This window comes from Primulina huaijiensis, chromosome 8 (genome assembly GCF_012295235.1).
Source record: "Primulina huaijiensis isolate GDHJ02 chromosome 8, ASM1229523v2, whole genome shotgun sequence".
Taxonomy (NCBI): Eukaryota; Viridiplantae; Streptophyta; class Magnoliopsida; order Lamiales; family Gesneriaceae; genus Primulina; species Primulina huaijiensis.
Window position 1 is genome coordinate 17,830,802 of NC_133313.1, and position 71,614 is coordinate 17,902,415.

At 32.6% G+C, this 71,614-nt stretch overlaps 9 protein-coding genes across 11 annotated transcripts; 3 read left to right on the plus strand and 6 right to left on the minus strand.

The window, feature by feature from the left end:
- Positions 1-3,404: 3,404 nt before the first annotated feature.
- LOC140983127 (osmotin-like protein) lies at positions 3,405-4,299 on the plus strand. Its single transcript, XM_073450043.1, has one exon. It carries the CDS (start codon positions 3,416-3,418, stop codon positions 4,154-4,156), a length of 741 nt encoding a protein of 246 aa, XP_073306144.1. The 5' UTR covers positions 3,405-3,415; the 3' UTR covers positions 4,157-4,299.
- A 2,451-nt stretch (positions 4,300-6,750) lies between these two features.
- LOC140982687 (uncharacterized) lies at positions 6,751-13,039 on the minus strand. The gene is made up of 13 exons (XM_073449334.1): positions 12,885-13,039; positions 12,712-12,773; positions 11,807-11,872; positions 11,291-11,369; positions 11,143-11,213; positions 10,902-11,003; positions 10,360-10,449; positions 10,041-10,115; positions 8,666-8,698; positions 8,412-8,489; positions 8,190-8,231; positions 7,642-7,742; positions 6,751-7,095 (listed from the first exon to the last, which is right to left on the minus strand). The coding sequence occupies exons 1-13, from the start codon at positions 12,937-12,939 to the stop codon at positions 7,074-7,076; spliced, it is 876 nt and encodes a 291-aa protein (XP_073305435.1). The 5' UTR covers positions 12,940-13,039; the 3' UTR covers positions 6,751-7,073.
- Positions 13,040-13,668: 629 nt separating this feature from the next.
- On the minus strand, positions 13,669-17,296 carry LOC140982679 (binding partner of ACD11 1-like). Of its 2 annotated transcripts, none has more exons than XM_073449320.1 (5): positions 17,162-17,296; positions 15,261-15,364; positions 15,084-15,159; positions 14,461-14,544; positions 13,669-14,386 (listed from the first exon to the last, which is right to left on the minus strand). In XM_073449320.1, exons 1-5 carry the CDS (start codon positions 17,165-17,167, stop codon positions 13,811-13,813), a joined length of 846 nt encoding a protein of 281 aa, XP_073305421.1. In that variant the 5' UTR covers positions 17,168-17,296; the 3' UTR covers positions 13,669-13,810. The 2 variants fall into 2 exon arrangements, with proteins under 2 accessions (XP_073305421.1, XP_073305422.1); XM_073449321.1 differs by lacking the exon at positions 17,162-17,296 and adding an exon at positions 16,845-17,133.
- Positions 17,297-19,718: 2,422 nt separating this feature from the next.
- LOC140982680 (syntaxin-22-like) lies at positions 19,719-23,696 on the plus strand. Of its 2 annotated transcripts, XR_012176338.1 has the most exons (8): positions 19,719-20,183; positions 20,754-20,847; positions 21,533-21,672; positions 21,944-22,018; positions 22,142-22,299; positions 22,386-22,486; positions 23,191-23,368; positions 23,411-23,696. XR_012176338.1 is itself a non-coding variant. In XM_073449322.1 (7 exons), the coding sequence occupies exons 1-7, from the start codon at positions 19,993-19,995 to the stop codon at positions 23,254-23,256; spliced, it is 825 nt and encodes a 274-aa protein (XP_073305423.1). In that variant the 5' UTR covers positions 19,719-19,992; the 3' UTR covers positions 23,257-23,696. The 2 variants fall into 2 exon arrangements, 1 of the variants encoding a protein (XP_073305423.1); XM_073449322.1 differs by having other exon boundaries at positions 23,191-23,696.
- Positions 23,697-25,878: 2,182 nt separating this feature from the next.
- On the minus strand, positions 25,879-29,519 carry LOC140982678 (heat shock factor protein HSF8-like). Its single transcript, XM_073449318.1, has 2 exons — positions 29,061-29,519; positions 25,879-27,219 (listed from the first exon to the last, which is right to left on the minus strand). Exons 1-2 carry the CDS (start codon positions 29,337-29,339, stop codon positions 25,996-25,998), a joined length of 1,503 nt encoding a protein of 500 aa, XP_073305419.1. The 5' UTR covers positions 29,340-29,519; the 3' UTR covers positions 25,879-25,995.
- Positions 29,520-44,351: 14,832 nt separating this feature from the next.
- Positions 44,352-46,916, minus strand: LOC140982748 (transcription factor MYC2-like). Its single transcript, XM_073449424.1, has one exon. The coding sequence runs from the start codon at positions 46,523-46,525 to the stop codon at positions 44,663-44,665; it is 1,863 nt and encodes a 620-aa protein (XP_073305525.1). The 5' UTR covers positions 46,526-46,916; the 3' UTR covers positions 44,352-44,662.
- Positions 46,917-49,462: 2,546 nt separating this feature from the next.
- LOC140982132 (uncharacterized) lies at positions 49,463-50,824 on the minus strand. The gene is made up of 2 exons (XM_073448550.1): positions 50,184-50,824; positions 49,463-49,970 (listed from the first exon to the last, which is right to left on the minus strand). Exons 1-2 carry the CDS (start codon positions 50,822-50,824, stop codon positions 49,463-49,465), a joined length of 1,149 nt encoding a protein of 382 aa, XP_073304651.1.
- Positions 50,825-51,591: 767 nt separating this feature from the next.
- Positions 51,592-52,206, plus strand: LOC140982133 (uncharacterized). The gene has a single exon (XM_073448551.1). It carries the CDS (start codon positions 51,592-51,594, stop codon positions 52,204-52,206), a length of 615 nt encoding a protein of 204 aa, XP_073304652.1.
- A 14,047-nt stretch (positions 52,207-66,253) lies between these two features.
- On the minus strand, positions 66,254-68,083 carry LOC140982532 (uncharacterized). Its single transcript, XM_073449079.1, has 4 exons — positions 67,842-68,083; positions 67,606-67,742; positions 67,363-67,460; positions 66,254-66,474 (listed from the first exon to the last, which is right to left on the minus strand). The coding sequence occupies exons 1-4, from the start codon at positions 68,059-68,061 to the stop codon at positions 66,333-66,335; spliced, it is 597 nt and encodes a 198-aa protein (XP_073305180.1). The 5' UTR covers positions 68,062-68,083; the 3' UTR covers positions 66,254-66,332.
- Positions 68,084-71,614: the final 3,531 nt, after the last annotated feature.

Consider the following 71,614-nt stretch of genomic DNA (forward strand, 5'->3'; position numbering starts at 1 on the left):
AAATATTTCGTGAGTATTTATTCTTTCTATATTTTTTTATAAAAAAATCCAACTAATATTTTTCAAAGCCTTAGTTTATTTTTAAAATTTAACAATATATGATTGAATACATATAGTTTTACTAATTTTAAATATTTTTCGTCTTTGTAAAGATCAGAAACTATAACAATTACTTATTTGATGATCTTGCAATTGACAAAAATGTATTTTTATAAAAGATGGATATAAGAAAATCAATTATAGCTTTATGTAATCTGAAATGACATATGTTTGAAAGTAAAATTTTAAAATTATTATGAATAAATCTTTACAAAAATTATCATTAGCATGACTCAATATTTCTCCTTATGATTGATAATAAGAAAGGTCGAAATTATTTAGTTTTTATTTGCTTATAGATGAAGTGAACATATATTATGTATGAAATTAATATATAAAAATTTAATATATAAAAATTTAATACTTCCAATAATATAGTATGAAATATAAAAAAATATTTTGATCGTAATTTTGAATTTTTGTATTTAAATAATATATTGCATAAATCTGTTATGTCACTAAAAGTTGAACATTTTTTGATAAATTAATATGATATTAATCAAATCATATTTTTCATTTGTCTAGAAGATAAAATAAAAAAAATTCATTGGTTTTATTTGCTTGTAGATTAAGTTAAAATATTTTTTACAAAAAAGAAACATAATTTTTAGAAGACTGAAATAACAAAATTCTTTGGTTTTATTTGCTTGTAGATTAAACGAAAAAAAAAATTTCACAAAAAAACTTAATTTGTGTGAGACCTGTATAGATGCATAAAATAGAGAAGAATATACATTTCTTCTCAAAATAAACAAAGTGATGTAAATAATTTATAATTGAACACATTCAAATATAAGAAAAAATTTCAACAACGAAAACATTGAATGCATAAAGATATCATTATATTCCGAACAACAAGAAATTAAAAAGAAAAAAGACGATCATCAACTGTCTCAATTGTAACAATATTGAAATATAAGTAATAGAAGACGATAACAACACAAGAATGAATATTGAGGATAATTAAATTGTTGCACGGAAAGATTTTCAGCATCAAAATTATTATAAAAAAAGAATTCACCCAACAAAAGAATCAAAAAATACATATATGAAAATGCAAATGATTGATGTCGACAGCACCATAATATTTGCTAATGAAGGTGATGAGAATGCTGTTTTTTTTTTCACAAAGAAGAAAAAACTGATGACAAAAAAAAAATCGTGAAAGCAATAAAAATTAAAAATATAAGGGAAGAAAACATTTGACGCAATAATTTAATTTAAGATTTTAGAATATATTATCTAGCTATATTGTATTTTTATTTTTCATAAATAAGTTGCACGTGGTAAAATAAATGGTCAACACTATGTATTATAAGTTTTTCTTCTCTCAAATTTAATATTAATTATTATTATGATATCAATTCTATATTATATTTTCTCCAATGTCTAATTTATACAAATTTATAAGATTTATTACTAATATATTTTTCTACAATTATTAATTTTTTTTAGATTGTGCTTGGATGAATTGATTTCAAATTCATGGATTAGAATTATAATTTTATTATTAACAATGAAACAATAGAATATTGAATCTACAAACAACTTATTTACATATTATTATTTATAGAAAGTAGAATGAATTTCAAATTACATCATTATTGGGTGGACTTAAAATATATCATAATTAACATGAAATACTACTATATACACATGAAATGAGTAGATTTGAATTTTACGATGTTACTTCACTAAATAACAAAAATACATTTGAATGTAGTGAAATCCTTCCATTCAAAAATAACCTTAAATTTATAACACATAAAATTTTAAACAAATATCTTTTGCACTCATTTTATAATACTTGTTGTACAAATTATATTACATTGAATTTTCTACGGATAATATTAAAAGAACAACCAATATATCGTACTATGATATTTACAACAATTATATCGTGAGATTTTGTTATTGTTTAATGAGATTTTATATTTAATTTATCATGAGATTTTGAAAAAAAATTTGTGTTGATTTTTTTGTGTTGTAAGAATTATTGTACAAATTTAGTTGTACGTGTAGCATTACTCATTTTCTATTGACTAAAATAACATGAAAATCATTAATATATAATTTTCTATAAATTAATCTCTTCCGATCTCATTTCTTTAACAACAATTATTGATAACGGAAATGTATTTTCACGTGCGTCACACGTGTCTTTACCTAGTAAAATAAAAGAGGGTAAAAAAGATTTCAAATTCTTCTAAATCTGCCACCGCTGTTCATCTGGGGTTATTTATTTAGTATTAATCAAAGTGGTGCAGCAATTGTTTTCATAAAGTTTAAACCAAAATTATGATTGGATTGGACATTCATTGTGTGTATCGACTTTCATTAAGAAAAAAGTCAAAAGAAACTAAACAAGAATTTGTGTGTCGTGAGCCACCTAATTGATATATATGGGCCAAATCTCTATCCCAATTTTTTTGAAAATTTAACTTTCAAGAATATTAAATGTTGTAATCTCAAAATCACTAGAAATGAAGTATGTTTTATTGATGGCCAAAAACTTATGTGAGACGATCTCACGGATCAATTTCGTAGGTCGAATATTTTATTTGGGTCATCCATGACATCCATGAAAAAATATTATTTTTTATGCTAAGAATATTAATTTTCATTGTAAATATCGATAGGGTTGATCCGTCTCACAGATAAAGATTTGTGAGATCATCTAACAAGAAACATACTCTTTGTTGATGGGTGTTTATCACTTACTCAAAAGAATAACAGTGATTGAAAATCAAATTTTAACATGAAAAAAAACGAACAAAGAACCACAAGGTATGGCTAAATGTGACACATGAAAGTACAATAGCTTTTGCAGCGTAAGGTTGTGGCTGTGGTGTGTGTAGACTTTTTAGGGAGACAGAAACAAATAATTTAACTAGTAAAGATTTAAATTCAAAATCATAGTAGTTTTGGTGCCTAGTTTTAACCATTGGAAATTGACTTTACATAGATTTTAAAAATTAAAATTGATATTATATTTTAGGGAGTTTACTTAGGCTTAGTTTGGAAATTGGGAAAGAAAAGAAAGGAATGGAAGAGAAAAAAAAATAGTTTTCCTTCCATTTTATCTTACAAATTTTCCTACCATTAAAATCTCCCAAACGACCCATTCTTTTAAATTTCCTTTCCTTCTCTTCTTTTCCATCCAAATTCAAGTCCCAAACAAAGACTTGAGTTGCTTTTAATTATGGTGATACATAAAAAAAAAATTAATTTAATGACAACAAATTTAAAGTTCCAACCCCACCTGTGTGTGTATATATATATATATCCACCAATGCCATATATCGCATAAAGATCAATGGCCAACTCTCTCTCTTCCATCGTTTTCCTCTTCATTTTCTTCACTTTCGCCAATGCTACGTACTCCGGCCTCATTTTAACAGTCGTAAACAACTGTCCCTTCACTATTTGGCCCGCCATCCAGCCCAACGCCGGCCACCCCGTTCTTGAGCGCGGTGGTTTCGCCCTCAACTCCCTCACCCACCGTTCTTTCCCAGCTCCCACCGCCCACTGGTCCGGCCGTATCTGGGCCCGCACCCAGTGCACCCACGCGAACGGCCACTTCTCCTGCGAAACAGGTGACTGCGGTGGCCGCTTAGAATGTCAAGGATCCGGCGGCGCCGCCCCCGCGTCCCTGGCTCAATTCTCTCTCCACCACGGCCACACTGACCTCTCCTCCTACGCTGTCAGCCTTGTGGATGGCTTCAACCTACCCATGACCGTGACTCCGCACGAAGGCAAGGGACAATGCCCCGTGGTGGGCTGTCGGTCTGACTTGCTCGCAACCTGTCCTCATGGACTGCAGTTAAGAGCTTCGCATGGGAAAGTTGTGGGGTGTAAGAGCGGATGCGCGGCCTTCGGGACAGATGAGCTTTGTTGCCGCCATTATTACAACAGCCCACAGACATGCCGTGCGTCGAGTTACTCGGAGTTCTTCAAGCATGCATGCCCAGATACTTTCACGTACGCGCATGATAGTCCGTCTCTGATGCATGAGTGCTCCGCTCCACGCGAACTCAAAGTCATTTTCTGCCATTAGTAATATGATAGAACAAAACTAGAATGGTGTGTTGTAGTGAAAGATGTTTCCTTTTCTATGAATTAATCAGTCTAGTATGGTTGTCTGTATTTGCTCTTTGGTGTAAGATCAAGGAGTATAATATTTTATGTTTTGTTTAATAACTGATCACTAGCAGAATCGAACTAAATTTCTGTCAAGGTTAAATTTTTTCTTAGTGAAAAAACAAAAATAAATTTTCGAATTATTCTTAGTTCAAGTGCTCTGCTGTATCTTATCTGGAACAAGAGTCAGTGAGACGGTCTCACGAATCTTTATCTGTTAGATGAGTTAATCATATCGATATTCACAATAAAAATTAATATTTTTAACATAAAAAGTAATATTTTTCATAGATGATTTAAATAAGAGATATGTCTCACAAAATACGATCCGTGAAATCGTCCCACTCAAGTTTTTGTCCCGAAACAAAACTCAAGAAAATGTTCTCTTGATGCACATTGGTGATTTCCTTTTATTCCTTTTGTTAATTTGTTGGGATATAAGGTTTTGACAGATAATTGAAATTGTGTTTCACGGGAAAATAGTGTCATTTAAATTTTTTTTTTTTTAATCTTTCCTCTATATTTCTTTTTAAAAAATAACATTTGTCTACAAAAACATGTAATGTAATATGTTGTATTATGCTATTTTAAAAAACAGGTATCATTTTTTAAATATACATGAATGAATGTAAGATCATTTTTCAAAATTTCCCAGAAAAGTATTAATGTTTTTTATTTAAGTTAACTTGTCGAAATTTGTTCCTTAGACAACAATTTGGATTTTTTTGGTTTGGTCGTTTTTTCGTCGAAACCACTAAATTCATCGAATATGATTTATTTTGTAATAATTCTCGCGACGATAATAAACTCATATTACTCACATTAAATTCATCTTACATAAAATAAAGTAAAATGACATTTCATACTTCAAAATGAGATTAAAAGATTTGTTATTTCATTATATTTCCGTTTATATATATTTTTTAATATATTTAATATAAAATTTATTTTTTTCACATAAGTCGTAAGAGTGCATTGTTATTAAATAAACAATATCTGTGAGATCTAGTAGATTCAGATAAAAAATGACCAAAACAAAAGGAAAGTCTAAAATATTGAATGAAAATCAAATTTGATAGATTACAAAATAAAAATTTAAAATAGATTAAGTTACCCTCCAATTTATAAGTTTACTAGTAAGATATTCGAACTTTACGGTATTTTCTTATCAGGAGGAGTATATCTTTTGTGAGACGGTCTCACGAATTTTTATCTGTGAGACGGGTCAACCCTACCGATATTCACAATAAAAAATAATATTCTTAGCATAAAAAGTAATAATTTTTCATGAATGACCCAAATAAAATATCCGTCTCACAAAATACGACTCGTGAGACCGTCTCACAAAAATTTTTGACTATCAAGAGAAGCAAATATCAAATAAGTGATACTTGTTATTTAGCAAAAAATTATATATATAAACTAAGGCTCCGTTTGGTTGAGTATATTAAATAAGGATAGATTAATAGTCAAATATTTATCGTTAAAATTTTAAGATGTTTTAATAATCATTTTGACCCGGTTTAAGATCCAATTTTATGTATAACTATTTGATCAATAGTATTGGATCTTAAACCGGGTCAAAATGATTATTAAAACATCTTAAAATTTTAACGATAAATATTTGATTATTAATCTATTCTTATTTAATCCACTCAACCAAACACACTCTAAGTAGGCGACTGTAAATTAATTTTTGGGAGACGCGTAACAATATTTTATTACCTTTTTTTTGAACCTTTTCCTCAACTTGTAAACCTATCAATACTGTCAGACATAAGGCACGCCATTGCCAAAAGCATGAAAGACCGAAAAAAGCAATATGGACGACTCATGACTCTTGCTCCTATTTTCCTTTGGATTTCGAGAGATTCTCATAATATTTTATAATGGATTTGTTTATTATATTGAATTAAAAATTTTAAATAAAAATAGCAAGGTCCAAAGACAGACAAATGCATTGGAGCGTGTGTCCAACGGCAAGATTTTTGGTATGTTTTCTGTATTATTATTATTGATGGAACAATTTTCTAAGCTGTACCTTTTCTCTCGCGGATGAGTTCCGAAGAGATTATTTTAGCATAAATTATTATAATTGTATTGCAAATGAATCGTAGCTGCCACATATCAGAAACAAATTGAGAATAGAATTCAAGCAAGAAACTGATCTAAGAGGTTTGCGCTAGACTCAAAGCTTATCGCTTCAAGTGTGCTTTGGGAGATTAAAATAAGTAAATTAAATAAAAAAGATATTAGCATTAATTTCGCAGCATATTTGATAAATCAACTAAAAATAATTAAGTTAGGTCTCATTGCAAAAGGATAGCACTAGGTAGTAACGTTTAATTTCACATCATGGAGCTTCAGAACTAGGCGGTATAATCAAATATGCTCCCAACTCATATAAACTGCGAAAATAATTTTCAAATTATACAAAAGAATACTTTTTTCCGCCCAAAAAACAAAAAAAAAAAAAATACTAGCATCATTGACCCACACTCGCAAAATGTGTGAATATGTAAAACCATGAACAATATATTCTTGATTAATCTAAGGCCATGGTATCTAGTCAGCAATAAATAATCTTGCTCCACATAGACTATCATGGAAATTTTTGGGAAGCATTTATACAAGCTACTGATGGAACAGAATAACATATCAATGTTATTTAGCCCCAGAGTTTATCAACCGCGACATTTTAAGTTTCCTGGGATAAATAACACAGACTCACCAATTTAAGACAGATAAAAATAACTTTCGTAATCGATCCACCAGATTAGTTTTATGGACACAAACGTCCTGGACAAGACCACCGAGGGCGAAAGGGGAGACAATCAACACTTGCTTGAAGCCGTCCTGCATTTAAATCCATTGATTTTATAATGAGAAGAAGAGTTGCAAGTACTGCAGGGAAAATAGAAATTTTAAATGGAAATGAGATTTAAGCAAATAAATTTGGAATTTCAAATTCCATTGTTTATGTTGGTAACAGTTGAGAAATAGCATTTAAGAATCCATTGGTGGTTCAAAAAAAATTGAATTTGAAGGCAAAATTGGAAAACGAAATTTTTTAATTCCTAATTCCATTTTCATTTACTTTCCAATCTAAACCACTTCAAATCCACCAATTTTATTGTGATGAATTTGAACTAGTTTAAACAATTCTTTCAAATCCTGATCGTATTATCAAATTCCATTTTTCTAAATAGATAGAAATAATATTTAAAATCCCAAATCTTCTCAAATACATGAATATAGACAGCAGTAAAATTTAGTCCAAGTTATAGATTATAATAAAATAAGTACTGCCACTGCAATGTGAAAATTTATTTAACTCCTCCCACTACGTCTGTTGTCACTTAAATATGTAATACTATTAAATTAAAAAACTTAAAATAATACCTCGAAAAGGTTCGAGGAATCTTATCAGAGTCCTCTTGCACATTTCCATCGGTCAACAAATTATTTCCAGAAGCCAGAGAATCTGCAATCTCCTTGAGACCCTGTGAGTATTCAGGAATACGTGAAACGGAAGAGCTTAAATTTATACTAAAGATACGAATAGATTGACTTGAGTAATAGAAATTATACAAAAATTATCAAGATGTGGACCTTGCATCTTAAATAGAAACAACTGTATTTTTAAAAAAACGAAATTTCACCCAGAAATATAGTTGAGGCGCTCAGACATAAATTTGGGCAGTCTCTAATCATGTGTTAGATTTGAATCAACTTAATCCTTTAAATTGTCTCCCTTTTCCCTTTTCCTTTTTCCTTTGAACATAAGCAGATGCAAATGGTCACTTCGACACAATATTCAAAAGCAGAAACATTAATATACATATTAACAATTTTCACGGTGTTCACATTTCATTGCAAATGGGAGTGAATTATTTGTTTAACATTGCCTTTCTGTTTTTCAAAGTGGCAACAGAAAATAGATGAGGTACCATTAGACTTGGGGCTGAGTTTCCAGAAAGTTTAAACTGATCCTGCAAAAAAATAACGAAAAGATGATTAACCGGTAGTATAAGATGATAAACATACATCACCAAAAGAAAATGAAAATTCCTAAAGTAATAAGTTTAGCCCATTTTAATCGGGGTATACAATCTGAATTAGACAGCATACAATCAACTGCGTAGCATATAAGAGAAGTAATAAATCCGAACCTGAAGCAAATCAGGTATTTTCATCTTTCTTCCATTGACAATGCTACACAGGTACATAACCCCAGCATTTGCAAGGTCCTATGATATATGCAAGGATGCACAATCAAACACTCATAATAATTGCTAGGGTCTTGAGAAATTAATGTTGTACTTTGAAAGTTTTTGTACAATAAAAGTATTTGAACTTTTGAAGAGGTTATGAAGTAATGGAAGCTTATTCATATGATATAAATGAAATGTAAAAGTTAATTAACCTGTTTGCCTTCCAACGAGAGTAACTTGCCATCCTGCAATTTAGTATTTACTATGAGAAAAAGGACAGACAAGGAAATTGTATGATACGTTTATTATCCAGAAAACCAAAAATGATGTTTGCAATAAGCAGTCAAAGTTATTCACAATTACGAGACTAATTTAAAATAAGCGAAGAACATCCAATAAGTCAAATACACATCTAAAGCATCCTGCCAAAAATTAAGGTCCCAAGTTGTTCCAAAAAATACATACCGAGGTCTCAAGAATTCACAAACAAAGGTTATACCCGCAGCCAATTTAAACTTGCAACCGCGTGATAATCTAAAGCAGGATGCATTCGAATAGGACATGTTGCAACTGTTTGGCAATTTAGGCTCTTGCTGTGGGCACAAGTTAAACTCTAATAATGAAACTAAAACAAGTCAAAGGAAGATTCAAAGAAGCATCCTTAACCAAACTTTTTCTGCATCAGGTTCTACTCAATTGTTCAAATAAAAAATGTAGGCTATCCTCCCTTTTACCTTATATATAAATTAGTCCCAAACTAGAAAAAGAAAAAGAAAAACAGAACCAACCCTCTCCTACATAGCACCCTCTTGTGCCTTACTTCTTTGCAAAGAAAGAACCGAGTAAAGAAAAACAACTGCTGAAGACAACAGCAAGCGAAGAGGTCAACAATGGCTATGAGGTGGTAATGTAGAAAATAATGATGGGTTATGGCAGATAGGTGGTTGAGATACCAAGCAGCAACTTTGTGTAAAGAAATCAGGTAATTGAAAAAAAAGTTTGAAACAGTGACTAGCTAGGACAAGGGCAGAAATGAAACTCAGCGCAGTGGTTGCTCTGCGCTGCTCATGTCATAAGAAATCCACGAGAATGCAGAAAAAACATTAAAAAAATCAATAAAGGATCCTTTAGCAGTTTAAAAAATAATCTTTTATAACTTAATATTATACATGTGATATTTGCATTACTTGAATCTTTAATTAAATATTATCAGAAATGCATATTATTAATTATTATTGTATTTCTGTATACCAATTTCTTAGACTGACATACAGATTGTTCTAATAAACAGCAGTGCATGATTACATGGAATTCAAGGAAAGGGCATAAGCCTGCTCCTCAGAGGAGCAATTTGCTCAAGTCATTTTCAGAAACATTCACAACTTCCAAAATCTCTCATTTATGTTGCTTCTTATAAAAATTTAGCATTTTTCAAGTGCATAGGTTTCACGATGAACTACCATACCAAATACAGAACCTCCATCTTATGACTTCTTACCAAATGATTTAACATAAGAAGATTAAACTATAAGAAATGAAAATGCATACCATATAAAATAATTAAGAATTTTATATGATATAACCTACCAAACCAGAAACCATCCTCTGCAATTCATCCAAATCAAACCCAATTTGAGAAACATCACCACGTACATCATTAACCTGTTTCACATGTTATTTAAAAAAACAATTATTCTGAATGATTTTCAAATCAAAACATATTTCTTAGGCTTGCTATTCCAACATGCTGATAACTCAGGTTGTGCCAAAATGAGATAAGAGCAAATTATACCTTCAGAGGTAAACTACACCCGAATCAAATGACAAATATATCATGTCACACATTTTAGGGATATAACTTTGAGGTTGACACAACAAAGCTAAAATTATTGCACTTAAAATATACCTCATTCCTAATTAATTTGGATATCTCTACTTGCTCATCCAGTTTCCCATCCAAGTTCTCGATTCTCTGTGTCAAGTGTCTTTTGGCCGCCTGATCAGAGATAATGAATGAAAAATCATGATATAACGAAATTCCCTTTGTTAAGAAGTTCCCGTCATCCGTATAAAATCAAATTTTTAAGGAAGTTCCATCGTTCCCATCATTCATATAAAATCATATTATTAAGGAAGTTCCGTCGTTGACGTTGATTATAAAAAACTAAAATTCCTTTTGGGAGCGGATCAGTCTTTAAAACGAAATCACTAAATAATTTTTGAAATCGACTTTTATCATAATAAAGTATAGTAACCCAATCCGATAGCATGCAGCTTTGTTTCCTAGCACATTTACAGGAAAAAAAATTAACTTCTGTTACATAAAAACTACGTATTGCAGTTCAGGTTTCAAAATAAAATAAACAAAAATTATAAAAAGACAACAAAGTTGCTTATTGAGTTTCGAAATCAGTATACTCAACTAATCAAGAAATAACAGATACTTACTGCAAGGGCCTCCGTCACATGATCTAAATGTTTTGTCAAGTTGGAAACAGCATTTGCCATATTTTGTTTGGTTACATACATCAGGTCTGAGAATGAAAGACCCTACCAAAAGAAGAATTAGCAGGGGGGGTCAAAACTCGCAAAAGAAAAAAGTACACCAATTGAATAAAAGCAGCATAAAATAAGAATATTTAAGAATGCTCCAATTCAACAAAATGAGTATAATGAAAAGCGTTTCTACCTTCCACCACATATATCCGTAACCCACAGCTCCCAAAGCAGCTGCTGGCACTATTAGAGCCGTTAAGTTACCTGTGAAAAGGAAAAGGAGAGGGAATCACTTAAACAGCCATAAATTTAACAGTCTCGCATAAACAAGAAATACGAACTTTGTCCAGAACTTCCATTAAGAACAGTAATCTGCCTAGACGAGGCCAGCTGCCGAACCTCCATGGCTAGCCTACGAACCTATAAAACAATTAACCGCATAAGAATTAATCAGTTTAATATAAAAGCAAAAGGTTATCCACCTTTACAGATCCAAAGTTCGATATTTTTGTTCAAAGGTATAAGATTACACAAAAACAAGCAAATCTATACCATGCCATGCTAGCGACTTTTTTTTTACAAATAACTAATATACAACAGGCAGAGAGATATCCCCCCACGCCCAAAGCTAGCCACCTCACTAGAAAGCATCAAGAAAAATTCTCACATAACAATTAAATAGGAGTGGCATCAAAGTAACAATGATAGAATTCTCTTTTTGTTTTACTCAAGAAGGAAATCCAAAGCAATTCGATCAGGACATAAGAGTAGACCAATTGTGTAAACTGACTTGAGTTTAAAAAATAAAAAAACAGTAGAATATCTTTTTGACTAATCCCTAATCAGTTATGGTATACCTGGCTAGCAACTGCATCAGAATCCCCTTCTGATTCCCCCGATTTCTCCAGCCCCTTAACTAGATTCTGCCAAACACAAGCCAAAAGATCTTTGAAAACAACTAAGGGAAAATTTGTCAAATGTAGACATTACAAGACATGCATAGTGAACATATTGCAGCACAAGGTAGTTTACCATAAAAGACATTTCAAAACAACACACTAACACCGACATTTCAAAACAACACAATAACACCGTGAAATTATGATATAACAGTCTTATCACTTAATTGGACACCAATTTGCATCCCAAGAATGATAAATGACTATGAGAGGCCTCAGGCCAGCATTATTAACAAATGGAAAGTTTCTCTAATCATTCAATATCTTCACAATTGCACAGATGTGACAAAGAAAATTGAAGTTTGCTGGATGCTATCAGGAAAAAGGACATTAATCAAATTGTGCGTGTGAAATACTCCCAATTGAAACATCTTATTGGACACCTCGAGATCTCTGGGAGAAGGCTTGAGCATTAAAGTACCTAAGAGTTATTGGTGCTGAATTTCCAGACGGGACGCCTTTCGTTAACAATTCTAAACCGTTTCAAAAGCTAGGTACTGTAACAACTATCTACAAATCCAGTCAAATGTAATAATGACTAGATATAAGAGATCAGAAACTGGTGACATATCTAAATCGGTATCTTTCTAATTCTCCAACAATTATACAAGTGGTTCACAAAAATTATAACGAGATTCACAAATTTTTTCCACTCAACATAAAGGCAATGCAACTCCACGACAGAAAAATTACGCTCCTGGCTTACACAAGCTCAATAAGATAAATGAAGAGATTGATTTCAAATAATACAAACCTGTATACAGCTGAATGCAGAATACAAAAGGAGGTAGAAGATCAAGTACCTGCAGTTCACCCAATATATCTGATAATTTCCCGTTCCTCATCAGTATCGTTCCCGTATAACCTAATTGCACCAAATAAAAGCAAGCAAAACTCTCACAAAAAGTCGGATCAAACTCAAAACATCAAAAATACAATAACGAAACACGCATAAACAAGCAGAATCTAAAGATACCTGCTCCAACGATGAAGAGTATCCTCGAAATTCCTATCCCAGCCTGCATAGCCATCGCTGAACGATCCGCAGTAATCGAGTTCAAAGAAGATAGTATTTTGCGGGTCAAGAATCGTCGTTGTTAAGGGCTTGATGAACTTTTAACGTGGCGTGGGACGGCACTATCCCGTTTTAGTAACATGAGCTAAATATATAAAATTAATTTATTGGGCTAAATCCTTTTGGGTTGAGTTTGCATTTGGGCTTAACCCGATTAAAATAGATTGGCCCAATAGCAACTGATGTTACTAAAAAAATAAGGATTATCATGTTCATACAATAATTATCATAATAGTAATTATAATGATGATAATTAATGGCAATAAGAACGTTTTACAAAAATCGTATATAAATAATTTTAATTTTTTTCTAAATATTTTTTAAAAATGAATTGGCAAATCTAATTTATGAGTGAAATATTATATTTTAATAAAATTAATTTTTTTCGTTAAAAATAGTTAAAATTTGCGCATGTAAAAGTATTTTAATTTTAATTAGTAAGTGTTTAAGACACCAGAGAAGGATTTTAATATATACTAAAAACTGACATTCACACTGTGTGTGAGAGACAATTTTATATTTTAACTATTTGATTTAATTATGATATTTTTATAAAATTACAATGTAGAATAACAATATATACACTCTATTTCGTGTTATCTATCATTCAGTGTAAAATTTATTCTTGGAATACAAATAACAGAAACTCTTACTTTAAAGGAATTAATTTCCTAAATGAAACATAAGATTCAATGGTGTTATTGACAAGGGTATCCACGAAATTATCAAACGTCACTATAATAACAGCTAATAAAATACACGATTTGGTGGATAGTTAAAGAAATGTCGGGCTCAATATATGCGAAAGTACAAATCGAAGCAGCATATCAGAGGATTAAACCTTGTGCTGGAGCAGGTTTGGAAGGCTGCTGCTCTCCAGAATCAGAGACTTTACGCGACTCAGGTGAATGAACTTGAGTAAAGTCATCTGCCATGCTTCTTCTTCGTTCATCTTCAGCATTTCCCACTTTCTCCTTGGTCATTTGGCCTACTTCCCCCACTGCTTTAGTGACTTTGTTAAAAGCGCCGGTCACCCATGTAGCACCAGTAAGCACGTACCTGTTCTTCATAATTGCGGATCCAGCATTGCTAACGGTTTGCTCAGCAACGGTAAATGCAGATTTTGCTTTCTCAGAAACTTGAAGTTTGTCATCTACTTCCCGAACTTTATCGTTAACTATTGATGTACCAATACTTATCTTCTCAGACAGTCCGGTCTTCTTATCAAATGAAGCAACTTTAGCACTGGCTGTAGAAGTCAATTGATGCTTCTCATCAAATGCCTTTGCTTTGTTAACAGACTCTTTGCCTAAGTTATAACCCTTCGCAAGCATGCTGCTAACAACATCCTCAGCCTTTCGCAAAGCAGATTCGGGACCACCTTCAGTTTTCTTATCAGATGGCTGTACAGTTGAAGGCAACATCGAGTAAGAAAGACCCTCAAGTGTAAACATATACTATGTCAAAAATTTATCACCTGAGGTGGTGCAGAAGCAGCAGGAGGAAGTGTGTAATCTGGATCCAGAGTAACTGTTACAGTCATATCAACGATTGTAGCCCCCTGAGAGTAATTTGAAAAAAATCGGTCAGATGAGATTTCTGATTGTCAACACAAGACAAATTGGAACAAGAAAATTGCTCTCCAAAAAAGCATGGATGAAGACTTATCCATTGCCTCTAATTAAAGTTTGATTTTAACATTTCGCTTAGGATAATCCACTATGAAATGGAGGAAGCTTGCTTTGCAAATTGCAATACATATAAATAAACTTGAGTAAACCTAAATTGACCAATGAGAACCAGAAGTTCACAACCAAAACATAAATGTGATCAAAGAAATTATCGCTATTACATATTTATCCAATGAAATCATGAAACTTCGATCTACTAAATTTTACCAGAAAGATAGCTTCGCTTGAAATTATAAACACTATTCTTAACGCTCCAGTATTTGTTTCTCAATCAGGACCGGACAAGAATGACCAACCATGAAAAAATAACAAATTTGAAAACGGGAAATAGCCCAAAATACTGGAAGTATAAAGAATAGGCTGAAGAATGAACCAAAAGAATCAAATATAGAAAACTTAGAAAAATTACCGAAAGAAGAACCGCTGTCTCTGCTCCTTGTGCATCCTTGAAGGTCACAAAAGCGATTTGTGATCGCTCTGTATCACTGAACGAGCCAAAAAGAAAATTTATAATTGTCGATATGAGAAAGCAGGAACAATTTTTATGGAAAGCAGAGAAGAGGAAACATTAAACAAGAGAGCAAACCTTCGCATTTCAACATAATGAATATCACCGGAGAAAGAAAAGAACTCTTTGACATCACGTTCAGATGCTCCAAGAGAGAGATGGCAGACCTTGACAGTTGTTATCTATCGCATAAAAATGAAGTAAACATTGTCAAGTCGATAAAATTTCAGCCATGTTTGATTCATAGAAAAGGGAATACTTATACACGAGAACAGCATTCTGCACCAACACTATACACAACACTGTATGCATTTTCCCATAAAGATTTACCATGGGTGGATTTTGGTATGCATGCAAAAGGACAGGGTTCATCAATCAGAGGACTCATTTTTCAGTATATCGTCAGTACAAATTTAGCATAAAAGCTATCATGGTAAAACTATCTATTCTTTTCTCCAAATCTAATGCTGAACACGATCATGGGTAATGTATCATATGTAGAGGTCGAAATATAGATGCTTGACCTGTACATGGGTGAATCAATGAATGTGAGTAAATCGAACCAACCCGATTATCCCAAAAAACAAAATGTATATGTTATCAATAGATAAGAGTGACTACTGACTCCATCAAAGAATTTATAATTTTGGTTGATTTACTAATCCATTCACTCCACATAAACAAACTGGAACCACTATTCCTTTTTTATTTATACGAGCACCATCCAGTTAAACAATTGTACAAACGCCAATAGAATATGCATAAACATAGATATAAGTACCCATTCCTTACACATTTGTGCCAATGCCATTTATATATGTACACAAACACACACCCAAAGGACATTCATATGCAGGTACATAATGCAAGCATACAAATGTTTCTCGAAAGCTGATCATAAACATTTTAAAGTAACGAAAACTACAATGAATGTTCGGTTTATCATTGCCTTTATTTTTTGGAATGGTTATATAAAAAAGAAAAGGGTAATTTGAGCAAGATAAAAACAGGCCATTGCTTTATTCAAAGTACACAATTGTTCATTCATATTCTCATAATCCTCGGTCAAAATTCACTCGATATCCATCAAAAGAGTAAAAGTTGAACCAACTCCTCAAAGTTTAGAAACTTCAAAACCCACATAACCGGTATTCTCCGCTAAAGTCATCAGATCTGAATCTAAAACGCATAACAAAAGAACTTGATAACAAACCTAGGTGACCATAACTGCAAATGCATCACAAAAATTAAAACTTGCGACTAAGATCATGCATTCTGATAACCATGGAAGGAATAATATTTAAAAAATGAAGGCACCAGGAACATTCTTATGTACAATATCTAAGGTATCATTTGGCTCGTGGGATGAGACGATGAAGGATTATAAATCATACATGGATAATTCAATTGTTTATAACTCTAATCTTTCTAGAATTTGATTCAAAAAGTGGGTGAAACGAAGATGTTAATGCCTCATCTTTCGCACAATATGGTGCCAAATCACATTTGATTTTTTTAAAAAAAGAATGGCACAGTACAAGGGCAAAGTTTACATTTTTATATAAATTACATCAAGAAATCTAATGTTCGACCTACCCCTGCCTGTCATATGATCCAATCTCAACCAAGGTGAAAGCATCTCCCAATTTTGAAAATGCTTACCTTCCTCACACGTGAATTGCTGGCTTGTGTTCACAAGTCATAAGCGTGATTAACTATATCTTTTAAAAATATTAAAAGAATCGAATTTGATATCTCCGGCTAAGGAAAATACGCAACAACGCTAAAAAAAATTCATATAATCCCGCAGCAGAAAAGAGATTACCAATTCACAAAAATCAATACAGATCAAATATTTCATCAGATTCAACACCAATCCATCAGAAAGCCAAAAAACAACATAACACGAGCAAAAATAACACCAGAAACTCGAGTCATTCACAAGCGTAAAAAATAAGCATCCGATATACACCACTCACCGACATGAGGCGAGTCTTTCCAAGAACGTGAATTGTGAAAAAATCATTGAACACATATATGAATAATATTGAAACATTAGAAACGACGGCGTTGACGGTTTATATGGGCAGTCTCCTTAGCCTCGAGATATTTTTTTAATTATATTAAGATTTTAATCTAAGTGATATGTAATTTAATGGATAAAATTTTTATTTTTTTATATATTAAGTGGTAGGTTTAATTTTTACTTGGATTTTTTTATTTTCATTATTTATTTATTTATTTTTTAATTTATATATCAAAATTGTATTATAGTCATTCACTATTTCATATAAATATATTTTGATCATCATTTAAATTTAAACTAAATGAATCGTCGATGCACTAGTATAATCTATTAAAGTTGAGGACATGATAGTAATCCCCTAAGAAGGACACCAATTTTTTCTTCCAATTTTACCCTTATATGATACTAATATTACACTTTTGTTTTTTGTTTTTTTAAAATTTCACCACACACTTTTATTTTTATTTTTTTTATTTTAACAATTCAAATATCAATTTAGTCCATCTATAATTTATCAAATTTCATTTTAAGCCATCAATAATGATAAAAATGAATGTATACACACACATCGTATATACACAATAACTAGTATATATATATGCCAGCGTCGCATGCACGTTCCGTCCACACACTATTCGTGGAATTTTTGGCTGTCTGTTTTTATTTTAAAAATTATATTTTTATTTTATTGAAGTTAGGGTAAATAAGAAGTCAAATTATTTTACTGTATACTAACTAGTAACAATAAATCACCTATTAGTGTTGTTTGTCATTTCACCTTTTTTTTTAAGAAAACGTTTCACCTTATTTGTTTGTGAATAATTTTCCATAATCAAATATAATTTTTGTTTCCAAAAAAAAAGAAGATAATTTTGTTTTTGCTATATAAATTTATACACTTTTCTGTTTGTTGCCATATAACTAAAATTTGGTAAATATTTTATAGTCTGAACTCGCGCTAGGCACTTTAAAGCCCAACTTGACAAATACATAAGTACGATTTTGTGCTCGGTACCTTAAAGTCCAGCACTGCTGACAAATACATAAGTCTGGCATCGCGCTCGACACCAACACAGTTTGCCAAATACATAACTTCGAGCTCGCGTTCGATATCTTAAAGCCCAACAAAGCTTGTCAAATACATAATTTCGATCTCGCGTTCGACACCTTAAATCCCAACACAGCTTGACAAATACATAGGTCTGACCTCGTTCTTGGAACTTAGTAATATTTCATCATATCTTACTCATGTTCAATTAAACTCTGAGCAGGCTCTGCTCGAGCAAAAATTTCAACACTTAGCAAAATTTCATCATATTTTACTGATGTTCAATTCACACTGAGTAGAGGTACTGCTCAGGAAAAGGTTTAAACACTTAGAAAAATTTCATCATATTTTACTTGTGTTCAATTGAACCACGAGTAGAATACTTGCTTGGACGAAGGATTCTATTATTGGAAGAAGCTCACGAAAATACTGGAAATTTTCATTGAGGGGTCGAACCCCACTATTACAACTTCAAAAACAAAATAGGTCAAGCTTGTTAATGAGGAGGGAAACACCAAACATAAAGAAAGGTTTCCGAGCTCTACCCGCGTCATCTACAATATGTACCCTCTTTTGACAGAACCAAGAGTGAGAGAGCACATCGTCTTGCATGAGGCGAGGGTATGGAATTGTTTAACGGACATGATAGACAAGAAATTTTCAAGGTCAAGGAGAAGGCCGAGCTCATGGACGTGCCCAAACAATTTTGCAAGACCAGTGGTCGGGAGATCAGACAAAGAAATACATATTCAACCACCCATTGTTGGAATTGGGGTTACCGTCTAGAAACCATTCAAACTACAAATTACCAAAGATAAGATAAATCATACCAAATCCCTTATTCAAGGTCACTTAGTCAAGTTAGAGTTCTTCTCATACCATGCATCTATCTCTCCCTATTATATAAATATTATGTATCACACTTATAGAATTCACTCATTGTTTTACATAAGCACTAGTATATTTGTCTTGTTTAAGTTTGTTATTCGGACTGACTTAAGCATCGATGTATGCTCAATTACGTCCTGACCATGAGGTTTTTGCTCGGCCAAATATTGTCATCTGACGAAACTGACTCGCCAGATCAACCCTAGTTATTATGAAATTTTGTACATCAAATTTTTTTTTTTGAAAAGATGTCACAAAGAATTTGGGACCATGTTTGGAGTGGAGCCATAAAACTCGGGATTAGAAATCATTTTATTTAATTCAAACCTTTAAATTAGTGTACATCATGAAAATACTTTTTAAGATTTGATTTTAATGATGAAATTTTTAAAAAAAAACGAAATATAAATTCTAGGTTCTTGAAATTTTGCATGTGATGTGGCCTTCTTTTGTGGACTTGGCCCGCCGGCTGGCAGCCACCCAACCTCGGCTTGTTCGCCATTGCCCACACATCACATCATTCTATCCTTTTCACTTCCACTCTTCTGTTATTTACTTTAAATTTAAAGTTTTCCTTGTTCATTCATTCATTCCTTCAACAAAAAATTGAAATAAATTAAAACCAAAAAATAAATAGAGCCAACATTGATCGTCAACCACATTCAACCCCCCTTGATTTTCGATCTATTTTCCTTCAATTCTTCGCTTTGTATAAACATTTTCCGTTCGGCGGATTCGGGATTCCCTTTACTCTCTTTCGATTTTTGTACTCTTCCCTCTCCTCTCCTCCATTATTCGGTTTGTGGGTTTTGATTTAGGGTTTGCGGAAGAAAAAAAAGTTGAAAGGGATGAGTTTTCAGGATCTTGAATCGGGCAGGGGATTGGGGTCGATGAGGAGGGGTCTTGTGAATGGGAAGCAGGATCCGACGCAGGCCGTTGCTTCTGGAATATTCCAGATTAACACCGCCGTCTCGACCTTCCAACGCCTCGTTAACACCCTTGGTACTGCCAAGGACACGCCCGAGCTCCGTGAAAAGCTGTTAGTTTTATTTTTTGATCGATTAAATTCCATATCAAATTGTTGTGTTTATTTTGAAGCATTAGGTGGACTTTGTTTGGGATTTTTTTAAACGTATTGTCATCGTTTGCGGATAATTCGAATTATGATGTTTGTTTGATGTTGGATATCTGGTTGTTTAATTACGTATAAATTCGAGAGCTGATTTCTCAAGTGGCAACTCTGGAAATTCTGCTGATTGAGCTGGGGCAAAGCTCTAATACCAGAAACGTGGAATTTATTTGGACGTGCCCCTAATGGTTGGTTTTCTGTTCCAATTAGAATGGTGGGCATGTTTGGCTGATCGGCAGATGGCGTGGTTATAAATAGTAGTTAATTGTTGTCAGCACTGATATTGTAATTTGCTTATATTCGTTTAAAAATATACTAATGCTTTATAAAGGACCTCAGCATAGACTTGTTGGCTCAAACTCAATATTTTTGAGAGTATTGGTGGTTTTCTTGTTGTTATGTGAATTCTACATTGAGCATACCTGTTTTGGTTTGACATCTAGTAACTTGGAGTTTTATGCTTGTTTTGCTCAACTGCAGGCATAAAACCCGCCTACATATAGGTCAGTTGGTGAAGGATACTTCAGATAAACTTAAGCTAGCGAGTGAAAATGACCATCGTATGGAAGGCGCTGTAAGTTTTCTTCCTTGCTTAACTGTCTTTGTGCTTTTATCAAAGTTCATTTCTCTTTGTTCGTGTCCTTCTCCAGCTTGGCATCTGTCATGATTAGATTACCAGCTTTTTTGGTTCGTTTCAAAATTTAAAATGTGCCAAAATGAACTGATTAGTTATCTAATTGTCCAGTTGCTAAGTGTGTGAACTGATAAATCTCAACATTTTTAGTCTTCTCTTCTTATCTCATCAGTGAGCTCCGTTGCCCTGAATCTTTTTGTCAGCGGTGATTAGTTATACTTGAATCATATTCATAAAATCATACAATATGGTCAAATAGATTAGTTGAACTAGTAATGAATTGTAAAAAGTAGACCTAATTGTGAGTTTGTCCACATGGTCTGGCTGAATGCCAATTAATGGTAAGGGGAAAATACATTAGTTTTAATTGAAGGCCATCTCATGCTTAATTGTATAATTTATTTTGATCTAAATCAATATTCTCGATTCTATAATAGTATCTTAACCTCCGAGTATTTTCATAACTTAAATTATCTCCTAGCTTAAATTATCTCTCTAGATAAATCTTGTTTTGCAATTTATTATCTTATTTTTATAAATTTTATGAACAACCTTGTTTGCCGAACCATTGCTTAACCCCCACTCTATGCTAGGGCTAATCACGATTTCATCATGTTTTCTGCAGGCCAGCAAGAAAATTACAGATGCAAAACTTGCTAAAGATTTTCAAGCTGTATTAAAAGAATTTCAGAAGGCACAGCGGCTTGCTGCTGAGAGGGAGACAGCATATACTCCTTTTGTCAGCCATGCAGTGCTTCCTTCTAGGTAATTAATGCTAGAGGGACACGACGCTCTATGGTGAAGTTACTAGATCTGCTCTGCGTGAGCCTCTTTTAAAAGTATTTTACAACATTTAATCACCATCATGAAGTGTTACTGTATGTGCTACTATCAGTTAGCCAAGTTGGATGCTTGTTTAAGATTATGGTGATTATTAGGCCTTTTGTTTTTTTGAGGAATCATATATTTGCTGTTTTTTTTATCATTTTGTGTGGTTCATCCATGACTTATGCATTGAAACTTTTATCTTCTGCAGCTATACGGCTAGTGAAATTGACGTAAGTTCAGACAAGAGTCCAGAACAGCGAGCTCTTCTTGTCGAATCTAGAAGGTATCTGGTTCTGTTTCCTTGTCTTTTTCAAACAGAATATTCACCTCTCAAAAATCAAGTGATCGTCTCCCTTAAACTAATATTCAAATCCCAATTATGTCATCGAGATAAATTTTTCTGCAGGCAAGAAATTTTACTATTGGACAATGAGATTGCATTCAACGAGGCCATAATAGATGAAAGGGAACAGGGTATACAAGAAATACAACAACAAATCGGTGAAGTAAATGAGATTTTCAAAGACCTCGCCGTGCTTGTTCATGAGCAAGGAGTTATGATTGGTAAGGGCCTATGCGGTGTTAGATATTATTAAGACTACGCATTCCATTGAAGAAATTTAACTTAGAAATCTGTTATACATCCTTAGATGATATTAGCTCCAACATTGAGGGTTCTCATGCTGCAACCGCTCAAGGGAAAACCCAACTTGTCAAAGCAGCCAAGACCCAGAGGTCAAATTCGTCTTTGGTGAGTTCTACAAGCTTGGACTGAAATTCTGTTCCCATTCTTTGTTGCATCCAAAACTATTTCTATTTTATTGCAAACTTAAGAAAACTTGAGGTCTAATTTTAAAATTACAATCTGTTGGAAACTCGGTTCTTCTGTTGCCTTTGAAATATGAAAATGTAGTTCACTAGATTGTTTCTTTAGTTTTTACCGCAAGTTAGATATTACCTTTTTTTTTATCGGGGAATTTAGACACCACTTCTTTGAATTTTACTGAAACTTAATTAAATTGTCAAAACATTTATGAAAATTTCGCAAGATTTCGGTTATTCGTAAGTCCTCTAGGATAATGAAACTGTAATATGTTCGTACAAGTTTCAAGCTTTTTGTCTGTGGGGACAACAAACTTTATGATTGCAAATTTACAATTGCTATATCTTGTTTTGCATAGAGGTGAAACTTTGCATAGAGGTGAAACTAGAATACAAATGTTGCATTAGATTTTCTTATGAAAGGCGGTGAAACGTCAGTGATGCTACAGTTGTTTGCTTGCGTTTTATTCCGCACCAAGTCATACAAGTTACTTATTACTTCGTGGGAGCATTGCTTCAAGCGGTTCTCATGTTGAGAGTTGAGCACGGTCATACTTAGTTTTGTCTTATGAGAAGCATGAAATTGATGAATGACAGGTTGAAATTTGTATTGTTTGGTGGTTTTTTTTGCAGACTTGTTTATTGCTCGTGATTTTTGGCATTGTGCTTCTCATAGTGATTGTAGTCCTCGCTGCCTGATCAGGGTTATCCACGTACATGGGCAGAATTAAGAAAGATGACGCAAGAACACGAGCAATCATCTGTTGATGTTTGCGGTTAACTACTTTATAACACAAATTTACAAGTCACGTCGGGCTATTTCATGCGCCGCGTCCTGTATGACAAACTTAAATGGTTGAATCGGAAATTGTTTTTCACTTGGCATGTTTTATCTTGTAACTTCTTTCATTTATGTGTTGATTTCATTGTGGTGTTGCTGTCCATGTAAAGATATAATCCATCTCACTCTTTTTTTTATAAAAGAATACATCTTTTTAAAATTGTAAGAAAGGTGCCTCTCTCATTTATAACTAGTGCAATGGTGTAGCTGCATAGGAGTTTTTAATTGATGTGATTTATATTCCAATCGGGTAATGTATATTGAATCATTGAATAAAATGAAACTGTGAAAATTAATATGGGGTCGTATTGCTATATGAAATGATAAAACGGGAAAAAAAAACTTGAGGATATGTTTGGTAGAGTGGAATGAAAGTGAATAGAATATTGGTGGGAATGGAATGAATATTTTCAATTTTATTTTATTTTATTTTTCTCATTTTTTTTAGGTATGTTACGACCATTCAAATAATGTTTATTCCCATGAATATGTAATAGGCATTTCACATGGGTTGCCCATTCTTTTAGCTTTTATGTACACGGATTATTTATAATATATATATTATTAATTTGAGACGTTTAGAGTAATTAGTTTTTGGTCTCGTGGTTTGTTTTAATAATTATATATATATATATTAATAAAATGTTAAAATTTTGAGATAAGTTATTATAGCTCAGTGAATAGAGTTTTGATTTCTTAAATATCAAGTTTTAGGTTTTATTTTTACTTGGGTTTTTTTGTCTTTTTTTTTATTTTTAAATTTATATATCAGAATGATAGTGTAGTTCTTTATTATTTTTTATAATTACATTTTGATTCTCATTTAAATATAAATCAAATGAATTATAAAAAACATTATAGATGCACACAACGGTGGACTAGTAATGTATTATCAACAGCTATTGAATATTCTTTTACATGTTCAACTAGCCTGGTCAATTTTCTGGGCCGCATGCACCGTGTCTGCATCAACTTTACTTCTTTAGCTTCGATATTCTTCCCAAATGGACTCATAATGTTGTTTATGCTGACTAGTAAAGCCATTTTCAGGCGTAGAGTTAAATTTGACTTTAATTCATTTTCTGTTGGAACATTCAAAACTTTTGACAGGTGGTCCTCAACCCATCACAGCGTGTCCGCCCGAAAATGATCATATACATGTATGCTTTTTTGAATAGCTGATTTTAAGTCCTTTTTTATGTTAAATTTACACCAAGCTTGTGGTCTGCTTTTCATCTTCTGTTTGAGTCAGGATTTTAGTTGATAACAGCAAACCAAGCTTAAGGTTCTGTCATTATGTGTAATTTTGTTGTTGAGATCCAAAGTTCATCTGAACTTTATATAGAATTTCAAGCAAGTGTTGGGAATTTTTACCAACCACGTGTGCTACACCATGATGATTCACATTATTTAATGTTATTGGCAGGGGCCGAGCCACATGTTTGGGTACTCGGGCTTGGCCCAATTTTTTTAAAAGAATTTATATGTAAATTTTGTATAATTTTGGAATAATATGATATTAGTTCGGGTAAATCAATTTAAAATATTAAAAGATTTAGAGTTTAAAATTCTAGTTCGGGCAGAACCATATTTCTGGCTCCACTAATGGTTATTGGTGATAACTGCTGAAATTTTCAAAAATATTGTTAAAAATAATAAAATTGTAAATATACCTGAGTGGACCATCAAAGCAAACGATTTTCGCAAGGTTTTTGTTATTTTTTTCAGGAATGAACATTGGAGTACTCATAGTCAAATTTCAAATTCAATTCCTCTTATTTATCTTTTGAGTTCAATATGGTAGATTTTCTTAAAGAGGGGAGATTGTATGAACTGATTTAGATTTGCTCCTAAAGTTGATAATAGATTAATTTAAATCTATAAGAATTGATCATCTAAACAAGTAAAATGTATGGTTTTGAAATCAGAATCAATGTATCGAATAATGGAATTTGACATATGACATAGAATCGTTGACATTTTTTTTATTTTGAATGAGAATCATTGACATTTAAACAAATTCAAACGTTATAATAATTCATACTTGTGATATGTATGATAAACAGAACTTTGTAGAGAAATATTTGGATGAACGCATTTGAATTTGAAAAATAAAAGATTTAAAATTTAATTTTCGAAATTGGTTTGCAACGTTTTCATCACCCTACTCTAATATCAAAGTTGTTTCTTTAATCAAATCCGAGATGTTTCTTTCAATTTCTTTATTTTTGAAGTAATTCCAAACATTCTTCCAAATCCATTTATTGAGTGAAATCCTTTGATCCTGCTATGCATCAACCATATATCCTATGTGAAACCAAGGAGAAAAAAAATCTTATATCTATTCTTGGATCTTACAAATTTCATGCATATATTCGTTGATCGCATAGATATCCAAGTGATCCAATGGACAAAGTGAATCGCGCCACGTATACGTACCCGTCTAGCATAGACTGTAACCATGCATAAGAACAAAAATGTGTGTACAATTTCTCTTTCAATACCCGAGGCAAGTTCCATGCATGAGGGCTACAAAAGTACAAAACTATCTAATCATCTTTCGGAGTAACCTACCTACAATGTAAACTCGCACTATTTTAAAGTTTCTTGGCATTTGATGATAGATTCCCCATCTGCTCGGTTAGCAGTTCCATGCGCTGAGATTTATCACCTGCCTCAAGAAATTCATCGGTTAAATTGGAGTCAGTCTCGATCTCCGATGGAAATGGACTCCGAAGAAATGTTTCCCAGAAAGGATCACCAATTCCAGGAAGTTCTTCACTGTCCCATTCGATTTGAGAATCAGGAGAAAGTCCACCTATGTCCATCGGGATTTTGCTACTCGGTGATAATAATATAGTTTCCATAAGAGTATCGTTCTCTGTTTCCGTTCCCATGATACCATTGCTTTCTGGAATAATCTGAGAAATGTCCGATATGGTATCACCAACCGGCGGAAGGGTAATAGGAGGCCCTTGTGCTGCTATCTGAGGACTCACACCGAAATATTGGTCAGACACAGCAGGACAGACGGTATCTGATCGAACCTCGGTTCTCAGTGCAGAATCAAAAGCTTCAATTGGTATGCCCGATGGTGTGAATGACAGCCCTGCAATAGGAGGTGCCTCTAGAAGAGTCATTCCCGAAACATGATGGTTTATAGAATTGCCAGAGTCCAGTGTAGTGGACGGGGATGAACAGTTATCCATCAAGAAACTATCTGAATCATTAACGACATTTTCTAACCTAGTAGAACCCAGTTTTAAAATCTGTTTTAGCATCGCTTTTGCTGCCTCGTTTATCAAAGGTTGATATTTAATGATCTGACCATCGGAAGCATTGCTAACAGAATTATAATCCGAAACATCTTCCTGCTTTAGTCTCCTTTTTTTGTTGCCTTCAGTTATACGTCTGTTGCTGTCAGTTGGCTGGTGCATAAACTGAGCAAGAAAACCAGGGCTGTTCACAGCTTTTGCTAGGAAAGACATCATTTGTTGTTGACGTTGTTCCATACCCTGAAGACGCTGAACCATTGTTTTTAACTGCCCATCAGTGGTTTGCTGCTGTTGCCTCAACCTTACAAGCTCCTGCATTAGCACATTCTTGTCCCTCTTAAGCCTTTCAACTTCCTCTTCGAGCCCAAATTTCCCAACCTCGACACATGCTCCAACAGAAGAACTCTGTCCAATTGGTGGTTGCTGTTGATGAGGCTGGGAATGTGCGGGCTTCCTTCGACTGATACCTTTAAGAAGATGCTTTTGTCCTCTTAAGAAACCCTCATTTGCAAACTCCCAGCGGTCTGGATCAACTTTTCTAAAACCCTGTTTGTCCAAAAGTTCCCACACAGGAAGTATTTATAAATTTTTTTTAAAAAAAAAAACCATTGCTCTTCAATTTCTAACATGCAAAATAGAAGAGCATGCAAAGAGACTATTTTATCCAGTAAAACTTCAGGCAATATTTGTTTTCATTAGCTAAAATTACATTTCCACCAATTTTTACAAACCAAATATGTATCGCAATCTCTATTCCATTTCCGAAATATATTTCTCGCAACATTGAAAATAAAACCATGACTCTCAAGACTCACATCCAATATTAATTTGGACTTTTCCAAAGGACTATGAATGCTCAGAACTTGGGCATTGCCACACTAATGGAGTAATAGATATATGATTGATAATAAAAATGACATCACTATACTAAAAAGAGAACAATAATCAGACTTAATATGTAGGAAGTAAATTTGCAAGATAATCAAACAAGCTCATGCCAAGAGCCAAGACTAATCAAACAAGCTCATGCCAAGAGCCAAGACTGCCTAGGCCCTTGAGCGCAAACAGCATGGCAATCAACAGGAACCAATTTAATAGTGAAAATCCATAAATAATTAATCTTAATCTGCCAGGTTTACTTTGGGAATTAAGGGTAAGAAAAACGACCATTGAATCGATGACTCATTCGTGCATTAGTTCCTTTTCCAGCATAGGAAAAATATATAGATATTTAATATCTTCTTCTTCCTTAAAATAATAGTGAGATAAAAACATTCCTTTAAGTTTCAAAAAAGATGTCACCACAAAAGGAATGATAATATATCCCAATTAGCGGGTATCAAATCCACTGCCAACAAAGAGTAACAGGCACAGACCAAAGTAAGCACTTCTGACCATAATCTCCTAGAAACCATTTTATTTTTATTTTTTGATCGAAAACTGATTTAGAAACCATATAGTTTCAATGCCCAAAAATTATAATTTATCTGATGCAAAAAATTCAGGACAAAATAGCAATCATTGTGAATATAGGCTATGATTCCCATGATTATCATATAGAGGGACCATCACAGAGAGACAACGTATCACGCTTAAAGAGAGAGTTGTACTTGTCCAGCCAGTTAACATGGCCTTGAAGAAAATCTCAGCTAGAAAATACATAAGCAGCAGCAAATGTCGCAATTCGGCATACAGAGCATGTTGTGCACAATAAAATACATTTAAAGAAAGAAATAATGACGAAACCATGATGCAGCTCTAACTCCAAGAGTTTCAATTGATCGCAGTTACCCTCTTACTTATACATCAATAGAATCTTATAAATTGATCAATCAAACTACTTTGATATTTCTAGCCCAACATCTTCACTCTTATAGGACGTCATCCTTCCCAGTTCTTTATCTTAAAGGGTAACTCTTCATACAAGAACCCATTTTTTGGTGGTAACAGCAAGTGCGTGTCTGAAACTGACTCTACTCAACTTCACAAATTTCATTCTGCAGCCCATTGCTTTTCAGATTCTTTCAGAACCACATAATGAACAGCAGGACGCTCCATATGTTAAAATATTTCATCAAAACTGTTCTCTGTCGCGACAGTTAAGTCATAACACACCAAAATAATCAAATTCATTAATACTAACAAGTTTTTCACTTGATAAAATAATCACCACGCAACCACAATATTTTTTAACTGCGCAATGAAACAGCTAAATTATCATGCCTACGACAAACAATAGTATCTACACACAAAATTATTCAAGTAAATTGACGCATACCACCAAGTCGAGCTTCATTCAACCAAAAAAACACCCCAATAGACAACAAATCAACTCTAATAAATACAAAAAGAGAGCACAAAAAAGTACAGGGCCGAGGATAACGTACATATGTATTAAGTTGGCGAACGAAGCTAGAGAAATTATTGTGTTTGAAGTACTTAGGAAGCAAGTCCCTGGAAAACAAGGAAGAGTCCCAAACAACAAAACTATTATCCGAAGCGCTCCATGACACGATCTTATCTGTGCTCGAGTCATTCACCATGTCATAGGTTTTTGCAAGGAATGGTGGAGGAACATTCGCTGAAGGCATCGGCTCCGGCGGAGAAAGCCCATCGCCGCCCACCTTCCCGGGGCTGGAAGACAAACGAGAATCTGGCACCTCCATATAGCAAAAAAATCAAATGTCCATTAATGGATACATAATAGATATAGGAGATTTTGAAGAGATGCTGAAAAAGTATTGAGAATATTGGGAGAAAAAACCCTAGATTTTGCTGGGGGGGTTGGGAAAGGTGTGAAATGCAATCGAATTTGATACCCGCAGAGCCAGTGGGAGAAAGGAGAAGCAGAGGTTACACAAAATGACCATGCTGCCCCCATATTATACACGTATTTTTGCAATTAGATTTTTTTTTTAAAAAAAAAGTAATGAAAAAGTTTCCCGGTTATATTTGATATTTGCTTGAATTTAATCTAACACTAATTACTATACACACGCGATACATATATATAGTCTTTTTTCTCATTATCGGTAGAATAAATTGATATTTGAATTGTTGAAATAAAAAATAAAAATAAAAGTGTGTGTTGAAATTTTAAAAAAAAACAAAAACCAAAAGTGTAATATTATAATCATATAAAGATAAAGTTGGGAGATAAAGTTGGTGTCTTTCCCAGATGGTTATATCATGTCTTCAACTTTAATAAAATAGGATAGATAATATGTGTGGTTTACATTTAAATGTTATTTTATGGTCAAATATTTGCTTCTTAAGAGTCAAGAGTTTGTAAGGTTGCTTTTTGATGGAATGACATGCTTTTGAGGATGAACATGAAGAACGACGAAATTATGTTTATTTTATATATACTTCAAATCTATCATAATTATAATTATATTTACATGAAATAATAAGTGAATGAATTTTAAATTCATCTAATATAAATTCATTCAAATAATCAACACGATATAAAATTCATTATTTTAAATCTATCAATCTAAGCGCACACTAAATTCCTTCAGTGTTAAATTTAACTTGTAATAATTTTTTTTTTAAAAAAAAACTGAACTTATTAATTCCTTAATGAAGAACGATAGAAATTGTAATTTTGTGGAATTTACTGATCATGGCTGGAGCATGTGTTGCTCCCACTTACGGTAATTTGAGATAATAAAATCCGAAAATAAAGAATAAACTGGATACCGATATTTACGTGGAAAACCCATAAAAATTATTAGGGTAAAAACCACGGGCAAGATGAAAAAAATTTCTACTATAATATTTTGTAGTGTACCACTCACTCACTGTGTTTCCAAAGAGAACACACACTTTCTTAATACAGGAGAACAAATACATCACAAATATTATAGAACTAAGCAATCAAATGCTATAGATGAGAGAAAACTCGAAGAAAGGATGATTTCAGAATGAAGGGGGAGCTCTATTTATAGAGCCTCTGTCAGTGTGAATACGCGTTAAACGCGTATTCTTATTCAACACGTTGTCCATGCCAACCCATTTTGAAGCCAACATTTCTTGACTTAAATGATCATAGGAAATGCATTAAAAACATTTCCTGTTTGCCGACATTTCTCTCACTTGGAGATTTGATTGAGAATCAAACACATCTCCACATATCCTTTCAATCTTGCCATTACCTGCTGCTTACGTTTCTGCTAGGCCACTTGAGAATCTACACCACTCAAACTTATCAGTGTTCACTGGTTTGATCAGAAAATCAGATATGTTATCCTTTGTATGGATCTTCTGCATATCCACGCTTACTTCTTCTACTACTTCCTGCACAAAATGAAATTGTACTCCAATGTGTTTCGTCCTGGAATGAAAGGCTAGATTTCTTGCGATGTGCAAGGCACTCTGACTGTCACAAAACAAAGAAACCTTCTCTTGTTTGTGCCCGATCTCCTACAATAACCTTTTAATCCATATTGCCTCCTTGCAAGCTTGAGTAGCTGCCATGTATTCTGTCTCCGTTGTAGATAATGCAACAACTGTTTGTAGTTTTGAAACACAGCTTACAGCTCCCCCTGCAAGTGTAAACACATAACCAGTAGTAGATTTCCTCTTATCAGGATCACATGAATAATATGAATCGACATAGCCCCTGAGTGTAAAATCCGATCCTCCATAACATAATGCAGCATTCGAGGTACCCTTAATGTATCTAAGGATCCTCTTAACAGTGCTCCAATGCTCTCTTCCAGGATTCACCATATACCGACTAACTGCTCCCACTGCTTGAGCAATGTCCGGCCTTGTACATATCATATCGAACATCAAACTTCCCACTGCTGATGTATATGGTACTCGAGACATCTCAATCCTCTCTGCTTCACTGTTAGGACACATTTTGGATGATAACTTGAAGTTAATAGGAAGAGGGGTCGAAATTGGCTTACTATCTTGCATGTTGAAGCGTTGCAAGACTTTCTTCAAATAATTTTTCTGGGAAAGCCAAACCTTTCTGTTACTTCTATCTCGTTGAACTTGCATCTCTAGAATCTTGTTTGCTGGTCCCAAGTCTTTCATATCAAATTCCCTAGCCAACTGTGCCTTCAATCCTTGGACCTGATCTTTGTTGGAATCTGCTACCAACATATCGTCCACATACAACAGCAAAATGATATAATCATCACCAGACCTCTTGAAATACGTACAAGGGTCTGCACTCAGTCTGTTGTATCCAAGGCTCATGATATAGGAATCAAATCTCTTGTACCAACACCTCGATGCCTGTTTGAGACCGTACAGAGATTTGTTCAACCTCCAAACCAAGTTCTCTTTGCCTTTTTCCGCAAAACCTTTTGGCTGGAGCAAATAAATTTCTTCTTCAAGATCTCCATGAAGAAATGCCGTTTTCACATCTAGCTGTTCTAGATGTAGGTCAAACACCGCACACAATGCCAACACTACTCTGACTGTTGTAAGCCGAACCACATGAAAAAATATCTCATTGAAGTCAATGCCTTCTTCCTGAGCATACCCTTTTACCACCAATCTAGCACGATACCGCTCCATTTGGTTATTGCCATCACGCTTGATCTTATAGACCCATCTGTTTCCAATGGCTTTCCTTCCTCGTGGTAGTGTAACAAGATCCCAGGTTTTATTCCTGTCTAATGCCTCCAACTCTTCTTGCATTGCTATCATCCACAAGGATACATCCGAGCTTTGAGTAGCCTCGTGGAAACTCGATGGCTCACCATCATCTGATAATAGACAATATGCAATATTGCTTTCAGTGACATATTCTGAAAGCCAACCTGATGGTCTTCTGTTTCGAGTTGACTGCCTCACATTGGAAACCTCAGACTCAACATGTTCTTGTTCTTCGTGCTCTGGTACTGCTTTACAAGAAACTTGACCTTCGTCCGTCTTATTTTCCACCTGAAATATAGTAGTTTCTGAATTCGGTGTGCCCTTGTCTCCCTTTAATTTATCTTCCTCGAAGATAACATCTCTGCTGATGACAAGCTTGTGGGCAATAGGATCTCAAAAGCAAAACCTCTTTGCTCCATCAGCATAACCCAAGAAGATACATTTTCTGGATTTCGAATCCAACTTCGATTTTTCTTGCTCATTGTACAAAACGTACACCGGACTTCCAAATGTATGCAAATGAGAATAATCTGTCGGCTTCCCAGTCCACATCTCCATCGGAGTCTTCAGATCAATCGCTACTGAAAGAGAACGATTGACAATATAACAAGCGGTTTTGACTGCTTCTGTCCAAAATGACTTGTCTAGACCCGCAGTCTTCAACATAGCTCTTGTTCTATCCAACAAGGTTCTGTTCATCCGCTCGCCACTCCATTTTGTTGAGGTGTGTAAGCCGTCGTGAATTGTCTTTCGATGCCCTCATGTTGACAAAATGCATCAAACTCGTCACTGGTATATTCTCCTCTATTGTTAGTCCTCAAACACTTGATTTTCTTCTCAGAATCAAGTTCAACCCACGCTTTGAAATCTTTGAAGACCTGGAAAACATCTGATTTCTTCTTGATTGGATACACCCAACATCTCCTAGAGAAATCATCAATGAACGAGACAAAGTATCTCGCTCCTCCTTGAGATACAACCAGTGCTTGCCAAACATCCGAATGAATCAGCTCCAATATGCTTTGCTTCTGGCAGTAGAAGTGCCAAACTTTAATCTGTGTTGTTTACTGCTAACACAATGCTCACAAAAGGATAGTGACACTTTTGTAAGTCCTGGAAGCAGCTTCCGTTCTGAGAGAATTTTCAACCCCAGTTCTGAAATATGCCCAAGCTTTCTATGACATAACACTGTTAATTCTTCTCCTGAACCATTTGATGCAACAGCTAGTTCTGCCTCCTTTTGTGTTTCTCCAAAAAGTACATACAGATTTGCAGCAACTTTTTTTCTGCCTTCATAACCACAAGCGCACCCTTCACAATTTTCATGATCCCGTTCTCGATACGAGTTTTGTACCCGATGTCATCCAATTGCCCCAAGGACAAAAGGTTCTTCGTCAGTCTTTTCATATGTCGTACTTCCTGTATGGTGCGAATGGTGCCATCAAACATTTTAATTTTGATAGTACCGACCTCAGCGATTCCCATGAATACAGATCCTCCTGAGATTGGTTCATATTGATCAAACCATTCTCTCCGAGACGTAATGTGCCACGTCTCTCCTGAATCCATAATCCATGTGTCACAAAATTTGTGTCTGCCTTCTGCAACAGTTGCTGCTTCGCTAAATAAAATTTCACCACTGCCTGAAGTACTGGCCGCATTTCCTTGAGAACTCTTCTCGATACTCGTACACTCTTTTTTGAAGTGCCATTTACCGCCACCTTTAAAGCAGTAAATATTTTTCTTCTTACTTCTCGACTTTTATCTACCTCGTCTTTGGCTCCCACTGGAGTCACGGTCCATAAATCTTCTTCTTATCATCGGTAAAGCCTATGCCTGCTTCGAGGTTACCAACCTATCTTCCTTATTCTTGCGCCGGCTGTCTTCTCCGAGAACCGTAGGTAAGACATCGTCGAATTTTAGAAAGCCCATAAGAATATTGTGGGTAATGTTGATGATAAGTTGATCATATGAATCTGGTAGACTTTGAAGTAGAAGCTCCGCACATTCATTTTCCCCTATTTTATGTCTCATGGAAGTGATTTGGGCAAATAGAGTCTTTAGTGTGTTGATATGGTCGGTCATCGATGAGGATTCCGCCATCTGAAGAGTATAAAGCCTTCTCTTTAGGAAAATCATGTTGTGTAACGACTTGACCTCGTACATCTTTGTCAAAGTATCCCAGATAACTTTTGCTGTTTTTATCTCAGATATACTTGACAATACTTCGTCTGCAATAGTCAAGTGTAAATTGGCAACAACATTATCATTCATCTCATTCCAATTTCCATCATCCGTAATCTCCACCAGTCTATCTCCAATAGCCGCCAAGCAATTCTCCTTTTCTTAAAACTGCTTGTGTCTTTATTTTCCACAGCATAAAATTGCTTCCGTTGAACTTTGCTATCTCGTACCTTCCCGCCAGTATGTCTACAACAATTTTAGTAGACAGGACAAAATAATCCCGCCTTAAATAAAAAATCTCAAAAAATCTTTTCTGATGTGGAAGATCAGTCTAGGCTGCAACCATATAGCATACTCAGAATTTTAAGAAATTTTAAACAAGGCTCTGATACACTTGTTGGTCCCACTTGCGGTAATTTGAGATAATAAAACCCAAAAATAAAGAATAAACTGGACACCGATATTTACGTGGAAAACCCCTAAAAATTATTAGGGTAAAAACCACGGACAAGATGAAAAGAATTTTCACTATAATATTTTGTAGTGTACAACTCACTCACTGTGTTTCCAAAGAGAACACACACTCTCTTAATACATGAGAACAAACACCTCACAAATATTATAGAACTAAGCACTCAAATGCTATAGATGAGAGAAAACTCGAAGAAGGGATGATTTCAGAATGAAGGGGGGAGCTCTATTTATAGAGCCTCTGTCAGTGTGGCGTATTCTTATTCAACACGTTGTCCCTGCCAACCCATTTTGAAGTTTACATTTCTTGACTTAAATGATCACATGAAATGCATTAAAAACATTTCCTGTTTGCCGACAGCATGTTTATTATCTTCTAGAAGATATGCATGAGTGTTGTACGTGTGAAACATACAAAGATGATACAAGGAGAATAATTCTAACTTTAGTCTCACCGTCTTTCATTTTTCAACGATTAATTCAATATACGATACATCGATAAAGTTCAGATTTTATTTTTTGCTCTATTTCTTGAATAATAATATAATTGAGTTGTTTTATGTTTGATATACATTTAAGTATATAGTATTGCAATATTCTGTCTAATTATAAAAATATTTGTTTCTGTGTTCTCTAATCAGAACCATATTTTTATTTTCACTGTGGTACCTATTTTAATATCACAAACCTTAAAATTATAAAAATAATATTGTTAGACCATGAGTATTCAAAATAATAAAACAAAAAACTAATATATCAATTTTAAATTTTTTTTACAACCACCATAATTTCTAAATTTTTCATGATATATTTTGAAATTATAAAGTTCTATACATAAATCACGTCCTTGAAAAAGTAGTTACAAGTTTTATAAGTATTCATCAATAATTTGATCAAGCATAAAATATAAAGACAACTGTAATATTTTTAAAAACTTTTATTTTTTGAGCTTCACCTTGTTTAAAAAACATGAGAACGTTTTAAAAATCTTATAAATTATTTTAAGTAACTTAGATGTAGAAGTACTTTGTTTCACATAAAAAAAAATTGAATTCATTTTGATTCCTCATTTTCTATCACTTTGATGTATGTAAGAGTAATTGTTTCGTACAAAATCAATTTAAACTCATTTTTTTGAAGTGTTCTCTCATGATACCCAACAATTATTTGTGTTTATCATGTCTAAGGTTTTACGGTTCGGCTATTGGCACTCACGTCAGTGCAATCTTCATTATGACCACCACTCTCTTAGTATAAGACTTTGAACGGTATATCACAATTACAATAAATGAAAGTCGTATCTTGGGTAACAAATATAGTTTTTGACCTAAAAATGAGGAAATGTGTGAACTAAAAAATTAATCTTTGCTATCATTCAGTTTTTGTTAATGATTTCATAATCATCAATATTGATTAATTCTAGTAGCTTAATATTGTATTGTATTGTAAAAAATAACGAGAAAATTAGTTATAATAATTACATATTTTTTACACGAGTACATAAAAATATCCATGATGTTGAGTATACTTTTGGTTTATTATTTTACCATTTTAATTTTTGTGGTCCCTAAATATTTTTATTCAATATTTTTTGTCTTTGATCTTTAAAATTAATACACAATTAGTCATTATTATTAATTTGATATTTAAAATTGACAAATTAATTTATTTTTTGGTTTTATTTAGAAGTGTAGTAATCAAAATATTAAGCTAAGAAAATTAAATGGAGATAAGCATTGAGGTGGAAATAAGTCAAAAAACTAATAATTTTGTTTATCATAATTTTATAATCATGACTATGACAAAAATTTATAACAATTTTTTAGATTTAAATAATACTTTTGAAATTATCCAATTTATTTAATAATTAACAATGTTTGTACTATATAACTTATAAAATATAAATATAATTTTAAATACAATTAACCATAAAAATAATATGGATTTCTTTCAAGAGTATAAAGAAAATAGGATGTTGGTTATAACAAAATAGTTCAGATAAATGTACATAAGTTATTTAACAAATATAATAAGACAATTCAAGAAAATTATATATTCAAAGTTTTTGATAAATAATCAAAAGAAATTAAAATAGCTATGTATTCAGTATTACACAATCATTTGCACAAGATTTTGGTTTTAATTATGGATGAACAACGATTATCTTTATTAATTAAAAAATATATATGTGAATATCGAGGCTAAAAAGACATTGGAAAGTGATGGACGATGCCAAAAAGTTGTACGGACAAGAAACGGCTCCAAACAGACTTATAGGCAAAAAATACCATGAATGAACCGCTTTCACACTGGAATAAAAGGGATTCCGAGAATGTGCAGGTTTGGGACTGTACAATTGACAATGATTTAAAAGATTTGATAAGTACTACTCATATCAACAATGTGCATCTTCTATCAGAAGCTTATCACATAAGAACTTAAGAGTTAATTGTGTTTGAATTGCGACAATTATGGGATCGGTGATCCACTGAGAAGTTCCTCAAGGTGCGTGTGAATAAGGAGTTAAGCACGCTAGAAAGAATACATGTTGGTAAAGTTGCGACATTCGTCAAATATAAAGTGTTAGAAAATCTATAAAAATCGACATGTATTTAATTAATTTGTTCTTTATTATAATGTTCTATTTGATCGATTATATTTCAAAATTTCTGTATAAGGATATTAGAATCGATTATAAAAGTTAATTTGATAAGTATTTCATAATTTTATTATATATAAGAATAATAAATCGATTATAAAAATTAATTCGATTATAGAATTTATTTGTTAGAAATTTGCTATGATAAAGTCATAGTTTTATGAATTAGTTACTAATTATAAGGAATATTATTTGATAAAACTCTAAAGAGTAACTAAAATTATAGTGATTGACTATAAAAAAAAACAAGTTTCTTCAATTTGTTGTGTTTGGTAATAATATAAATTATCATCATCTTTATATAAAATACCGACAAAAACTTGTGTGAGACGGTCTCACGGGTCGTATTTTGTGAGACGAATCTCTTATTTAGGTCATCCATGAAAAAATATTACATTTATGATAAGAGTATTACTTTTTATTGTGAATATCGGTAGAGTTGACCCGTCTCACAGATAAAGATTCGTGAGACCATTTTATAAGAGACCTACTTTAAAGTATTTTAAATATTTTATGATTTAAAGAATCAATAATCATTGCCTTGTTTATGTCGTAGCTTTATTAGATATCGTTTGTTAATTAATATAATTTTCAATTCTATTAGATTTTTCAAATTTATTATTCGTGTAATGTTTATTTTCTTCATGGACATTAATTTACTCAACTTAAAAATTGACACAAAAATTCATATGAGCTAAAAGTTGACTTAAAAATTGTGACAAAAACTTCTAAGAGGTTGTTTCATGTGTAAATTTTGTTAAACAAATTTCTTATTCGACTTGACCCATGAAAGATTATTTTTCACTCTGTAAATGGTCCGGATCGATGACAAGTCTCAGAGATATAAATTCATGATACATTCTCACAGAAAAATACTCAAAAATTGGAGAATTGTAAAATTTTGAACAAAAGTATAAACTTTATTTACCTTCAATTTATTATAAAATACATTAATTAATGGAAAAAGAGAAATAAAAAAAAAAAGAAATCATCCCAAAAAATAAAGATTTCAATAATCCAATAAAATGAAAAATGAGACAAATCAAATAAAAGTAATTATTTTAAAAATAAAGATATAGTTCATTTTTTTAAAAATAGAGTGTAAATTTCATTATTCTTTTATTTATTTTAAATTCCATCAAAAATATATATTTTTTTTTGAAAAAATAGAGTGTAAATTTAATTTCAAAAAATAGAAGATAAATTTTGTTGTTCTTTAATTTATTTTAAATTCATTGATATTCGAAAAAGCAAACCAAGAAAAAAAAATGTATTTATTGATATTATTTAAAAAACATAAGAAATAAATATAAATTTACACAATTCTATTAGAGTTTTCAAAATTATTATTCATGTTTTATTTAGGTTATTCATGTATGTTAGTTTGCTCAACTTAAAAATAAAAATTTTCGCAAACAGTCATATGAGACTGTTTCACAGATTAATTTTGTAACGTGTCTTTTATCCGATGTGAAACATGAAAAAATATTATTTTTCACTTCAGAAATGGACCAGGTCGACCCATCTCAGAGATATGTATATATCCATGAGACCGTCTCACAAAAGATCTACTAAAAAATTGAAAAACTATAAAATGTTGAATGAGAGTTAAACTTTATTTTTCTTTGTTTTATTTTAAAATCAATTAATTAATTTAAAAAGTCGACATGTCTTTTATATATATAATATATATATATATGTATATATATAAATTTCATTTTTTTTCGTTTTATTTTAAAATTCATTAATTAATGGAAACATTAAAAAAATAGAGTTTAAATTTAACACGAATACATCCAAAAACACAAATGAATCTAAATACTACTAAAAATTTGCGGTCGTCATAAATTATATGTAATATTGTAATAGGTTGTGCAAAAAAAATTATTTCAGATTAGTTTTTTTATTTGGAAAGCGAGAGCGTAAGACACTAGTAGAATCAAACATAAATATAAATTATAAAAAACAAAAACAAACCGACATAAACATAGATATTTTGATTTTTGTTGATATATGTATGTCTTGATCGATGAAGTCATATATATTCGAAAACATATAAAATATTACTAAAAAAAATAAAAGATAAAACATGTTATAACCTTACGTATGATAAAAACTGCTCTCCACTTCTATACAAAATAATGTTAAGGTAAAAACTTGTGTGAGACAGTTTCACGAGTTATTTTGTGAGACAGATCTCTTATTTGGTTATCAATAAAAAAATATTAGTTTTTATGGTTAAAGTAATACTTTTTATTGTGAATATCGATAGGGTTGACATGTCTCACAGATAAAGATTCGTGAGACCGTCTCATATGAGACCTACTCTAATGTTAGAATATAAACATTATATGGAATTAAAAGTTAACTTTTTATATTTGAATTTAATTAAAAATTAAGGAGATGCTCTCATATAAATCAATACTTGTCAAGTATATTTGTTGAAACATTTCATGTTCGCAATCTTGATTTTGATGTTAACAAAATTTGTTATTTTGTTTTCTAATAAATTTACCTAAGTGCGCAGAAAGCTACCGAGCTAAAACTGAAGCTATCGAGACGCAAACTGAAAATGCCAACTGATTGCCCAAACTGAATCAGTTCAACTGATTGTCCAGCTGATAGGTAATTCAGCAGAATACATTCAGAAGCCCGGCCAGCTGATGAAGAGCTTAACTGATGAAATACCCAGCTGACCAGTTCAACTGAAACGGTGAAATTAGTTCAGCTGACGAGCCAACTGATTTCACCAAACTAGTTCAAGCCCAGTTTAACTAACCAGTTCAGAGCATCAGTTAGGAACCGACCAGTTTGAAGAACACAACAAACTTATCTAAGTGGAATCCAGCTGTGTGCATTAAGGAAAGCATTTGTCCAGTCAAATGACAATAATGAACGTTGCAGCAGAGTTTAAAGTCAAGACGTTCAAGAATGACTGTCAGAAAAGACAAGACACAAATATCGAGGAACAGATTCAAACTATAACGGACATATTTGATGTTTCTTGATGAATTGTCACTTAGTCTCTATAAATACATGATCAAAACTATCAACAAATAAGAGAAGAAAATAGAGGTGTGTGTGAAAAATCATGAGAAAATAAGAAGGGCACGCTCAACGCTTATCAGCTTACAAGAAGCAGTCAGTCTAGATTTAAGAGAACACTTCAAAGAGTTATCAGCTTAGATTAGAAGCACATTTTCCGTCAGTGTGTGAGAACACTTTCATATTGTATCAATAAATCAGTTCTCACACGCGCACACACCATCACTCATATATACACAGAGAATAGAACGTATTGAAAAGTTGAGTGAATCTTGCACAAAGATGATAAACTTGCGTATGTAGTTTTTAACACATAGATGTTAAACAAGTGTTGGCTGGAAGGTGTTGCCTTCAGTCTAGGCTAGGAGTTCAGTTATGCAGTAGGATAAGTCTTAAGCTGAGTGGATTTGTACAAGGTGTTGTATAAATCAAAATCTTCTGGTGGATCCTACCCGAGGTGGTAGAAGAGATGACGTAAGAGCAGTTCAAGTCTCCGGACATCCATAAACATATCTTGTGTACTTAACTGTTTAACTATTGTTTTCAACCTGATTTGATCAGTTCGAGCTGATATCAATTTAGTTCTCACCATAACTGAACCGATACAAGAAAGAACCAATTCCCCTTATTTTAGTTATTCAGTTCACACAAAAGGCTTTCAAATAAATATGCTTTCTTAACGAATGATTATTTCGAGTGTGTTCCGTTTGGTTTAAAATCAAACTCGATTTTATTCATCGGTGTTTACATTCTTAGAACACGAGCTATTGAAGCTCATTGAGAATATTGTGTTTGAAGCACGCTCGCAGGTGTCAGAACCATCTATCAATATNTTAATGGAAACATTAAAAAAATAGAGTTTAAATTTAACCCGAATACATCCAAAAACACAAATGAATCTAAATACTACTAAAAATTTGCGGTCGTCATAAATTATATGTAATATTGTAATAGGTTGTGCAAAAAAAATTATTTCAGATTAGTTTTTTTATTTGGAAAGCGAGAGCGTAAGACACTAGTAGAATCAAACATAAATATAAATTATAAAAAACAAAAACAAACCGACATAAACATAGATATTTTGATTTTTGTTGATATATGTATGTCTTGATCGATGAAGTCATATATATTCGAAAACATATAAAATATTACTAAAAAAAATAAAAGATAAAACATGTTATAACCTTACGTATGATAAAAACTGCTCTCCACTTCTATACAAAATAATGTTAAGGTAAAAACTTGTGTGAGACAGTTTCACGAGTTATTTTGTGAGACAGATCTCTTATTTGGTTATCAATAAAAAAATATTAGTTTTTATGGTTAAAGTAATACTTTTTATTGTGAATATCGATAGGGTTGACATGTCTCACAGATAAAGATTCGTGAGACCGTCTCATATGAGACCTACTCTAATGTTAGAATATAAACATTATATGGAATTAAAAGTTAACTTTTTATATTTGAATTTAATTAAAAATTAAGGAGATGCTCTCATATAAATCAATACTTGTCAAGTATATTTGTTGAAACATTTCATGTTCGCAATCTTGATTTTGATGTTAACAAAATTTGTTATTTTGTTTTCTAATAAATTTACCTAAGTGCGCAGAAAGCTACCGAGCTAAAACTGAAGCTATCGAGACGCAAACTGAAAATGCCAACTGATTGCCCAAACTGAATCAGTTCAACTGATTGTCCAGCTGATAGGTAATTCAGCAGAATACATTCAGAAGCCCGGCCAGCTGATGAAGAGCTTAACTGATGAAATACCCAGCTGACCAGTTCAACTGAAACGGTGAAATTAGTTCAGCTGACGAGCCAACTGATTTCACCAAACTAGTTCAAGCCCAGTTTAACTAACCAGTTCAGAGCATCAGTTAGGAACCGACCAGTTTGAAGAACACAACAAACTTATCTAAGTGGAATCCAGCTGTGTGCATTAAGGAAAGCATTTGTCCAGTCAAATGACAATAATGAACGTTGCAGCAGAGTTTAAAGTCAAGACGTTCAAGAATGACTGTCAGAAAAGACAAGACACAAATATCGAGGAACAGATTCAAACTATAACGGACATATTTGATGTTTCTTGATGAATTGTCACTTAGTCTCTATAAATACATGATCAAAACTATCAACAAATAAGAGAAGAAAATAGAGGTGTGTGTGAAAAATCATGAGAAAATAAGAAGGGCACGCTCAACGCTTATCAGCTTACAAGAAGCAGTCAGTCTAGATTTAAGAGAACACTTCAAAGAGTTATCAGCTTAGATTAGAAGCACATTTTCCGTCAGTGTGTGAGAACACTTTCATATTGTATCAATAAATCAGTTCTCACACGCGCACACACCATCACTCATATATACACAGAGAATAGAACGTATTGAAAAGTTGAGTGAATCTTGCACAAAGATGATAAACTTGCGTATGTAGTTTTTAACACATAGATGTTAAACAAGTGTTGGCTGGAAGGTGTTGCCTTCAGTCTAGGCTAGGAGTTCAGTTATGCAGTAGGATAAGTCTTAAGCTGAGTGGATTTGTACAAGGTGTTGTATAAATCAAAATCTTCTGGTGGATCCTACCCGAGGTGGTAGAAGAGATGACGTAAGAGCAGTTCAAGTCTCCGGACATCCATAAACATATCTTGTGTACTTAACTGTTTAACTATTGTTTTCAACCTGATTTGATCAGTTCGAGCTGATATCAATTTAGTTCTCACCATAACTGAACCGATACAAGAAAGAACCAATTCCCCTTATTTTAGTTATTCAGTTCACACAAAAGGCTTTCAAATAAATATGCTTTCTTAACGAATGATTATTTCGAGTGTGTTCCGTTTGGTTTAAAATCAAACTCGATTTTATTCATCGGTGTTTACATTCTTAGAACACGAGCTATTGAAGCTCATTGAGAATATTGTGTTTGAAGCACGCTCGCAGGTGTCAGAACCATCTATCAATATTTAAACATAATTAAAGCTAAGTAATCATTTTAGCAATTTGTGGGGGCAAAGTCAATTATTGATCAGCAATTATTTAGTGGGGAGGACGAATCCAAAAATTTTGCCGCATAAAATATGTTTTTTTAAGTCTAGATTATCGGCTCATGTTGAACCAAAAATTGTCGATTGGCCAGATTTTTCAACTCAAAAAGAAATCGAAGAAAAAAATTAACTCGTGGTATTTTGAAATGATATATGTATGAAATGCTATGTCAAGATTTATAGTTAAAAATCATTTTTTTTAGTTAAACTATAGTAAATTATTTATTCTCATCATTTTCGGATACGGAATATGGGATAAAAAGAGGAAAACATGTCTCCCATCCAATTAATAATCGGAACATAAGTCGCATTCAGTCTAGTCACCCATTGCTTTTGTCGATGAGTCTCATGTGAGACCGTCTCACGGATCTTAATCTGTGAGACGGGTCAACCCGACCCATATTCACAATAAAAAATAATACTCTTAGCATAAAAAGTAATACTTTTTCATGGATGACCCAAATAAGAGATCCATCTCACAAATACGACCCGTGAGACGACCTCACATAAGTTTTTGTCTTCTCGATAATGACCAGAGAGAGCTCGAGTGACTCCCAACCCGCCTTCATCTCCGGGGAATAAAACAAAGAGATATTTCCATTTGAATTTTGATATTTATTTTTTTAAAATCAAACAACATCATCTTATTTTAAGATAGAACAAAATTCATTGTCTTTTATATCACATAAATGGAAGAGACCCTTAAATTATATACAATAGGGATTGGACGCTAACAAGGACACCAGTGGAAAAGCTTAGATATATATCTTTCGTTTTGATACACAACTGTGGCATAGGGATTAGAACTATCGACACTAAGGCTCTTGGTTTAAACACAAAAACTTGGGGTAGCAGCTTTGACAATTTTACTTAAACTAAGCTCTTAATCTATACGACATACAAATCTTTCGTCGCGCTCCGTTGATCCAAGAATGAGTTTCTCTGGAGTCCAGTTGATCCAAATTCTATCAGCTTCCAGCTATTTTCGCTATCAAAGCTTTCTTAAGCTGATCTTGAGTGAAAAAGGGACCCTCCATCCTCACCGTTGCTTGTTGAATCATTAAATCTTTCACCACGGATATGCTAGCATGATGAACATCTAGGTCCAACTCTTTGAGAGCCATCATCAATCTTGCTGCTGGATGATTCTTTTTACTACCTTGAATGCGTATCATTGCATCCCAACCAATTATCTTAACTTCTACATCCATATCCATGGTTGTGTTCACCACATTGCTCGAAACCTTTGGTTCACATTTTGGTGTAGGTGTAGCCGATCCCTTAGAAGCTAATTCCCTTTTCACCGACTCGAGTTGATTCCACAAATCATCCTTTTCGGCTTCAACGCCTTGAAGCATCGACTTCAACTCGTTGATATAAGAAATAGCATCGCCGAGAAGTGAAGCCTTGTCCATTTTTGACACGTTCGGTACTACAGCTCTGAGGGCATAAAACTTTTGATTCAATTTCTCCCTCCTCTGCCTCTCCGCTTCCACGTGATTCAGAGGCTCTTCCCGGCCATTTGCAGGCTTCCTTCCCCGTTTTCTCGGCTTTTTCTCGAGATCAACAGTTTTACAACTATCAGCCTCTTTCACCAAGGATACTTCAAGATCCGAATGTTCCGACTCAACCCCACCACCATTTTCAATCTTCACCGCACCAGATGAGTGCAAAATCGCACCCGAAGTAAATGAAAGCACACCTTCCTCATTACTACCCCTCGAAGCCGGGGACTTATTCTTGCTCTTACTGCTAGTTTTATTGTTCTCTTCTTGAACTCCAAACAAATTCTCATTCCTACTACAAATGCTCTTCTTAGAACTCTCCCCAAAACTGAGTATCTCCCCATTCCTCACGTTTCTACTTCCATTAAGCCCGGATTCTGAAAAGTTCAATTCTTTAGTAAGAAAACCCTGTGTTTGTTGCTGTGGATTTTCAGTTATAGTACTGGAAATTGGTTTTTCATGACCAAAACCAATTTGCTTGCTGGTATTATCATTGAATGAATCCTTTATATCCACAGAAGATGAAGTAGGGTCGATCAACCAAAGGGCTGATGGGTCATTCTCGGCCAAGGCCCAGGAGCCAGATCCTGAGCCCGAAACCATTTCTCCTCCATTGAAATTGAACAAAAATCTAACCTTGTTCATGAGATCTGAACTCTGAAAAATCATTTCAACGGAGCCAAGCTCAACAACTCCCGTTGCCAATGGAATGCACACAAGGGTTTGAAGCCCGAAACTCTGTGCCTGTCGGGCCCGCTCACAGTGAGATGCGGCAAGCCTCTCCGCGCCAATCACCCAGACTGAGTTCGAGCTGTAAAAAGCTTGCCCCGGAATCCCAGACCCATCGACGAAGCATTGAGTCATAGAAATCAGGAAAAACCATTCAGCATCAGTAACCTCTTCATCAACGGTGTTATCTGCCAGATCCTGAGATCCCGACACCAAAGAATTCAGCTCCCTGAGAACCCTCTTCCGGTGCTCCTGCTCCGCAGGTGACGAAGCCGTTTTGCGCTTCATTTTGTTCTCTTCGTTCTTGTAATACCCGTCCCCCCAGCCCAAAACAGATGAGCCACCATATTCAACAACGGAAGACTGCCAGAATATGGCATAAGTCCAGCTCTCGTGAGAGCCTTCAATCAAGGCCAGGAGACGTTGCTGCAGCGTTTCCTGATTGAAAAACTGCCCAACGGACGTGGGTTTGGATAGGTCCATTGACGGCAGAGGATTTGGAGTATGAGATGCATAGGTAGAAGGCCAAAAGGAAGACGGATCAGAAGTCGAAGACGGGATCCCATCCATCGCCCAGAAATCACCGCCACCTCCCATCGCTGTAGAATTTGCGGATGATTAGTATTTACCCAGAGAGTTGTGTCCGTTAAATCTTGAAAAAAGTGTTGGCAGGTTATAATCAAATGATCGCCCTCACCAAATAAGTCAAACGAACAAAAACAGTCGAATTCACCACCCAGAGTAGGAAAAGGGTTGGTTTCTCTTCGAATTTCTCAGAGAAATTGTACAGTGGTAGGGAAAGTAGGGACGGAGGAAGCGAGAAAAAGAGGAGAAACAATTCGTATTCTGTATGTGTGAAATTTTGAAGACTTAATTTGGAGTGAATGTGGAGTGAATTTAAGCAAGTGGCCAAATATCGTGGCTGCTGTGTTGAAGAGACGTGGGAGTCCACAAAAGGGAAAGGGAAAGCTACGGCGGCTTCGACGAACACGACGCCGATTCTATTATCGGAATCACTCCAATCCGCCGCGCCATTTATTCACTTATTTTATTTATATTAATAATTATTATAACTTATCTTTTAATAATACATAAATAAATCTATTTATTACTTTATATATTACTACATCCATTTTAGCTTTTTTTAATAAAAATAAAAATAAAAAATAATTAAAATATTCTAAAAAAATTAACAAGGTGAGGGCAATTATGTTTAGAGAATACCGAAATACAGTTATCATATAATCGAACATTTCAATAAAATTATCATAAAATCTAGACTATTTTAATTTAAATATTAATTGTAGACATTTTAGCTAATATCATAAGTTGTATTGTCTAGTAATTTCAATTCAAAATTATATATTACTAAAACTATTTACTTAATTATATTGATATTAAAAAATAAATATTAATATATAAATTAGTAGTTTTGATATCCTGCACACCTATCGTGCACACCTATCTGAGCACCGATGAGGTGTCACTCACCCATTGGATGTGCAATTTTTCTATATAACATCACATCCAATAAGTGAGTGACACATCATCGGTGCTCGCATAAGTGTGCATGATAGGTGTGCAGGATATCAAAACTGTATAAATTACAGGGATAAAATAATACTTCTTATAATAAAAATAAGGGTTTAAATAGTTATCTTTATTATTGAAAGAAATAAAATAATACAATTAATATGTAGCATATCGTCAGCAGACATATATTTATGATTATTTATTACTATTACCAGCAGCATTTACTAATTTGTTCGGTTTGACTTTCAAACTACTTCTCTAGCTAGGTCGGTAACCCGTAAATTTCCTAGCAGAAAATTAAGAAAAAATGGAATGATATGATTAGATGAAATTCATGGGAGAAACATAAATTCTTTGGAGTAGGTCTCTATTCTCGTCTCATGAACTTTATCTGTGAGACGGGTCAACTTTACCGATATTCACAATAAAAAGTAATATTTTTAACATAAAAAATAATATTTTTTCATGGATGATCCAAATAAAATATATATCTCACAAAATACGTCCGTGAGACCGTCTCACATAAGTTTTTGCCAATTCTTTTTCATAGAGGCCAATTTTACAAACACGAAAAATTAATAAATTTTGTGAGACAGATATCTTATTTGAATTATCCATGAAAAAAGATTATTTTTTTATATCAGAAGTATTCCTTATTATTATAAATATGGACAATTATTGATCCGTTTGATGAATAAAAACCATTTATCATCTATTAATTAATTTTACAATTATTTTTTAATATGTTATAATTTTTACACTTGATAAAAGATGTAAGTGTAAAATACACTAAAAATATGCTTCTATGATTCTATTTGAATGTTCAAATTAATGAGCTTATTAATCTAAGGGATTTTCTAATTAAAGGCAAATCACCATCGTTTCCTTTTATAGTAGTCGAATATGGATTCCTTATAGTAAGTAAGCTACTTAAACAAACTTCTTTATCAAGTTCATTGCTAAATATATTTCAACTAATAAGTGCAAGTTCATGAATCTAATCTTCATTTTAATAATTAACTTCGAAACCGAATCCGATAATTCTATTATGTCGAATTCGAACTCGACTGTTTGATTACTAGTCTTTAATCCAAACTTTTATAGCAACTCTAGAAATTTTCTTTATAGGTAATTGGGAGTAGTACATTAACACTGATTAATTAGATGAATGAATCATTTCGTGATTTTTTTTTCTTATTCAATTAATAGTGAAATAAAAAAAGAGATTTCATTTTAATAAAATAAATGCATTCATTTTAAGGAAAGTCCACATTCAACGGCTAGGAGTTGTTGTCAAACTTACCAAGTTTAATGGAACATATCTTAACAACGTGATCTTAACTTATTTCGATTAGAACGATAGTTTAGAACGATCGTTTGATGTAAATGATAAGATAAAAATTAATTATATATTTGTTACATTGATCGTTGGCAAAATATTAGAGTTATAAATCTTTATGTTATTCGTGTATATATATATATATATTGATTTAAATTTTTATGTATTATATATCATTTATTGTCTTACGAACCAAATATTATATAAAAATAAATGAATAAATTAAATTGGACGGTGGGATATTTATGTCCAATCAACGTGTGATGGACCCGGTCCATAAATGTTTTTCAATCATAAGGCATTCACGTGAGTACCTATTGCAACCACATTCACTCACCTCATCTCCAACTGATAAATCTATTTTAGAATATAACATTTATCTCCAATCCATTTACTTCAAATATTACACTAAAAAGTATATTTCTAAAATATTCTTTTTGTTTACTATTTATTTATAAATTTAAAAATATAATTATAATTAATATTAATATTAGTATTATAATTATAATTTTATTTTTATTAATAGTTAATTTTATTTATTTTATTCTTATATATATTAACTCTAATATTTATAATACTAATTAATACAAATGCTTCATTATTAAAATTGACATAATTTTAATACAGATAATTTATTTTTAGAACTTAATATGAATCCAAATTCAAACATCTGAACAACTATATTCCTCCCACAAATGGTCAATTAAAGCATTTCGTAGTGCATAGTGAGCATCTTTGTCTTTTATCATTTTATATCGAGCGAGAAATTCTTGAAATCTGATATTCTCATTGACAACCATTTCTATATCCGGAGTTGGTGCTTTTCTCATATCTTCAATGGGTGCGCTAAGGTCACGTTCATCTTCGATAATCATATTGTGCATTATAATACATACTGTCATTATATCATGTAAATGATGTTTCTTCCAAGCACGTGCTGGAGATACCACAAATACAAATCGAGATTGGAGAACACCAAATGCACGCTCCACGTCTTTTCTACAGGACTCTTGTTTTATTGCAAAATATTTCTTTTTTGGACCGTGTGGATCGTGGATAGATTGTACAATAGTTGACCATTTAGGATTAATACCATCAACCAAGTAATATCCTGTATCATATTCTTTTCCTCCAATTGTATAATGAGCTCGAGGGGCAATACCTTGTGCGATGTTGGAAAATAGATTGGACGATCCCAAAACATTTATGTCATTATTGGATCCGGACATACCAAAATATGCATGCCATATCCAAAGGTCGTAGTCAGCTACTGCTTCTAAAATTATTGTTGGAGAACCACTACGACCTGCATATTGACCCGCCCAAGCCGTTGGACAATTTTTCCACTTCCAATGCATGCAATCAAGACTTCTCAACATTCCAGAGAATCCGCGTTGCTTATCAATATAAAGTAACCTGGCAACATCATTGGCAGTAGGAGATCTCAAGTATCGCTCAGCAAAAACTTCCACCTCGGCTCGACAAAAGCGTTGCATGCATTGAATTGCACTGGACTCTCCAATTTTGATATATTCATCCGTAGCATCTGCGGGTAATGCATAAGCTAAAATTCGCAAAGCAGCAATTGTTTTTTGAATAGTCCATAGCCCGAGACGCCCCACACTATCACTTCTTTGTGTGAAGTAAATATCATGATTTTTTACTTCATCAACTATACGAAGAAAAAGATTTCGAGACATTCGAAATCTCCATCGGAACATTGCTTCGTTATATCTTCGGTTATCGGCAAAGTAATCGTTGATCAGATTACGGTCGGCAATTTCCCGATCACGGTGAATTACTATATGACCTGGTATTGAACCTCTGTGTGTGAATTCTTGCTCTTGGTGGATAATATAGGTAGCAACCAACTGTTGATCTTGTGCTACAATATTCAATATTGCATTTCGTGTATTATCCAAATCCTCAAAATCATTCATCCAATTAATAGGTGTTTCATCTTCATTATCAGACAATGAAGATGAACTAGAGGATGATGCGTGACATTGGAAATGAGAATTCATTTTCAAGTTTCTGAGAGCGTAGAATGTGGTGTGAGAATATAGGATATTTCGTCGCATTATGTAATAATTTATCAAAAAATATGACAGTTGGATGAGATTGTCTTATCTAGAATCTATCCATTGAATTAGATTGTGTTATCTACAACTTCATCAGTATTATGACCGTTGGATGAGATTACATCTGATCTTGTCCGTTGGATGAGATTACAATCTTATCTTCTTTCTACTATAAGTAAAATATATCCGATTCATGAGATCATCACAGCTTTAATTTTCATTCCAATCAAATCTTTATTCCAAGTAATTCAATGGCTTCAAATTCTAGAACTGCTTCTTACAATGTCAAAGAAGACAAAGTCTTATGTCATATGTATCTTGATATATCCCAAAATTCTATAATAGGTATCAATCAATCCAAAGATCAGTTTTGGACTCGTATCGAAGAAACTTACAACATCAGCAAACCAAACAATCTACAAGTACGTAACAAAAGATCATTGCAGTGTCGCATGAGAAATATACTCCGTGAAGTTGGAAAACTAAGGGGATGCATTCATCAAATTGAAACTCTCCGCCCAAGTGGCGCATCAGAAGAGGATATTGTAAGTATTTCTTATTCAACTATTTATTAAATTACAAGTTTAATTTCTTATAAGATAATAGTTGGATATTTTCGTACAGTTAAATTGAGCAAAAGATTTGTTCATCAAGATGCTGATTTTAGTAAAGGCTTTAAATATGATCATGTGTGGTATATTATGAAAGATATGGAGAAATTCTCGAGTGACATCAATCCAATGAGCGCACCAGCAAGAATGCATGTCACAAGTTTGGACTCGTCACAGTCAGATAGCCAGACACCAAATACTCCAATATCAGGTTCTCCTGGATTACCTTCATTTTCAATTAATTTAAGTAGTGATGAAAATGCAGGCGGTACTTCATCCCAGCGACCTCTTGGTGTAAAAAAATCTAAAGTAAAGAAAAAAAGGGACGACAATGTGTTGGAATTGATATCTACAATGAAAGAAGGACATCACAATCTTATAAATGTATTACAAAAAGGATCCACTGAACTTCAACAAAGTTATGAGATGAAACTCCTAGTATTGCAAAATGAGCAGCTCAAATTAGCAAATCAACAAAAAAAATTTGAAACTAGACAACAACAAATAGCATTAGCAACCCTTCAAGAGGAGAATAAAGTTTTGTACATGGATTTAAGCACGATAGGTGATCTTGAAATGCGCGAAATTGTTCGAAAGGAACGAGCCAAAATTTTGATAAAAAGAAATGAAGAACATGGACAACACGAAAATGACACATTTGGAAAATATTTTGGTGATTTTGGAGGATCGGGATCTAATCTAGGAGATTATTGAACATCTATCTTGTTTGTCATTTTTATGTTTTTATTCTCATTGTTATCTTTGTAATTTTCAATTATGTATTATCTTCAAATTTGTATTTCAATTATGTATTATCTTTGTATTTGTATTTCAATTGGGTATTGTAATTTTAATTTCAAAATTTTGCTATTGGTTTTTCTGATATTTTATCAATTATATATTTACAAGAGTTAAAAATGTCAAAAATAAAATAAAAAACTAGAAATATTTTTATAAATTTTCTAATATAATTATAATTAATTTTTTTGTGTTTTAATTTTTATTATGAATTATATTTTATATCAACACGATTTAATTTTACTCATCAATTATATAATATTATTATTAAAAATATTTAATACATATTTATATTAATTAAAAAATATTAAAAAATAATAAAAAAAAAGGCCCAAACCCAGCGCCAAATTTTGGCGCCGGGTTTCTGAGAGAGGCTGAAATGGCGCAACCTCCGTTGGAGTAGTGAAAACCCTGCGCTATGATGCCCTAATCACCATGTAACCTTTGTTGGATTATTTAGGCGTACAATGAGGCAGTTGTGTTTGCCTTAGAGTTGAAATATTTTCTGTGGGACTACCGACTCACTGTTTCCAAACATTGGAGTTTGAAATATATATTTTTCAGTCGTACAATGGTTTAATCGGACGATCAGACTAGTTCAATCGGAGCGAATCATCGTTTTATATATAATAATAATAACAATAATATAATAAATAATATATTGTAAATTCTAAATATATTAAATGTGTATATAAATAATATAAAATATATATTTACCAAAAGTTAAAATCTAAACAACAACACATATAATCAAAATATGAAATATAATTACATATGTATTTTAAACAAAAATATTTCAAATAAAATAATCTATAATATTATCAAAATAATTTTTTAAAAAAATTCAAAATCCAAATAATCATATATATAATCAAAATTAAATTTAAGATTTTAAATATAAGAAAAAAATTAAATTCTAAAAAAAATTTCCTAAAAAGTTAAAATAAAGGTGAATATATTCGACCGTTAAAATGGTTAAGCGTGATTTGGACCGGACTAGTGATCGGTTCTTAGTCGAACCGGCCGGTCTAGACCCATTTTTAAAACACCGGCGCAAGCTGATGGTTTAATTAGTCCTAGTTGACCATCGCTATGTGTTCATCGTAGCGACGCCTATCATAAATAGTTAAATATCGTCATTACGTATTCATCCTCGCAACTCTTTGATGTGAACCATCTCGATTTTCTACCATACCAACTCTTTGATGTGAACCATCTCGATTTTCTACCAACCAACGTGAGCAATGGTATAGCAAAACCGTCGCCGTGTGAAAACGGTTCTTAAAAACCATTGTCCGTTAAAACGACGGTGTAAAATAAACGTCGTTCACGGCAACGGTTTAAATTAACCGTCATACAAATTAACAACGGTTAATAAAACCGTCGGTTATGCTTATTAACTTTAAAGTCAATATAGCGTGAATGATGTTAGTGTTAAAAACTAGAAGCAATTTCAAGCATCAAATATAAGTAAATTTTTGTTTCATTATAGACATGTAAATCAACGACCTACCTTGTTGAATTTTCTATATCGAAGCCCCTGAGTGAGGATGTTTTGTCAACCATACGCCATTGCAAAATACGCCATTGACACCGCAATACCAATTAGAATACAAAATGATTACTTCCGGTCATTGAAAAAAAATAGGTAAATATATACAACTTAATGTAATGTTTCCTTTTTCAAAAGAAAAAAACTAAAAATATATAAAAATTATTCTTACAAAAAAGATATATCCCTAGAAAAACTCCAATCCCTCTCAGTCACGGCTCACCCACGTACAAACACAGTAAAAACATCAAACAAAAAGAATTTCTCCAAGCACTTCATTGATGGACGATTTGAATTGCAAATATTTTTTTCCTCTAAATCTTTTCCAGATGTTTAGGTATTGATTCAGTTTCAGGTATTTTTTTCTAGTTCTTTTGATATATGTTGGATTAGTCATTATTCTAAGAGTGGGTCTCATATGAGACCGTCTCACCGCTCACGGATCTTAATCTGTGAGACGGGTCAACCCTACTCATATTCACAACAAAAAGTAATACTCTTAGCATAAAAAGTAATACTTTTTCATGGATGACCCAAATAAAAGATTCGTCTCACAAATACGACCCGTGAGACCGTCTCACACAAGTTTTTGCCTTATTCTAAATCATTTTTTTTTAAAAAAAAACAAGTAGTTATTATTGTTGGGACATCGATTTTTCTCGTGTTCAAAACGCAGCAGAAGTTTAAAAGTTTTTATTTGACATTCAAAATAATTTTTGGACACTCGTATGGTTTAAATGTTATAATCATTCATAGGATGTTAGAATTTATACCTTTAGTGAATTAATTCACTCGGCTCCAACTATTCGGGTATTGGCGGATATAGCTCTTGTTGAATTTCCCTATGAACTTTCTTCGATCACCGAATCAGGTCCACGACTGGATTATTTGTTCATGTTCTAACCAGTGTTCTAAAAATCCCGCTTAAGCTTGAAGCTCGGCAAAAACGCCCCGCTTTGGAGAAAGCGAAAAAAGCGGTCAAACTGTAGTTTGACCGAATTAAGCGTAATTAAAGCGTTTAATTAAGCGTACTTAAGCACACTTAATCACATCTATTTATTTTTTAATTTTTTTATTTTGAATGTATGTCTTTTTATTTTAAAATAATAAATTAGGTTTATAATTTAGATGTTTATTTTTTAATTTTAATTATGATTAAGCGTGTCTGATAATGATTTGACAAATATTTAACATTTTTAATGTGGTCTAGTTGCAAAAACAAATAAAGATTGTAATTTTGAGATTTTTATGCTGCTATAAATATGAGAAATAATGCATCAGACTTAAATTTATCATATTTATGTATTATTTTATCTATTTATTGGTTTGAGATAATTACAATTACACTAAAGATAAAAAACGATTTTCCACGCTTAAGCATGTGCCAATCTCGCTTAAGTTTGAAAAGCTTGAAGCTCGACATCCGCACTTCGAGGCGCTTCACGCTTTTTAGAACCTTGGTTCTAACCTATTCCCCAGGCGGGAAGCTTTAGGCCTTAGCAACAGAACAGCTAATAAAGAGCACAAATCCCCTTTCTCAAGCACCTTTCTTGTAGATGATATTTTGTATTTGAGATCAAGAAAACAAAAATTGGTTCAAAACCTTTTTTGAGAGCAAGAATAATGGCCGATGGAGACTTTCTCCTTTTTATTATTCTGCAAAATCTTCGGTCCCTTATCCTATATTAACCAAAGTAATAATATATTTTATTAATTTAATTAATTGTAATTTCCTTAATTAATCACACTATTTAAGTTAATGGATTTCAACTTATATTTGATTCTCGAAAATAGCACACCACACACATGCATATTTCGAAAATATGCATATTTATTATTTTGCTTGTGTGCAAGTTTTTAAATCATGGTATCATGAATATTTTCATATTATATAAATCAATACCATATTTTATAAAAACTTAATGGATCATATTTTAATTCAATTAAAATATAATATAATTATTAAAGTCCATTTGAACTTTAATAAATTAGCATGATGGGCTTATACTCTTACAAGCCCATGATCCATGCTCCTATTATATTAATCTCATGATAATCCCGATCGACGATCCAATATCATCGATGTGACAATTTCAATTTGTTTGTTATTATGATGCACACTTTAATTTCGAGATCACCAATGTCTAAATAAGACAAGAGCACTCCCTTTGACTGTTTTAGCAATCATGCTCTCAAAAATTTCTATAAGCTTTTATAAACTTTATTTATAAGCTTATCGATTGATCATATCAAACTTATTTCTTATAAATTGAACTTATGGAATTTATTATCTCAACGAGAACAAGTAAACCAGTCTTGTGTGACCCTCAATGGTTCAGGGATATAGCTAGCCATGAGTTCACAACTCTTTGTGATTCAGGACAATTTCTTTTATTTGGGCTTACCCTAATTTTCCCACATTCCATGCACCAACATTTGATCATGAGAATGTCAGAAACCATTTTCTGATTAAACTCATCGAATCATGGTAATAGCGTATAGTAGCATCGCCCCATGATTCTCTAGGTATCACTGTTAGTGTCTGCAAGAACCAGTCGGTTATGATTAACGTACAGTACGGTCCCTTCATATCATATATCCCGATCGAATATGCAACAATTGGTTCATCGAGGGTTGCATCTTAATTGATAGTTATGTGATACAATAATGAAATATTCATAGTGTCATCACATGTACAACTAGATAACTCTTTCTCTAATGTACATCTCACACTATGGCCAGAGATTTCATACACTATTATTTCGTTTAGATCACATAGGATATCCACACCCGTAGGTGAGCGGTGAATTCTCGACTACAATGCACTGGCTCCTACACATTTCGCAATTGCACCAACCTAAGTCGGTAAACGAGTCAAAGCACAACCCTAGTATGTAGAGACTCAGTGTTGTCCAGGGTCGTAAGGACTAATCATGTACGATCACAACCATAGACTTTTCCTCTCTATGAATAATAACCACTTGGAATGTTCGAGGGAGGGTTATTCGGTACAATCATCGTATGATTATCCATCGGTATGATTGGACAACTCCATGCCCTTACCATTAAACATTGTACATAACATCACAGATGCTAGTCTCAAGCTCAAACGACATTTATCCTTGTTTTTAGGCGGCTATATGGTAGAATTAGTTTTAGTTAGCATGATAGTTGTACAGTAGCAGTTACTTAAACGTCTTATTAAACTCTTGTTTTTCATACTAAAATTCTATCATTTCTCACTCTCCATTCTTCTGTAGAAAAAACTCTCCTTGAGACATTATCTTCGATCAATTGATTATCTGCATCAATGGAGATTTGTGATGAATTGGATTGAATCTTAACATGGTATCAACAATATTCTATATATTTCCGCATATCCAGATCACTTCAGTTTGTAATTCATGGCGGTTCATTTAGGAACGATCGGATTCAAAGATCCTCTGTACTTGCACCCATCGGATATTCCAGGAGTCTCGTTGGTTCAGGATCCCCTTCATTGGCATTGGGAATTATGGTGTTTGGAGTATGGAGATGTTTTTGGCTCTACAATCGAAGAACAAGCTTGGATTCATTAGTGGCTCCTGTTTCCGTCCAACAACCACCAATCCAACATTGCATCAATGGGAGAGATACAACGCTATTGTTTTATGTTTGATCATGAGTTCGGCACCAAAAGAAATTTTCAGTGGAATTATCTACTGCAATGATGCTCCAAAGTCTGGTAAGATTTGAAGGAAATATTTGGCAAAATCTTTGGTCGAAGAATTTTTTCTTTGCAAAGGGACATTGTTCATCTATCTAGGGCTCATCTTCTATCTCAGTATTTTTTTAAACGTTAAAAAGTTTATGGGATGAATATCATTCCCTTATAACTCTTCCCTCATGTGAGTGTGCAAGTACTCGAAAATATATCGACCATGATGAACAACATAGACTTATTCAATTTCTTATGGGATTGAACAATATTCTTACAGAAGTGGTTTTTTTCAATTTTAAGAGCGATTTTTAACCGCTTCAATACTTTTACCACCGGTTGCAAAATCGCTCCTCTTATTGATGACCTTATATATTATAGAAGCAATTTTTTCAACCGGTGGTACAAGTTGAAGAACCGCTTCTATTGTTCATTTTATGTGCGGTTTGATAATGCTCGTACATGTCACGTGTATTTACAACAGTTTCGAACCGTTTTTGTAGTTGTGTATTGAAGAACCGTTTCAAAGTGTTCTAAAAGGTGTGAATTGTAATAACAGTCTTACACCGCTCCTACATGCCATGGATATAAGAGCGATTTGCAACCACTATTGATGTTGGCAATTAAAGCGCGGTTTGAAACCAACTGTACATATTGTAAATATTACAACGGTTTGGACCGCTCCCGTAGCTGTGACTTAGGATCTGTTTCAAAGCGTTCTAAAAAGAGTGAAGTGTAAGAACGGTCATTCACCGATCCTACACGCCATCAATATAAGAGTGCTTATTGATGGTAGCAACTGAAGAGCGGTTTGACATCGATCATACACGTCGTGCATATCACAACTTTAAGAGCGGTTGCAAATCATTCCTATATGTCATCGATATAGGAGCAAGAAATATAGGACCGGTGTCAAACCTCTTTAGAAACAGTTGGCGATAAGAATGGTTTTCCTCCGTTCCTATACATTGTAGATACGAGAGTAGTTTTCAACCATTTCTAAATATATAAATTTAGGAGCAGCTGTAAACCACTTTTGAAAAGATAATGGATGTAGGAACTTCTTGGAACGTTCCTCAAGCCAAGAATATTATAACGGTTTCCAATCATTCTTGAAATTAATAATTTTAAAAACACTTCCAAGCCAATCATGTGGCGATAAATTTGGAGCAATTTAGGACCGTTTTAAACCAGTGAATTTAAGAGTTGTTTCAAATCGTTCGTAAAACAAAAGATATAGAGGCAATGTTTGAGCTGATAATTTAAAATGATTTTAATAAAATTATTTCGAATTGCTCCTAAATCCAATTTATCAATAATTTACTATTTTACTATATTTTATTTAAAACAAATATACATTGTTTCGAAACAATTCATCAACCAATAAAATAGATAAATAAATATTAATCAAATAAACAATAAAAAAACTTCATATATAATACTCCAATTTTTAATATAAAATAACCCAAAATATTTCAAATTCAATGGATAAAATAAACATGTTTTTCAAATTTCTTCTATTCATTGTCCGACTCTGATATTGATGGAGATCTTCGACTTTCATGTGCATTTTGTGGAGTATTTGTATGTTGCTGTATAATATCTGTCATGATAGCTGCCATCTAGAAAAAAATTAATTTTATACTGTGCATTTATATAAGTACTTTAGAATCAATTCATTATTATTCAATATGTGGCTACCTGTGTTGGTAATAATTCTGGCTCACAAGATCCTCCAGCACTTCCAGTTATCATACTTTGAATGACTCTCTTAAAATTTTGGAGTTGATGTTCATGTATCTGTCTCATCCGCTCCATTTCTTCTTGCCTTTGTTCTTCACATCATAACATGAACAAGTCTGTCGTAGGACCTTCCAGCAACGCAGCAATTCTCATAATCATAATAATATCATCCGATAAAAAATCTACAAATTTGGGTAGTGCAAGAAGTAATCACATGCAGGAAAATAAATTACCTCCAAAAGCCAAAAGAAAAAGCGATATTCAGTAGAAAGAATAAGTGAATGATGAGAGAATGAGAGAATTTTAGAAATGACTTGGGTATTTATCTTTTCATAGTAGCACTTTAAAATTTAATATGAAGAGAAGTGTTTCAGATTAAGGCACTTTAAAATTTTAAATGAATGTTTATCTTGTCAGATTTTGTTTAATTGGACAAAATTTGGTGGATTATCTTTATCACCACAATTTTAAAATGTAGGGAACTTTTTGTGGAGAGATTTTTGTAATTCAATTGTTTATATAAAAATTTTGGTGGTAAATGTTGTACGATCTACAACCAAAATTTTGGCATTTGTGAAATTGAATATACTATAAAATAAAAAAAATTAAAGAAACCAACATCATTATCTAATCAACTAACAAAAATTTCAGATTATATATTGAGGAAAGATTTCTATAGATTTACTATATCACTTTCATATTTTACAAAATTTTCAGATTCCAAAAAATATATTGAGATTCCATAAAATCAAAATTACATCCTACATAAAGCACGTGGCTAGAATATTAATATATGATTTAGATTTATATAACAATAGTTAGGAATTCTTTGTACAGATTTAATTATTATTTTTATAAATATATTGATTTGCACAAAATGTTGTAATTATAAAAATGTTTAAAACTTGGTAATTTATAAAATCAATATTTTTATGAAAATAATAATATTTTTGTAATACTAATTTATTTTTATAAAAATAATTGAACAAAATGTTGTAATTTATATGTGTTGTTTAAATCAATATTTTTATAAAAATAATATTTTTATAAATTAATAAAAATGTTTTACGATCATACGAAAAGTTAATTATTCTTTTTATAAAAAATGATAAATTTTTATAATATTAATTTATTTTTATATTCATTTTCTTTACTTTTTTCTTAAATTAATTTTTGAAGAATTCATAAGCTATAATATCACGAACAAAATGTGGTAATTATAAGGTACATAAAAAACTCTCGGAAGATATAATTAATTTTTAAACCAAACCAAGAAATTAATATTTGCGGATGAACTATCTCGATTTAAAGCTAATAGTCGAATAAACAGCTAAATACTTTCTCCATGTCTTTTGACGGAGGAAGAGTGCGGAAATAGCTTAATTAATTTAGTGAATAATTAGTGAGCTGCATGTGAACGTTGTTTGGTTCAATTAATGCAACCAATTATTTAAGATATTTTCGTTTTATAAATTTATATGCTAATATTTTTTTTATGAAATTCAAATATAAATAACACAAAGAGAATTTGATTGAGACAAAGAATATTGAATATCTCTAAAAGAGTGGGGTGTACGCAATCTGTCTATAAAAAATTAGGTTGAGTTTTGATTTTATCAACTCATTTGAAGATGAGATAAAACAAACCAACCCACCAAGATTCATGATAAAAATTATTTTTTTATTAATTATTATTAAAAATCGATTTTTTCCCATCCATTCCCAATTTTTATGAATTATTAAAAAATTAATCTTATTTACGTATTAACGATTTCATGTAATTTATATGCAAATAATGTAGATTAAGATAATTTTATCCTGTGATGGTTCAAATATTTTGAAAATTATAATCAACGAATAAAATAAAAGATATTGAGAGAGAGAATAAAAATTTAAATGATATAATGATTTATGGTCGATGAATTTTGAATGATAGTTTAGATTTAAAAAAAAAAAACTTCATTCATTATTAAATGTTAAGGTGACGGGTTTGGTTGAGATTTTGTTTATGAGAGAGAGAAAAGTCATGATGAGGGATTATTCCATCCTACCCCTCCAAGGGCCAGAATTTTTTCTGGCACAATTTTTTTTTTTTAAAATTTTTTTCCCATGAAGTGAAATCCCAACCATTCATATAGGGTGTGGGGGCAGGATCGAACGAACCATGATGAGATGAGAGAAAAGATATTAAGGAAGATGATAATTTTTTTTATGGTATATGTGTGTTGTGGTGTGTATTTTTTTAATATTTTGTGTTAAAATTTGACTTGATCTATTGTATTTTAACTCTAGTATGTTATAAAATTCAAATATGTATCTTAAAATCGACTATAAATCAATATTTTTTAATATATATTTTAAATATAAAATTTAATTATTTAGCTTAATTATTTTAAAATAAAAAAGTAATTAGCATAAAGTCATTAAACTTAGTACATGCACATTTAATTAAAACCAAGAAAACTTGGAATATTCATTTCATAAAATATTTGTTGCATGTAGTACACGTCATTTGACCCAGCCCTTCAAATCTCTCTCCCCCTCCCCTCCCACTTGGTCATTGCTAATTGTCATATTTTTAATTAAACAGATAAATAGTCTTTTTAATTGATTAATCAATTTGAATTGAATGGATAAGAGTAAATTAGTATGCATTCGATCCCCAAATCTTAACAAAAAATTTTATGTTAGTCATTGTCAAAAAAATTATTTATTTACATTTTTTGATCTACAACAAAATGTGTTTGCACTCTTTAATTCCACATTTATTTTCTTAGATAAAATTCGATACAAAACATTAAAAATACAGTACTAATATATGATATTTGAGTACTAATTTTTTCAGATCTGATACTAATATATGTTTTTTGATTACTCAAACATATATATCAAATATTGATATTGATTACACATTTGTATTTTCGGATGAAAATCAATACAAAACATTGAAAATATGGTACTTATTAATATATGATATTTGAATTAAGATATGATACTGATATATGATTTTTGAGTACTTAGCAAATGTTAGTATTAATAAAGTTGTTCTAAATTTATATTAAAATATTATCTTTTGTATCAGATCTAAAACAGTTAGTACTTAAATATCATATATTAGTACCATATTTTCAATGTTTTATACCAATTTCCATCCAAAAAGACATATGTAATTAATATCAATATTTTTAATATATGTTTGTGTATTCAAAATTCATATATTAGTACTAGATCCGAAACAATTGGTACTCAAAATATCATATATTAGTACCGTATTTTTAATGTTTAACACTGAATTTCATCCAAGAAAAATGTAGACTTAGGGAGTGCAAACACAATTTGTTGTGGATTAGGGAGTGCAAACAAATAACTTTTTAGACAAGTACTGACTGATAATTCGTATTTGGGTTTTAGGGAATGCAGATCAATTTACCCTTAAATCAATCATATGTATGTCAACACACACTTTGGATATTAACTAATTGAATGTCTTCAATATGAGCAGTTTCCGAATGCTCTTAATAGTTATATCAATAAGAACAATTTATAGAAGTGGTTTATGTGACCAATACTAAAATTATTTAATAAGTGCAATTTCTAAACCTATCCTAAAAAATAGAGCAATAAAAGTTGTCCACGACACCGGTTCTGGGAAAAACTTTGTTACATGTCTTCAATATGAGCATTTTCCCAAATGCTCCTAATAGTTATATCAATAAGAGCAATTTATAGATGCAGTTTATACGACCAATACTAAAAGTATTCGATAAGTACAATTTCTAAACCCATCCTAAAAAAATAGAGCAATAAAAGTGGTCCACGACATCGGTTCTGTGAAAAACGTTGTTACATGTCTTCATTATGGCAGTTTTCTGAATGCTCTTAATAATTATATCAATAAGTGCAATTTATAGAAGCGGTTTATACGACCAATACTAAAAGTATTCAATAGGTACAATTTCTAAACTTATCCTAAAAAAATAGAGTAATAAAAGCGGTTCCCGACACCGGTTCTATGAAAAACTTTGTTACATGTCTTCAATATGAGCAGTTTCCTGAATGCTCCTAATAGTTTATATCAATAAGATCAATTTATAGAAGCGATTTATACGACCAACACTAAAAGTATCCAATAGGTACAATTTCTAAACCTATACTTAAAAAACAAACAATAAAGGCGGTCTACGACACATGGTCTGTGAAAACCGCTGTTACATGTCTTCAATATGAGCTGTTTCCGGAATGCTCCTAATATTTATAACAATAAGAGCAATTTACAGAAACGGTTTATACGACCAATACTAAATGTATTCAATAGGTATAATTTTCAAATCAATTCTAAAAAAACAGAGCCATAAGAGCGGTCCACAACACCGATTTTGTGAAACCGCTGTTAAAAATATTCAATTAGAGTAATTTCCAGAATGGTCCTAGTAACTAAATCAATAGGAGCAATTTATAGTAGCGGTTGAGACAAATCGGTACTAAAAATGGCGCAACTAAAGCAGTTATGAAATCATTGCTAAAAGTAAGGAATAGAAACGTTTTAAGTAAAACCGATTTTGTTGTTCAGTTTGTACAAACGGTTTTAAAAGTACTCCTAAAAAACCGCTTCTAGAAACACTTTTTTTTTTTTAGTGAATAGCTATGTTGGATTGTGTGTGTGTGTGTGTGTGTGTGTGTATTGGGTTGTTCGTGTTAATGGGCTTTCCATGTGTGTGAATGAAAATTAGAGAATGATGAGTTTGTCCCACATAGGGAAATCAAGATGGTATAGAAGAGCTTATATTGTGTTACACTCATGATTGATCAAGAGACGCTCTCACGCGTGCCGACGCAAGGAGTGCAATTCATGGGCCCGATTTGAATTGGAAAAGGCTTGATTTGTTTGCAAGTAGGGGTGTTCATCGGTCGGTTTGGTTTTCGGTTTTTTATTTCGGTTTTAGAAATATATAATCCGATATTCGAACCATTTTTCTTCGGTTCGGTTTGGTTTTCTACCAAAACGGTTCGGTTATTTCGGTCGGTTAATTCGGTTTTGGTATAATTATTTAAATTAATAATATAAATATATTGTAAAATATAATATGTTAACTTTCTACATGTTTTCTTAGTAAAATATTTAAATAAAAGGTATAAATTAATTAAACAAACAACAATCAACTAAAAATTGTTCAAAATAGTTTTTCATTCACTAAATATCATATCAAAATATATAATATAAAAAAAAATATAAAAAAATTATTAATTTAATGAAATTTCGGTTTGTTCGGTTTTGATATATATAATCCGAAACCGAACCAAATAAACTTCGATTTTCACATTTATATCCGAATTACAAAATTCGGTTTTCGGTTTTTTCGGTTTGGATTTTCGGTTTTATCCGAAGTTTGAACACCCCTATTTGCAAGCGTACGAGCGTGACCTGAGTGCGTCGAATGTCGTACCGATCAAGGCAAAAATCGCCTAGTTAGGCTATGGCACCTTTTTCAATTTTTTTTCCTTCCACATGCCCTGGGTGTTGAATAGATGACTTGCATTTCAAGGAGGCTCTTTCAGAGGTCATGATGAGTCTATAACATCAACCAATCGTGGAATTTTTTTTGGAAATATGGAGTTTCCTCTTACAATGAAAAAGTAGAAAAAGTTTTGAATAAATTTCAACGAAATGCATCATATACATCATCAACAACACAAAAACAAATATTGTAATTCTTGGCAGCTAAAGTGAAGAACGCTGTTTGAGAAGAAATTGGTGACGCAAAATTTTGTATCATTGTTGATGAAGCTAGAGAGGAATCTAAAAAAGAGCAAATTTCGATTGTCTCGAGATTTGTTGTGCAAGAGCGTTTCATTGGACTTATTAATGTTAAAGACAATGTTGCATCATCATTGAAAGAAGGTATCTTTTCTGTCCTATCTCGTCATACTCTTGATGTTCAAAAATATCCGAGGCCAAGGTTATGATAATGCAAGTAGCATGCGCGGTGAATGGAAGGGATTGCAAGATTTAATTTTAGGTGATTGTCTTTATGCTTACTATGTTCATTGTTTTTCCACATTGTTTGCAATTGGTGCGTCGAAAGAATTTATCCATGTGCCTCAAGTAAGCGTAATGATCAATCAAAAGCTGTTCATGCCTAAAATATTGCTCCATTACTTAATATCAGTGATCTTGAAAGCGGGAAAGGACTTGATCAAATTGGTTCTTTACAAAGGGCAAGTGACACTCGTTGGAGTTCTCATTTGAAATCTATATTCAGTTTGATAAAGATGTTTGGTGCAACATATGAAGTTTTATTGAATAACATTGAAGATGAAACTGCACCTGCTCAACGTGGAGATATTGCTGACACAGCTTATGAGGTACTGACTTCTTTTGAATTTGTTTTCAGTTGGCGTCTTATGAGGAAGATTTTGGAGATTTCTAATTTGCTTTGTCAAGATTTGCAACTTCAGTCTCAAGATATTTTGAATGCAATGCATCTTGTTTCATCTACTAATTAGTTGCTCATTCAGAAATTGAGAGAAATTGATCCAACACTATCTTCTAGGCTTCTCCGTGCATTTTCCTATTTTTATGTGAAAGCTGGTCGTTAATTTTCGTTGGAGCTTGTGGTTCGAGATTTCTTGCTTATCATGATAATCGTGTGTCACGTTTATATGATTATATTATATTCATATATACTGGCACATGTCCAGCCATCGAGAATAGAAGAATAGATTCTGAATTTTAATTTAACTGTAAGGATCAATTCATGTTATTGCTGAGTATTTGCATAAAATGCTGGAAAGATTTGTTAGAATTTGAAAAAATAAAATACAAAATATGGTAGTTATAAGTGGTAATAAATTTAATAAAAAAATAACTATTTTGATAGTATGAAATAAGGGTTTTTTTTGTTAGTCTAGACAAATGATCAAGGTAGTTAAATTCAATAGAAGGACCAAATCGGAGAAAACTGAAAGTGAGGGGTGGATTTGAATATTAACGAAAAGTCGGGGATGAATTGGAGTTTTACCCATCAAAATTAATACAGCATAAGATTTGAATTAATTAGCTGGACTACTTTGTTCTTGGCTATCCACAGGCTTGTGTTTCTTGATGAGATCAACACTTCCATTGTCATTCACCACCAACAAGTTGCATGGAACCTTTCCTGCATAGTATTCTATGTTCTTCCTGTCATGGTACCTGTTGTATGAAGGGGGAAAAAAAAAGATCAGAGCAATATATTCAGAAAAAAATTTATTTCAAACTATTTTAGGTTGCATTTGGATTAATGAATTCGAAATCCATGAATGTCGATTATAATTTTATTGTTACAATAAAACAATAAATGAAATGGTAAACTTGAAATTCATCATCATTAACATGTAAATGTGAATTTAAAGTATATAATCTTACTTATCTAAAACTACCAAAACACATTTGAAATTCATGAATTTGAAATCCATAAATTCAAATGCAACTTTATCGACTAGAGATTCGAAACTCATTATTGTCATATGAAAAATAACTTGAAATTATATATAGCTAAATGATTTTGAATCGATAAATTTGAAAGTTATCTAAATAATTTGAATGCCTTTTTATTAAAGATCTGAAACCGATCTATCCTTAAAACCATTTTATCCACACAAATGAAAACTCGGTTCATTATTGGAGGCAAACCTAGAGGATGGGAGGTGCCGGGGATTCATCGATCGGGCTTAACTTTTTTGGAGGGTTTCAACTTTCAATGTAAATCTTTGCATTATAATTTAACAAAAAACATTACTTTTACTACATTATTTCATCGATCACAAAAACTCTTATGATACCGTACTAATTTTGTCGACGGGTGTCTTTCCTAACTCAGTTCTTGAAAAATATTATTTTTTTATATCAAAATAAAAATCAGTAAGTTTCTTGGATAATGATATTCTTAATGAGTTTCAAGTAATTTTTCCCTAAGTTTCAATATTCTAAGCACACAATTTCCCTAATATTTAGTTTTTTCTTTTTTTGTGGAGTTATTAGTTTCAATCCTAGTGTAGATATACATTATTTAATTGTGAGGGATATTAGATTGGCACATACCTATCAAATAATACCAACGTAGCATGAAGACTGCTGATTTGCTCTAAAACTACTAGTTTCAAAGGATGCCCCATTTCAGTTCTGATCTCAGGCATTACCTGAAAATATAGAGAAAAAGAAAACACTAAAGACTAATACTTTGAAAGCCAATATATATATATATATACCAATAATCTATATATTGAAGGATCAACTGTCTATTTTAATGGATGTGGTAGTTTGAAAGGTTTCAGAGAGGAATACCCCATATTTTGCGCAAAGTTCCATTAACCTTTGAACTTTTTGGCATTTGGGATCATTCTTGCAATCTCTTTTCCCTTGAATACTGTCCAAATTCCCCAGATTCAAACTCCAAACGTCACTCCATGTCTTTGAAGACACTACCAAACAAAATAACAATTGGGCTTTCAAAAATATGATACAAGGATTGAAAAAATTAATAAAAACAACTAGCTGGTTAAGATATTTAGGGAGCATACGTGGGATGTTGAGCCAGGGCATTATCCCCAGAATAGTAACAGTACAACATTTTTCAAGGGTGAAATTCCTGAAAACCCATTCGAGTATATCGAACGAAAACTCCCTTAGAGCATCCATAACTATGAGTATTCGTTTCGGGTTGTCCAACGATCCCGGAGACTCCTCTACGATCACATCCTGCGCGAACTTTGTTTTCGGTATCGAAAAGCAACTACTCATCTTTCTGCTATCACAACTTTTGTGTTGTGATCTGAAGAAAATCCTAAATATATGATGAGGAGTGAAGGGCTTAGTTTTTCTGGAATAATACAAAAGAGCTTCTTGTTATAAACGGTATTCTACTTAGAATTCTTCGATCTCCACGAGACTATGTGATACAAAGCAAAATGTGAATGATCCCAATCTCATTGTATATTCCTTGGCCTTTTGAGACATTGTTTTGTGCGCAATATCATTACATAATTACTTTACGAAATTAATTGGTCGGAAACACTTTTGTTTTAGTGGTTTGAGTCGAAGTTTATTCCTTTAAATTAAAAAGCAAAAAGGGGAAATCGTTTAGAGGTACGTAGATGAGGAAAGAATCGTCTTCATGTTCTTCAAATCTCAAAATATATTTTATCTAATTGGAACGTTTATAATATTAATGAATTAACCACTAATAAGTGATGATATCCATAATAAATTAAAATTGACACTGTATTAGACAAGATATACAACATAATTGCGGTGTCATTTTGTCTAGGAATTAAAATAGATGTATAATTAAGGGACAACAACCCATGCATGTGCAAAAATCGAACTCTTTTGTGTAGCACCACAAACACACTAACAAGACACGTCGATTAGGTGACCCATCATTCTTGAAAGAAATATAAAGAATCATATGAAACCATTAATATTCATAGAGTATGTATATTGTGAGACGGTCTCACGAATCTTTATATGTGAGACAGATCAACCTTATCGATATATATTCACAATAAAAAGTAATACTCTTACCATAAAAAGTAATATTTTTTCATGGATGACCCAAATAAGAGATCTGTCTCACAAAATACGACTCGTGAGACCGTCTCATATAAGTTTTTGCCATATTCATAACACTTTAATTATTGCCCATTTTTAGCAACCACTTGTTTCTAAAAGTTGTGGAATGTTGATCCTACTTCTATAAAAAATTATTCTAATGACAAGTTATGTAGTGTTTGTAATAATTTATTTTAAATGTTTCCAAACTTCCAGTTGATTAAATGTACCTTATATAAAATATATCCACATATAAATTTCAGCTTTTCACTTATATTTTCAAATAATACTTACATTTTATTTTTCCAGATTTTCATAATTATAAATTTAAACACTTCTTTAGAAACATAATCTATTGCAAACACTCTCTTTATTTTTTTCATTTTAGATTACTAAAATCACAGCCATTTGATTTGTCGTAGAGGATTTAATCCGAAAAATTGGATATATAAAAAGTTAGGAATAAATCATCCCACTTTATTATGTGTGCGAGTATATAATATGGTCGTGTAAACAATTAGGTTTTGTTCCAAAAAACTGACATTAATGATTTATATTTATTGATTTTATATTCTAATAGAAATTGAATATTCACAATATTTGAATGCCTCAGGACTCATATCGTTATTTTTGTTATTTTTTATTGAGTGTAAAAAATAAAAGGAATGTTTCAATTCAAATCTTTTTGAATAGTAACCAAACCAAAGACAAAAAACAATTGAATTTCGACTCACCAACTGGTCGATTGTAGAGTAAAAAGTTTGAAGTTAAATTTTTTTAAATAATAATAATTATAGTATATCTATTTTGAAATGATCTCACGAATATTTATCTGTGATGGGTCAACCCTATCGATATTTACAATAAAAAGTAATATTCTTAACATAAAAAGTAATACTTATTCTTAACATAAAAAGTAATACTTTTTCACGGATAACCCGAATAATAAATCTAGTAATACTTTTTCACGGATAACCCGAATAAGAAATCTGTTTCACAAAATACGACCGGTGAGACCGTCTCGGACAAATTTTTGTCTAATAATTATTATTCAGCAAATAAATCTTGAAAAGTTCAAACCTTGAAATTTCGCCAAGCATAAAAGACTCGAGCAGTACAAAAAATAATAATACTTTTAAGCTGATTATGATGACCACACAATCAAAAGTAAAAATATAATTTTTTTTCTTGCAAAATGTTCCTTTCAGTGGACTGAATTTTGCTTTTTATTGATGATTTTTCTGAGTCAAGTAATATATTTTAGCATGTGAAATTTAATAACAGTAGCAATCATAATGCCCAATTATCAATTAACAATCATCATATATTCAAATGCATGTTCTTTCAAATAATAAGATTTATCTTCATATATACAAGAGGACAATGATTTTATGCCATCAATTTTCTAAAACGAATCTTCTACTTAGATTATCTATTAAAATATAATATTTTTTTATTACAAATACAAACAAAATTAATATAAAATAAAAGAGACCTAATAATCTAATCTAAGAAATATCACTTAATTACTCTGCTTTATTCAGTCAGATTACCTGTTAGCAATATCCAAATCACTATACTGAAAAAGGGCGAAGATCAATTTTAATTTATTTTTTTTTAAAGAAAAAAGAAAGAAAAAGGAAAATCACCCCTGTGCAGAGGTGATCATAGGTTCAAACCATAACCTTGGAGGTTTTGGAGCTCCAAAACACTTTCATCGCGCTTGGGAAATGCCACAGCTTCCGCTTCGCCGGCGAAGAGGTGAGATCGGATCTCTGGACACCTGGCGCAATCACCGCCTTACTCGTCCCCGTGCTAACTGACCTCGATCTCGTAACCACCCTCGTGAACTCTTTGATTTTGTTGCTGCTATCAATATTGATTTCATCATCGTTACCGAGATGATCGAATTCATAGTTCTCTGTCGTATTCTTCGTCGCAATTTTCTTCAGGAACGACGGCGTACTGATCCGACGGCTAGCAGAACGGATGAAGGGGATCGCGACGGATCTGGACCGGCGGAAGGACGGCTCGGCCACGGAGAAATTAGAGGTGCGGCTGACGTCACCGCCGTTGTTGAAGAAGGAGAAGGAGGAAGAGGAGGATGATGCGGAGGACGTGGTGTTGGAAACACAACCGCATGGGCGTACGTTAGCGCAGACGGGGCAGAGGTCGCGGAGGCGGTCGCGGAGGCAGGTGGGGCAGACGCCGTTGCGCCGGCTCTTTGAGGGGTGTTTTGGACATTTCCAAGCTTCTTCTTCTGCTACGTAGCACGCCATTTGCTAGCCACTGGACGCTCTCTCTTTGCTATTTATTTGTTGATGTAGAACGGAGAGCAATGATTTCTATGCCATAAATAATGATGGGAATGATATAAAGCAATAGCATCAAATCTTACACAACAAATCTTCTGCATGTACACACCACATACACTACTTTTTTATGTCTACCGTATATATATATATATATATAAAGATACATAAACGACGTTGTTTACCTTTCATGGTTTTTTAGATAAAGTCTTTTGTGAGATGGTTTCACGAATCTTTATCTGTGAGATGAGTCAATCCTATCGATATTTACAATTAAAAAAAAATACTCTTAGCATAAAAATTTATATTTTTTCATGGATGACTCAAATAAGAGCTCTGTATCACAAAATACGACCCGTGAGACCTTCTCACACAAGTTTTTGTCAATTTTTTATTGTTTGTATTTTACTTTGTGAATAAGTTTTATATGT

What these genes read in the sequence shown, in the direction of transcription:
- LOC140982133 (XM_073448551.1), top strand. Translation starts at nt 51,592, where the DNA reads ATGGAGAAATTCTCGAGTGACATCAATCCAATGAGCGCACCAGCAAGA.
- LOC140982532 (XM_073449079.1), bottom strand. Translation starts at nt 68,061, where the DNA reads ATGAGTAGTTGCTTTTCGATACCGAAAACAAAGTTCGCGCAGGATGTG. An exon ending in GCCCTGGCTCAACATCCCAC is followed by an intron (nt 67,743 to 67,841) that starts GTATGCTCCCTA and finishes TTTGTTTGGTAG; the next exon opens with TGTCTTCAAAGACATGGAGT. An exon ending in ACGTTGGTATTATTTGATAG is followed by an intron (nt 66,475 to 67,362) that starts GTATGTGCCAAT and finishes TTCATACAACAG; the next exon opens with GTACCATGACAGGAAGAACA.
- LOC140982132 (XM_073448550.1), bottom strand. Translation starts at nt 50,824, where the DNA reads ATGAATTCTCATTTCCAATGTCACGCATCATCCTCTAGTTCATCTTCA. An exon ending in GATAAGCAACGCGGATTCTC is followed by an intron (nt 49,971 to 50,183) that starts TGGAATGTTGAG and finishes ATTTTCCAACAT; the next exon opens with CGCACAAGGTATTGCCCCTC.
- LOC140982687 (XM_073449334.1), bottom strand. Translation starts at nt 12,939, where the DNA reads ATGGCTATGCAGGCTGGGATAGGAATTTCGAGGATACTCTTCATCGTT. An exon ending in ATATATTGGGTGAACTGCAG is followed by an intron (nt 11,873 to 12,711) that starts GTACTTGATCTT and finishes TGTGTTTGGCAG; the next exon opens with AATCTAGTTAAGGGGCTGGA. An exon ending in CCAAATTAATTAGGAATGAG is followed by an intron (nt 10,116 to 10,359) that starts GTATATTTTAAG and finishes CATGTGAAACAG; the next exon opens with GTTAATGATGTACGTGGTGA.
- LOC140982679 (XM_073449320.1), bottom strand. An exon ending in CATTATGTTGAAATGCGAAG is followed by an intron (nt 15,160 to 15,260) that starts GTTTGCTCTCTT and finishes TGGCTCGTTCAG; the next exon opens with TGATACAGAGCGATCACAAA. An exon ending in AGACAGCGGTTCTTCTTTCG is followed by an intron (nt 14,545 to 15,083) that starts GTAATTTTTCTA and finishes AATTACTCTCAG; the next exon opens with GGGGCTACAATCGTTGATAT.
- LOC140982748 (XM_073449424.1), bottom strand. Translation starts at nt 46,525, where the DNA reads ATGGGAGGTGGCGGTGATTTCTGGGCGATGGATGGGATCCCGTCTTCG.
- LOC140982678 (XM_073449318.1), bottom strand. Translation starts at nt 29,339, where the DNA reads ATGGAGGTGCCAGATTCTCGTTTGTCTTCCAGCCCCGGGAAGGTGGGC. An exon ending in TTCGCCAACTTAATACATAT is followed by an intron (nt 27,220 to 29,060) that starts GTACGTTATCCT and finishes TTGGACAAACAG; the next exon opens with GGTTTTAGAAAAGTTGATCC.
- LOC140982680 (XM_073449322.1), top strand. Translation starts at nt 19,993, where the DNA reads ATGAGTTTTCAGGATCTTGAATCGGGCAGGGGATTGGGGTCGATGAGG. An exon ending in CCCGAGCTCCGTGAAAAGCT is followed by an intron (nt 20,184 to 20,753) that starts GTTAGTTTTATT and finishes GCTCAACTGCAG; the next exon opens with GCATAAAACCCGCCTACATA. An exon ending in CATGCAGTGCTTCCTTCTAG is followed by an intron (nt 21,673 to 21,943) that starts GTAATTAATGCT and finishes TATCTTCTGCAG; the next exon opens with CTATACGGCTAGTGAAATTG.
- LOC140983127 (XM_073450043.1), top strand. Translation starts at nt 3,416, where the DNA reads ATGGCCAACTCTCTCTCTTCCATCGTTTTCCTCTTCATTTTCTTCACT.